The 67500-nt window shown below is 38.4% G+C and overlaps 6 protein-coding genes and 1 pseudogene across 7 annotated transcripts in view; all 7 read right to left on the bottom strand.

Moving 5' to 3' along the window:
- Positions 1-7: 7 nt before the first annotated feature.
- Positions 8-2953, bottom strand: LOC307038943 (odorant receptor 131-2-like; annotated as a pseudogene). Its single transcript has 2 exons — positions 2804-2953; positions 8-581 (listed from the first exon to the last, which is right to left on the bottom strand). The product of its transcript is annotated as an odorant receptor 131-2-like (transcript).
- A 10172-nt stretch (positions 2954-13125) lies between these two features.
- LOC307041195 (odorant receptor 131-2-like) lies at positions 13126-15262 on the bottom strand (the record flags this gene model as incomplete). The annotated part of the gene is made up of 2 exons (XM_079684520.1): positions 13126-13893; positions 15113-15262. 2 exons carry the CDS (start codon positions 15260-15262, stop codon positions 13126-13128), a joined length of 918 nt encoding a protein of 305 aa, XP_079540646.1.
- Positions 15263-19510: 4248 nt separating this feature from the next.
- Positions 19511-21812, bottom strand: LOC307041196 (odorant receptor 131-2-like; the record flags this gene model as incomplete). Its single annotated transcript, XM_079684521.1, has 2 exons — positions 19511-20278; positions 21663-21812. 2 exons carry the CDS (start codon positions 21810-21812, stop codon positions 19511-19513), a joined length of 918 nt encoding a protein of 305 aa, XP_079540647.1.
- Positions 21813-27167: 5355 nt separating this feature from the next.
- On the bottom strand, positions 27168-30939 carry LOC307041199 (odorant receptor 131-2-like; the record flags this gene model as incomplete). The annotated part of the gene is made up of 2 exons (XM_079684525.1): positions 27168-27935; positions 30790-30939. The coding sequence occupies 2 exons, from the start codon at positions 30937-30939 to the stop codon at positions 27168-27170; spliced, it is 918 nt and encodes a 305-aa protein (XP_079540651.1).
- A 6372-nt stretch (positions 30940-37311) lies between these two features.
- LOC307041200 (odorant receptor 131-2-like) lies at positions 37312-41223 on the bottom strand (the record flags this gene model as incomplete). The annotated part of the gene is made up of 2 exons (XM_079684526.1): positions 37312-38079; positions 41074-41223. 2 exons carry the CDS (start codon positions 41221-41223, stop codon positions 37312-37314), a joined length of 918 nt encoding a protein of 305 aa, XP_079540652.1.
- Positions 41224-44513: 3290 nt separating this feature from the next.
- On the bottom strand, positions 44514-48029 carry LOC307041201 (odorant receptor 131-2-like; the record flags this gene model as incomplete). Its single annotated transcript, XM_079684527.1, has 2 exons — positions 44514-45278; positions 47880-48029. 2 exons carry the CDS (start codon positions 48027-48029, stop codon positions 44514-44516), a joined length of 915 nt encoding a protein of 304 aa, XP_079540653.1.
- An 11387-nt stretch (positions 48030-59416) lies between these two features.
- matn4 (matrilin 4) overlaps positions 59417-67500 on the bottom strand; it is a 39474-nt gene continuing 31390 nt past the window's right edge. Inside the window, exons 17-22 of the mRNA XM_079685002.1 lie at positions 66433-66530; positions 65697-65828; positions 64446-64629; positions 62558-62710; positions 61535-61639; positions 59417-60821 (exon numbers count right to left, since the gene is read on the bottom strand). Coding sequence (XP_079541128.1) covers positions 60763-60821; positions 61535-61639; positions 62558-62710; positions 64446-64629; positions 65697-65828; positions 66433-66530 — 731 coding nt within the window. The 3' untranslated portion in view covers positions 59417-60762. The remainder of the gene's footprint in view (positions 60822-61534; positions 61640-62557; positions 62711-64445; positions 64630-65696; positions 65829-66432; positions 66531-67500) is intronic.

Raw genomic sequence — 67500 nt, forward strand, 5'->3', positions numbered from 1 at the left:
CATATGTTAGCATGCAGAGAAGCAGCTGAAACCCATGGAGCAAGACTGTGTTTCTGGCTTTTTTAGCATCTTCGCTAGCTGTTTGTGCAGTGGAGAGAATTCGGAAGTAAGCGTAAAAGGACAGTAGTCCAAACTGTAACAAGCAACAATATATATGTGATATCTCTCTTCTCCAAGATGATGGGATTTGCAAAAACATTTTCCCTGAGGCAGAAGATCTTTGAATGAAAGAAGTCCAATGGCACTGTGGCCAAAGTGATGAAGAGATCAGGGAGACAAGACAACATGGTGGTCGTCCAGATCAGACCAATCAGGATCAGCGTTCTCTTGATGGTACAGATCTGTGCGTGGCGTAGAGGGAAACAAATGGCGATGAAGCATTCCAGCGCCATGCAGGCCAGATTCAGAGGCGTGTTAAAATCTGTGAAAATAGCAAGCATGAGGATAATGGAACAGATGGAGACATTGATCCTGTAGATGGTGTAGCTGATGACGAAAAGCAGGAGGGTCAACGTGATCTGGATCATGTCATTGATCACCAAGTGAAAAAAAAGGATATATCGTGGATTCATGTAGAAGATCTGGGTTGAATGAAAGGAGAGGAAACATTTAACATCATAATGACATGTGATCTAGTTTATAACCAGAGATGGCAAAAGTACACACGTCTTTACTCAAGTAGAAGTACAGATACTCGTATTAAAAATACTCTGGTAAAAGTAGAAGTATTGACTAAACTTCTTGACTCAAGTAAAAGTAAAGAGGCTTTGAAATGTACTTCAGTAAAAAAAGCACCCATAACTAGCAGCTGTTTTAACACTAGAACCGCCAGAGGTCGCTGTATACCTAAAACCGCCAACGGGTAAAATGTACCCGCTATTGATTTGCAAGGTACAATGTTCTTTTATTTATCATACAGAACAGTGAGTTTTGAACTCACAGGGATGACATTTATACCAATAGAATCTGTGGACTCTCAGCTTTTCATATGATATAGTTTGTGCAGATAGCATGAAGTATAACATATCGCTACAAGTGCTGATTTAAACGCTTGGTGTTAGACTTGTGTTTTGTTTAGGTACAAATCTCTCAATCTCTCTCTCTATCTATAACTATCTATCGATCCATCTGTAATGTTCTGTTCTATGGACATATAATTGTCTACATAAACAGACGACGCGGACTACTTCTCTCATTCCGAGTGTCCATCTTTATTCAACTGGCACGTAACCTGCACACATGCATTACGTCCTCAACGTGAGCTCAGTCATCCAAGATCTTGTATTCTCCAAGATGTTACACTATCTATAACTATATATCTATCTCTCTCTATCTATCTATCTATCTATCAATATATCTATCTATCTCTCTCTATCTCTCTCTCTGTCTATAAGGAACCGCAGTAGACAAAAGGCGTTGCTATAGCAACACGTCATGTTTACGCTGCATTTTTTATGAGGTAAATATTACCCGCTGGCGGATATAGGTATAAACGGCAATTTATTTGGCGATTTTTTCAATCTGACTTCCTATTGACAATTTTTAACAACAGAGGGTGCTACATAACACACTTTCAGGAAAAGTCACGGACTGGAGACTTTAATATGTTATGGAAAAAAAGTTAGATACAATAAAAAAAACAGCTGCGGGTAAAATTTACCCGTTGGCGGTTTCTAGTGTTAAAGAGTAGGCCTACCTGACCTCCCTTTATATTAATAGAACAATAATGTCATTGTTAGCTAAGGAATGTTTCCATGCTGAAAAAACGGCAACATGATAACGTTTTCATTGGTCCCTCTTCTTTAGAGAAGACCAGGAAATGATGGATACACGGATCGTGTTCAAATCAATAGGCACGCAATGACTCTAAATAATAATGATCACGCCACCAAACACACATTCAAACTAAAGGAACCAGCCTGTTTGGAAAATGTAAGAAGTAGAAAGTACAGGTATTTGAGTTCAAAATGTAAGAAGTAGAAAGTACAGGTATTTGGGTTCAACATGTAAGAAGTAGAAAGTACAGGTATTTGAGTTCAAAATGTAAGAAGTAGAAAGTAAAAAGTCGTCATAAAAAGAAGTAGTGGAGTAAAGTACTGATACCAGAAAAATGTACTGTATGTAAATGTCCCCTCTTCCTCATGTCTCTTCTACAGCAACATGTGTCCCCTCTTCTTCATGTCTCTTCTACATCAGCATGTGTCCCCTCTTCTCCATGTCTCTTCTACATCAACATGTGTCCCCTCTTCTCCATGTCTCTTCTACATCAACATGTGTCCCCTCTTCTTCATGTCTCTTCTACATCAACATGTTTCCCCTCTTCTTCATGTCTCTTCTACATCAACATGTGTCCCCTCTTCTTCATGTCTCTTCTACATCAACATGTGTCCCCTCTGTGGAAAGAGACTCTGAAAGTTTCAGGAACAAAGATTCTCTCTCTTTTTGTCCTGATCCATTTCTATAAAAACCTGTCTGAAAATGAGCTGATCAGATTTTGGCCACTTTATGATGTCATAATGATGTGTTGGCTTGTGTAACCATAAGCCAATCAGCAATCAAGGTACCCCCCCTTATCACCTGAATCTCCTCCTAGAGCTCCATTGTGTTCTTTTTAACCAAATATCTCAGAGGGGGCGTGGGGAGGGGCTCCTTATTTTCATCTAAAGTAACAGACAGAGAATCAGCACTCTGGAAACAGGGCTGAGCCACACACTTCAGAGACATGTTTTGTATATATCTGAGACCTATAACTTATTATTGATGAAAAACATTATAATAGGGGACCTTTAAGGGAATATCAGACCTGGTGTTTTCTGAAGGTGTGAATGATGCCTGTGTTGATGAAGTTGATGGAGATCCCGAGAATCACAACAATCAGATTCTTGGCCACAGCTTTAATTAAAGAATCTGGAGTTCGACCAACCGCTGTCACAGTGACAGATGACAGGTTCATCTTTTGAAAAAGAAAAGGGAAACATAATATGAAGTAGATATTAATAAATGCTTTCTCTACAATAGTTATAGAATACCACAATATAACTGTAGATAATTAAGTTCAAACTGGGTAAACTTTTCAAACACTTATTTTTAGTTTGAATGCATTGTATTATTCTTCAAAGTTGAGGATCAAATGCATTAAATAACCCTAACCCTAATTAAAAAAAGCTTTATGAGAAAGTTAAATATAAGTAAACATCAAACAAACTACCCATAGGGTTCAAGATAACATGTCTTAAAACCTAGCAAGAAATATTTGAGTCTGATATATTTCAGGCTCTAAAGTTGAATAACATTGACGTTGTAGTGACAATAAGTTCAATGGAAATCTTGCCTAATTGCCAAGTTAAATATAAGAAAATCATGTAAGAGGATATCATAAAATGCATTTGGGAGATCAAGCCTGCAATCAATATATTAAAAAATGACAAAGGAAGCTTGAAAAACATTTACCTTAACAATAGTGCAGATGGATCTTGTCTGACGTTGAAATCATTCTCAAAAACGTCTTTTGACTTTCAAGTAGTTGTTTGAGGTAGCCCTGATCATATTGCTGTAGTTGGTATACGGAGAAAATACACAATAATAAATATTTAAACTGGGGGAATGATGAATCAAAGAACCACCGTTCTCATAATACCAAGCATAAACATTGACATCTTGCATTACTCTGTAGTTCATGTGAGGATTAATTATACATATAAATATGCTCTGATAACAGCAGCAGGGACAGAAGAACAAACGCAGGCCGAAAAGCATTCATCTAAAATATATCAATATTTTGCCGCAATTTACTTTAATCCATTGAACGTGGAAAGTTGGTTATTGGAAAAAAACGATTTGGGAAAATCATAAAATAATAATAACCAGCATCCACAGTAGCTTTACAATTCACTTATGTTTGTTGCGAAAAGAAATGTCCTAATGTTTAAATTAACATTGGGGATGAGAGGATTTTAAATATGGGAAACAGAAACAAAACAATTGCATTTGTTGCAGGACAAACAACCTGTAGACATACAGTCTAATCCATATTATGTATAAACAACAGAGCTGGTGACTATGAGATAATGTTATAAGTTTAACATTAAAAGTAAAGAAACATGAGGTAACTGACAAAACAGATCATTATTAGGGTTTCTCACAACTGAGGAGCTGATGCAGAATCAAATATTACCTACCAAATAATAATGATAATAATACATACAAAGTTATACAGTATATTTATTTTCTAAGAACTTAAAGGCACTTTACAATTAACAATTAATATAAGCAAACAAAACAAACTTTAGAACAGAGAGCTATGTTGCTTACCTCAATCAATGCGACAATGACAGCAGCAAGGAAACCTCTGACTTTATGGGGTGATCCAAACCCATCCACACATTACTCAGGAGGGTATCTTTAGAGGTATCAGTTGTAAAATGCTGAATAAGTGTCCGTAACCTACATGATCTGCATTTCTCGGTCACGATCACTTGTATTATGTTGTGTCACGGTAAATGTTGCGGCCGCAAGGTATTGTGGGAAAACATTTCTCTTTTTTATTTCGTAAAGGAAGGTCCAGTTGTTTCCAAGGAGATTCTAAAGGAAGTTTCAATTTCTATCATCAGGGATGGGCCGCATACAGAAAAATATTCGAAGGGCGAGGCCGCTCACTAGAGGCATATTCCCTTGTAAGTTCAGTTATAAGTTGGAAACATCTATCCATTGTAGGTAAACTATTATTGATACTTGAAAATGCTTTCAGAAAAAAACAGCCTACATCACAGCTCAGGGTTTCATTTATTTAGCTCATTCCTTAAAACAGAAGCTTCAGATTGATTATAATGAGAGGAAATATGAAGGGTATGTTTCAAGGTTGTTATGTTAATGTATTATTGGGCTTTTTTCGTATCATCTTAGTATCATGTTCTAAAAAGTTTAGAACACGTTTTCAACTTTAATTGACTGAATTTATTTGAACATTGGTCTTATTAACACATGAATATAATATATTTGAACATATATATTTAAGAAGTACAATATAAGACAAGCAGAAGTTTATTATAATTAGGTCATTATACTTTTTGAATTTGCTGAGGGCCGATTCAAAATGGTCCGCGGGCCGTAGTTTGGACACCCCTGATCTAGAGAATCAAAACAGCTCTTATCAGGTCTGCCGCTTAGAAACTTCCGGGTTATTTCACTCCGTTAGAAACCTTTCTAAGCGGGATTTACAATTCCACACAACCTGGGACATTTCCTCAACTTTGAAGAGTGTGAATCAAGCGGCAAACTCTGGGGCAGAGCCGGGAAGCCTATAAGGAAGTGCCTCAAACTGCAGTTCATCTAGTGGCCAGTAGGAGCAGTCTTCAGAAGGCAGCAATTTCCATAGACCCTCATGTTAAAATGCCTAACTTTACAGCAGAAATAAACATGTTTACATCGTGGTTAAAAAAAACATATTCTCTGTATAGTTAGATTCCCCCTTCATGACAACTGTGGGGGGGGGGGGGGGGGGGGTGGCATTATTTCTCAACTCATCTGTTTAATTCATATTAAGCCTTAAAGTTATGCATACATTAGGGCGTGGTCACATTGAGTGACACCTCTGTCAAGTGACTGCTGCTGTTAGCTTCCTGTCTCTCTGCTAGCAGCTCTGTGATGCTACAGGGACTCAGCCTGCTCAGCTCATCCGGGGAACATAACTTGAACTCTGCCGTGTTTTTTGTGCTGGTGCCTTGTTGACTATTCTTCATGCTTATATTGGACTATTGTGACTCGCTCTGAGGTTGAAACAGACGGTGCATGAATGCGGTAAGTGAAATTCGAGTACTTTTTATGTGTTTATGATTTTAATCAGCTAACGTAATGAATGTTAAGGCTTGGGTTAGCATGTAAGCGAGTGGTAGCTGTGCTAACGATGCTAATCGTAGCCTCCAAGTTAAAACATAATCGAGTGTTAAGCGTTAAGTGGGATAATACTGTAGAACAAACGGCTTCTGTTTGAGGTTGGTAAAATAAGGTCGTCTTTTTAAGTTAGAGAGATATTTTATTCGGTAGAACTGTATGCATCGCTAAGGTTAATTTAAATTCGCTATGCTCGATTATGTAGACAAGCTAACGCCAAAGTAGTGTGGAAGAGTGGCGTAGTGTATGTGAAATCAACCTCACAATAAGATGTGTGTATATTACAATTATTAATGTCATATTTCAAGATGGTTACTTCGATATTTCAATTTGGTTGGTTGAGCTGGAGTTCATTATTGAGCTTACACGTTAACGTCACAGTCATCTGAAGAACGAACCCAAACCTTGTTTTTTTAATTAATTGTATTACCAAATTGGTATCAAATAAATAGCAAGCATTGGTAATACCAATGCTTGCTATTTATTTGATTTTCATCACTCTTGTGAAACCGACTAATTGTGGCTGTAGAACATGTAACTTAATGCCTGCATGTAAGAACGGTGAATAGCCTAGTCCAGTGATTCTCAAATGGGGGTACGCGGACCCCTAGGGGTACGTTGGAGTACTGCAGGGGGTATGTGAGATTTATTTTATGTCAATGAAAAAATACAACATAAGTAATGCATTTAAACAAACTACTAATAGTAGATTAACTACTTTATTCAAAAGTTTACAGTAACTCTGGATAATAAAATGGGGAAAATAACCTGGGTGCTCTCTTTTCCTCACCCTCTCCTGACAGCCCGTCAGTCTCGTGCAGCTCGCTGAACCTGTAATAAGTGACCCGACAGTAAAGAATACATATATTTCTTATAACTAGTTTAGCTAGTTCCAGATAAACGAGCTAAGTGTGTTAGGTCCGTCACAGCCGGAAGAGCTGTGATCCGGAAGAGCTGCGTGTTCTCCATCAGTAGCAGCTGATCTGATCTCTGATCTCTCTCTCGCGTCCGGTTAGACTTCACTCGCGTTTATGTCCAAATCTATCAGATCTAGCTAGTTCTAGTTAATTTAATGACTGCCTGCTTTTCAAAGGACCTAAACAATAAGCGTTGCTTGGCAAAGGCTTGTGGCTGCAAAGTATAGCGCAGCATTATGCATAATATTTAAATGAGGGGTCAAAATCCCATGCTCATAAAATGCTCATATATTTTTCTCTGTTCATTTCCCACGCCCCAAAATAAATAAATAAATATACAAATTAACTGAGTTTGAGCAATGTGGGTTTTATATTAACAGAGTTACACATATTTCAAAACGCGAAGTGTAATAACTGCAGTGGCCTCAATGTCAGAATGACAAAGATCCTCAGTGAAGCACAAGCCCATGTTTCTCACTACATTGTACAACTTATTAAAAAGATCAGTTCAATGCAACTAATGTCGTTTTAGTGTTATTATTGCATGATGTTAAAATTGGGTTGCCATCAATCAATCAATCAATCAATCAATCAATCAATCAATCAATCAATCAATCAATGTTTATTTATATAGCCCAATATCACACATGTTACATTTGTCTCAGTTAGGGGTGTCACGGTTACCGGTGTAGACGGTAACCGCGCTAAAATATTTTGACGGTGAGATAACCTTCTGAATTTCAAAACACGGTGTTATGTCGGTGGGTTAAATTACCGCACACCGTTACACCGGGAGAGCTTTCATTTCCCTAATACTCCCACGGTTACACTGTATTACACTGTTACCGCGCTAAATACTTTGCATTTCAAAACATAATGTTATCTATGTGCGTTACTAGAGCTCTACACCACACACGTGACACTTTCGAACGTTCGCAGGCGCCACTAGTCCTAGGTTCTTTTATCACACTCTCTCACTTTAAGCATGGCAGCAGAAGAAGGAAGCCGCAATGGTACCATTTTTCCACCTTCTAAGCGCAGAAGATCAGAAGTGTGGTCCTACTTTGGATATTTAAAAAACTCCGAGGGGCAACTGGTGGAGGACGGTGCCCCCGTGTGCAGGACATGCCGGCGGAAGGTATCCGCGAAAGGGAGCAACACATCGAATTTGCTCACTCATCTACGAGACCATCACCCGCAGCTGCACAGCCAGTGCAAGGTATATTTGTTAATATTAACACATAGTTTTAGCTGAAATGCTCGAAATAACTTTTGCCTTCGGGTAAAGGGGAAATGTAACAATTATATCCGACTGTCAATAATGTTAAATCTTGATAATAATCATTTACATTACATTAGCAAATGCACCTGCTCTCGTGTGTTCACCATTCTTAGATCGGCGCTAAACGCCATTCTAAGCTAAGTTGAATAGCTAAACTTTGATATGCCATGAGACAGTGAAAATAGTGCAGTGAAACACATTAATGATTAAGTTACTTCTGACTTTGGGTCAAGGGATAATGCAACGATATACCCGATTGTCTAAAATGTTAAACCTTGATATTAAATGTCAGTGTAAGCACGCCCACTGCTAGCATTTTAAAATACATCCTACTGCGGTGCCATGCTCTATTCGTTGGTAGCTAGTGCACTACTAAACGCCATTGTAAGGCGCTAAACAGCTTAGTTCTCATACAGTACTGGCTTCTTGCCTAATAACCTAAACTTACCATTTACCTGCATCAACATTACACTTTTAAGGTAATAAATTAATGTAGGTATTTGACTTCATACGCAAACTTGATGATTGTTGAATAGTAACTTAATGGCTGTTTTTGTCTCTCTCTCTCTCTCTCTCTCTATATATATATACATATATACATATACATATACATATACATAGATCGGTACCTGGTCACCTTAATGTTAACACTAAAAAAAAAAAAAATTACCGAGATAATATCGTAAACCGTGGTAATTTTGGTCACAATAACCGTGAGCCGAAAATTTCACACCGTGACACCCCTAGTCTCAGTGGACTTCACAGTTTGTACAGAATATCAGTATGACAATACGACACCCTCTGTCCTTAGACCCTCTGTCCTTAGACCCTCTGTCCTTAGACCCTCACATCGTACAAGGAAACACTTCCAGAGAAACCCCACAGTTTAAAGGGGAACATGGGAAAAACCTCAGGGAGAGCAACAGAGGAGGGATCCCTCTCCCAGGACGGACAGACGTGCAATAGATGCCGTGTGTAAATACGTTTGCCATGAATTTAGTGATGGATTGTAAACATTTGAAATGTAGCATTTAAGAGTTTCTCAGTTACAATGTTTTTGTTTTAATAAATCAGACACTGATGGTGGAGCACTGTACTGTACCTCTTCTTTATATAGGCTTTTTTCCCCTAATAAATTGTTTTTGCGCAAAACAAAACACATTTAGTCAAATAACGTGACAGACTAGGCCTGTGCAGTTGGTATCAGCTTTGCCCAGCATGGGCTCCTCCATCAGGCCTGGTCCCCCTCGCTGAGGAAAGACCCTCAGTCCTCTCCAAACCCACAGACAGGACGTCCATCACACGGAGGTTTCTCCCTGAAGTCTCTGCAGCTCTCTGGACACCACGCTGTCTCAATCCGTTCACACTGAATATGAGAGGGGGGAAATGAAAATAATAAATGCTTTAGACAATAAGAAATATAAAGTTGGCTGTTGAGTTGCTCAGTTTTTTTAGATTGTCAATACTATTACTGTATAACTAATACCTCAGGTTAAGAGGCACCTTAAAATAAAGATTGGTCTTTAAATCCATTTAGTTGATTTTGTCTTTTGAATTGTTTGTCTAAAGTAAAGGATCTAGAACTGGTACTTATAGTTTTAATGATACAGTCTGGTTATTATGCTGTTTGGAGGAGGCATCAGAGCACTAACCAGCTACCATCACATGTACCTTAGCTTGACTTATATGCATTAAACGTATAATTAAGTGACAGCAAAATATAAATAACTAATGTCATGCAAACATATTGGAATCTTTCCAGATCTTCAAAGACCTTGTAGTCAATGCAGTGGGAAAAGTATCTCATTGACTCCAGTCGGCACGGGCTGTAGGGTAATCTTGACTAGTTTTATGGATGTGGTCTCCATTTGACCTGCTCATAGAAACAAAGCTGGCATTCCTGAGGCAATTCTCATTTTTCATGGCTCCACTTAAAATAAAAACAACAACAAGACATACGTGCTACTCTTGGCCCACAGAGGGACATGTCTTTCCAGCTCGTCCCTCTCAGTCTCTCTGTGTGTATCTGTGCGCTCATGGAGCCTCCTGCATCTTTTCCCCGCTTTCTTCTTGACCCTCTTCTATCCCAGGTATGAAATCCTGATCTCTCTCATCATCTGAGAGCTCAACATCTTAATCTGGTACAGAAAACGTCTGCTTCAGTTCCGTCTCCTGCAACAATATTGAGTCATTAAGTCCATGAAGATGGTCCTGACGTCCACTAGAATGGACATTTATAAAAGAGCTGTTATTTGAAAACTTGAATTGTTTAATTGCTTTAAGAACTAATTATATAGTTCCTCACATGTTAATAAACAAGAACACATATGATTTTCATGTTGACAATTACAATTATTCAACAACATTCAACATTTTGTTTTTGGTATGCCAGCCATTTCGGATGAAAAGAAAGAGGAACTTCCCAACATGCAATTTTAACCAATGACATATCACTGGAAAGACCAGGATGTCCTCTGTACAGTACATCAGGGATTGATAGATTAGCTCAAAAAAGTAAAAGGAGATGCATGTTAACAAAATGTCCACTACAGTAGACATTTTCAATGGGCTGGCAGGGCTCAACGCTAACTTTTAAAAGTGGTTGCCAGGCTGGCAACCAGGCATCAGCTTTTGGTTGCCAAAACTGAAAATACGGTTGCCATTTTTAGTCACCTTATATTTTAAATAATTAAGATACTATACAGTTATACATCAACTTAATAATGAACATGTGACACAAAAGAATGTTCAAATGCTTTACAATAAGTCATTAACACAATTATTTGAAACTTAAGTGGTCGTAAACTTGTCCACCCTCAATTGCTGGTATACTAAATACCAGTAGTGCAGCTGTTGTCATGTTCTTCACCGATCCCCCAAAAATGAATTGAGCGAGTCACTTGGTCATCCGTTGTCTCCCTTTCAAATGTGGGTTTTCTTGACCTTTGTGCTGACCCCCATCATAGATCCACTGGCCCTTCAGCATTGAAGTCTTGGATTGTGGTTCTGTCATTGGCCAGACAAATACATTTATAATGTTAAACAAATGAAAACCATTCACAGTTGAGAATTAGATATTAATTATTAATGCTGTAAATTACCATTAATATTATATTTTTTGTTTATCAGCACCAAACGCGGTGTACAGCATCGGTGGAGGGTAACACACATTGCCCTAGGAAATGAGCATGTTCAGTCGATCAAAATGGCCACCATTAATCAAAACGTATTCGCAAAAAGGCGGGGCTTAGAAATAAATGTTCATAACTCATCAACAATGTATCCAAATATCACAGATTTTGGTGGATAGGTTCAGTCTGTCTTGGGGAATAGGCACACCAAAGCATTTGGATTACAGGGGGCGTCAAAAAAACACAAACATGTATAACTCAAGAATTATGATGAAATATTAGTTTTTTATTTTAGACATACTCTGGGGGTGAGTATGAACTGAGATTTAAAGTATTGCAACGAATGACGAATGTGGGCGTGGCCCATACATTACTTTTTTTATTGCGATGTGCTAAAATTTGCTTCGGACGCAAAACTTGGGACACATGTCACAGCCCACGACCTTTTCGACAATGTAGAAAAAAAAATCGCTCAGTAGCGCCCCCTATTGTGTGGTAGTCACATACAGTTTCTCCGATCTTCGCAAATCTTGGCACAGACATTCCTTATAGAATTGTGGACATATTTATATTTGGCTTCCATTATTAACCCCACCCCTCAGAAAGTTGTCAATTTTCAAAAATGTGCGTTTTGACGACCGGCGACCCTCCCCGACAGGCACAAAGACGTGAGGACCCGCTCATCACTGCGTGCATGACTGTGACAGCAGTTTTAATTATTTAAAGTTATGCTGAATAGTTTCTTGTCCGCTTACCTTAGAAACGTAAAATGTGACGGCAGTGTGCAGACGGGGAGCATGTTAGATTTGCTTGGTAGCCTCAGCTAGCTCTGGTGCTTCCAGCTCGGGAGCAGCAAGTCCCGCCTCTGGCTCCGCCTCTTTGCCCTTATTTGGATCAGGCTGGAGCAGGCGGGAGTTAGACTCTGATGTCACTGTCGAGATGGCAGTGGCCGAATCCGCCTTCTTTAGGCTTCTCAGCAACTCTGCAGAATCCTATGGGTGACGTCAAGGACACTACGTCCATTTATATATACAGTCTATGGTGTGAATGCAAGAACAACACATGATAAGATGAAGAGACTGAGGGGTTTGTTTGTGAATTGCAACAGTTTGACCTTTAGTGAATTGTTATTATACTATTTTTCATTACTTTATTATCTAAATAAATACAAAACAGATTATTGCAGCATCCCATAATCCCCTCTGTTTCAGCCCTGTTTCCAAAGTGCTAATTCTCGGGCCGTTTCTCAATCGCGAGGATGCTTGCTTGGTAGCACATGTCTTCCGAGTCACTTCCTTCAGAAGCTAGGCAAGAATCCTTCCTGGCATTCGGAAAAAGAAGAATGGAACAGGCTAGCAAGTGTGCAGGTGTGCGTCATATGAGAGGCCCCGCCTTAAATTTTCCTCCAAAGATTTGGGGAAATTGGCCCGTGCGCAAAGCATTGTGGGGATTTGAAGGACGCGAAGTCTACCCATGTGCAGCCTCGAAATTACCCCCAAACCAAGGATGCCGCCTCGGTGAAATTCCAAGTATACTGGAGATTGGAACAGTCCTTCTGCGGCACTCGATGACGTAGCATCCTTGAAATATTGGCTTGGAAGCCAGTTTCCTCGCGATTGAGAAACGGCCTCTGTCTGTTACTTTAGATGAAAACAGGGAGCCCCTCCCCACGCCCCTCTGAGAGATATCTGGTTAAAAAGAACACAATAGTGCTCTAGGAGGAGATTCGGGGATAAGGTGGGGGTGGGTTACCTTGGTGGTTTTTATATAAATGGATCAGGAGAAAAAGTGAGCGAATCTTTTTTCCTGAAACTTTCAGAATCTCTTTACACAGAGGGGACACATGTTTAAATACATGGAAAAGTGGATTTTGCATAATAGGTGACCTTTAAGTCTAAAAAAGGGATTACTTATTGCTAACTGTCCAACACAGGTGCTTTTTCAGGTACCCCCTGAAAGCCTTGTCTCGTATACCGTAGATAATCGGACTGATCGATCTTGGCAGGACCTGAATAACAATATAATAAGCAAAGAGGATGTCTGTAGAGTTCTGAGGAAACCTTTGCATCAGAGCATCTAGAAGCTGCGGGGCTACATATGCCAACATGCAGAGAAGCAGCTGAAACCCATGAAGCAAGACTGTGTTTCTGGCTTTTTTAGCATCTTCGCTAGCTGTTTGTGCAGTGGAGAGAATTTGGAAGTAAGCGTAAAAGACAGTAGTCCAAACTATAACAAGCAACAATATATATGTGATATTTCTCTTTTCCAAGATGATGGGATTTGGGAAGGTAGTTTTTCTGAGGCAGAAGATCTTTGACTGAAAGAAGTCCAGTGGCACTGTGGCCAAAGTGATGAAGAGATCAGGGAGACAAGACAACATGGTGGTCATCCAGATCAGACCAATCAGGATCAGAGTTCTCTTGATGGTACAGATCTGTGCGTGGCGTAGAGGGAAACAAATGGCGATGTAACATTCAAGCGCCATGCAGGCCAGATTGAGAGGCGTGTTTTCAGTCATAATGAGAGCCATCAGGATGAAGGTGCAGCAGACAGAGGCATTTATTTTGTAGATGGTGTAGCTGATGATGAACATGCAAAGGGAAAGAGTCACTTGGACCATGTCGTTGATCACCAGGTGAATGAAGAGGACGTAGCGTGGATTCATGTAGAAGATCTGGAGGGTGGGAAGAAAAGCAAAATGGAAGACAAGGTTTGAAAACACATCATTTTCCAGTTCGTCATTTTTATTTGAAAACTACCTGCATTACATATAAAATACTGCAATCAGAACACTGTATGTCATTTAGAAATATTTGGCATACCCCTGACAGCTAGTTGGCGTAAAAGTCTCTTTTGAGGATGACATCTTGTGGGGATGTCACTTGCTAGTTAGCTAGATACATCAATGGAAAAATAGACAATAAAATGGCCAAGAGATTATACTGTTCATACTGATACAGGTTGCATGCAAAGTACAAATTGTGCAATGGTCACTTAAAATATTCCCCTGCAAAAAGAAACCTGGTTAATTAAAAGTGACGTTGAGCCAAATGAATTAAGGAAAAGGGAATGCCAGTTTATTATTATAAGCTGCTGCAAACAGTAGAGCTACAGTAAGAACATATCTCTTGATCAAACCAATGTGTGCTTAACATGAATTAACTCGTCTTAGCAACTGATTCAGGTTGCATGCTGCATGGAAACTACAAATTGTGCAATGGTCACCTAACATATTACGATACAAAAAGAAACGTGCCTACAGTAAGAAATATCGGTAACACTTGATTTTAAGGTGCGCATATTCACCATCAACTAGTTGTTAATTAACATGAATAGTAGCAGTATACTGGCTATTTATTGCAATTGTCATTATAAAACACGTATTAAGGCCTTATTCTACATGATCATATTCTCCCAGTACCCATTAGTTAAGAGTTTTTGTCCTTAATAACCCTCTAATGGGTGCTTATTTATTGTAAGTAAGGAAGTAGTTGTGTTTGAGTTTGGGTCTTAAAATGCTCAATATGGGCCTAATAAGGCATTCTCTCTTAATAACACCTGACAAATATGGTCTATTGTTATGTAACAAGACATTAAACTATAAGTGTTAATTGTGTCAAAATAACTCAAAATTAGGTATTTCTAACTCATAATATGTTCCTGATTTTAAAGTGAAGTCTAGTTCATAACCAATAAGCTAATAGTTTGACTCTAATATGTTAATGAAGAACTAGTTGATGGTGAATATGTGTACCTTAATCTAAAGTGTTACCGAAATATCTCTTGATCAATCCAACGTGTGCTTAAAATGAATGCATTAGTCGACAGATTCCTATCGAGTTGCTAATCCTTTAAATTAATTATTAATGGCTAAATGTCAAAGGAAACTCCACCTGGTGTTTGCAGAAGGTGTGAATGAGGCCGGCATTGATGTAGTTGATGGAGATCCCGATCACCACAACAATCAAATTCTTGGCCACAGCTTTAGAGAAGGGATCTCGATACTGTAGAACCACCGTGACGTTGGCAGATGAGGTGTTCATTTCTTGAAACTGAACAGAAAGGAACACATTTAGTAAATAAAAAACAAGGAGACATTTGCAGTAAGGATTAGCTGCTGTGGTTTTCTTATAGCCAGAAGTGGGAAGTAGTGGAGTACAAATACTTTGATACTGTACTTACAGTAAGTACATCTTTCTGGTATCAGTACTTTACTCCACGACTTATTTTTGTGACGACTTTTTACTTTGACTTCTTACATTTATAGCACAAATACCTGTACTTTCTACTTCTTACATGTTGAACACAAATACCTGTACTTTCTACTTCTTACATTTTGAACCCAAATACCTGTACTTACTACTTCTCACATGTTGAACACAAATACCTGTACTTTCTACTTCTTACATGTTGAACACAAATACCTGTACTTTCTACTTCTTACATGTTGAACACAAATACCTGTACTTTTTACTTCTTACATGTTGAACACAAATACCTGTACTTTCTACTTCTTACATGTTGAACACAAATACCTGTACTTTCTACTTCTTACATGTTGAACACAAATACCTGTACTTTCTACTTCTTACATGTTGAACACAAATACCTGTACTTTCTACTTCTTACATGTTGAACTCAAATACCTGTACTTTCTACTTCTTACATTTTGAACACAAATACCTGTACTTTCTACTTCTTACATGTTGAACACAAATACCTGTACTTTCTACTTCTTACATGTTGAACACAAATACCTGTACTTACTACTTCTTACATGTTGAACACAAATACCTGTACTTACTACTTCTTACATGTTGAACTCAATACCTGTACTTTCTACTTCTTACATGTTGAACACAAATACCTGTACTTTCTACTTCTTACATGTTGAACTCAAATACCTGTACCTTCTACTTCTCTCATTTTCCAAACAGGCTGGTTCCTTTAGTCTGAATGTGTGTTTGGTGGCGTGATCATTATTATTTAGAGTCATTGCATGCCTATTGATTTGAACACGATCCGTGTATCCATCATTTCCTGGTCTTCTCTAAAGAAGAGGGACCAATGAAAACGTTGTCATGTTGCCGTTGTTCAGCATGGAAACATTCATTAGCTAACAATGACATTATTGTTCTATTAATATAAAGGGAGGTCAGGTACTCTTTAAAACAGCTGCTAGTTATGGGTACTTTTTACTGAAGTACATTTCAAAGCCTCTTTACTTTTACTTGAGTAAAGAAGTTTAGTCAGTACTTCTACTTTCACCAGAGTATTTTTAAACATATCTGTACTTATACTTGATTGAAGGATGTGTGCACTTTTGCCATCTCAACTTATTGCCTGTACTGATAACACCTCTCAGTCAAGGAGGCAGATTACTGATATTTGGAACACCTAAGCATGTTATCGTAAAGATTTACTTTTAAGAGTGAAACATTTGATAAAAATAAACACAAACCATACAAAAGATTGTAAATGTTTAACATTTGTATCAAAGTCACTTTTGTTGTCTATCCTCTACGTGAGTGATACAGACAGGGGGATCGAAATGCTGTTGTTCACCATCCCAAAAAAATATACAGTATATGTATATACTCTATACATACACATATATAAAATAAACACTTATTAAGAGGGATACATACAAATGCACAACAGTAATACAAGATATAAACTTCTAAACCTAGTTTTACTGCCCTTAGAGGGTTCCAAGGTTCTCTTATTATTCTTTGTTATTAATATAGTGCAATATAAATACATTTATAATATTTATGTCTAGTTCTCGAAGCAAACCATAATGTAGTTTTCTAATCATTATTCATTTATACTTCTACGCCAGAAGCTTGGATAAAATACTTGAATCTGGTGTGAACACTAAAGTGATGACGGATAGTTATTTATAATGTATTTAACCATGTATGACGCAACCAGACAGTCATGGACATTCAGAACTGATGTTGCTGGGAGCTACTTTTTCTCACAAATAATCCTGAATAAAGCCACTCAATAACAACGACAGGGAGAAAAAGGTTCTAATTTATCAACGTCAACAAAATCAAAAATCAAATATAAGTCTTGTTGCAAGCATTGAAATGTATAAACATGAAAGTATAATAATGAGGAATTTGTCACAGTCTGTACACTTTAAAAACCTTTACAAATGTTGAAGATGAGTATAAAATCCAAGAGGCTAGGAGCAGTAAATTAATGATCAATAAAAGGACCAGTTCCTTTCCAATCATCTGATTGATTTACTCAGTAACTCAAATAACTTGGCACAAAGACTGATACTATATGACAGGACAAAACATTTATTTACTGGGACTAAATCTACATTTCACTTATAAATGCTTAATTTAAATTTGAATGAGTTGATACAACATTAATGAAAACTCTAAAATCATACAATCAAGCATTAATTGGAAAGATGCATAAACATAAACCCCTTCTTTTCTCTTTCAATCATGAAAAACATGCATTCTGTCACCTCATCGAAATGTACCACAAAAAGTCCCATTCATTTGTTTTCATTGAATCATAAAACGTTTAGTATCACTGCTCTATTACATTACCTATTATTTATAATTATTGTTTCTAGGATAAGCTGAAATATGATGTCTTTCAAACCATCAACGATTCAGTTTGTATAAGATTCACAATGAACAATCCTAAACAAGTGAAAAAGACGTTAAAATCAGGTTTGTTTAAGTGAAGCCACACGTTTGTATTCTGAATACAGCTGTGAAAAGAGAGTGAAAGGCAGCTGGCACTAACCTGAGGCGATGCTTGTGGAGCTGGACACCAACAATATGGCAACTGGAAATCAGAAACTTTATATGTTGCCTTGTATTTGGGGCGTATTTCGGAGATGACGTATCTTTTGTTAAACTGCTATTTAAACAAACTGCTACGATTTCACTGCCAGCTACAGTGTAGTCTTTAGGCCTAAATTGGACTTCACAGTCACTTTACAATCCAAATGTGTATGTGGTATTCAGAGGTGAGAAGTAGTGGAGTACAAATACTTTGTTACTGTACTTAAGTACATTTTTCTGGTATCAGTACTTTACTCCACTACTTATTTTTCTGACGACTTTTTACTTTTACTTCTTACATGTTGAACACAAATACCTGAACTTTCTACTTCTTACATGTTGAACTCAAATACCTGTACTTTCTACTTCTTACATGTTGAACCCAAATACCTGTACTTTCTACTTCTTACATGTTGAACTCAAATACCTGTACTTTCTACTTCTCTCATTTTCCAAACAGGCTGGTTCCTTTAGTCTGAATGTGTGTTTGGTGGCGTGATCATTATTATTTAGAGTCATTGCGTGCCTATTGATTTGAACACGATCCGTGTATCCATCATTTCCTGGTCTTCTCTAAAGAAGAGGGACCAATGAAAACGTTGTCATGTTGCCGTTGTTCAGCATGGAAACATTCATTAGCTAACAATGACATTATTGTTCTATTAATATAAAGGGAGGTCAGGTACTCTTTAAAACAGCTGCTAGTTATGGGTACTTTTTACTTAAAGGGGACCTATCATGCAAAATGCACTTGTGTACGTCTTGTATACATGAATATGTGTCCCTGTTGTGTCAGAGAACTCACACAGCGTCAGAAAATATAACCCTCTCTCTTTACCTCCGTACCCAAATCTCTAAAAATGGTGATACAACGGAGCTGATAAAGATTTCCATCCGCTGTGACGTCATAGTGGGGGCGGAAAGTTGCTATCAGAAGCAATGCCTGACGTGTTTTGGACGTAATCTCGTCTTTGTTTACATTGGCAAGCCTCGCTAACACTCAGAGCTAACCTGTACTGGAGAGCACGTGTGTTTAAAAAAAAAAGCATTTGAGCTCCATACTATTTCAGAAATAATCCTTGACGTGATTTAAACAGGATGGCGTTTTATCACAACCAAATGTAACTTTATCTCCAGTAGAATTCTGATCAGGCATTAGCTCCGCCTCCTCTTCCTTTTTTTTTTTCAAGCTAAGGACCCAAAATCTGTGTTTCTCTAACAGGGCTGCAAAAGAGGGGTTTGAGCAGCATGAGGCAAGGCTACAATGGGTGAACTGTTTGGTATTTTGAAAAAAATACTTCACAGACATGTTTTGTAAAAGAATGGCCCTACAATATATTTTTCAAATATAGCATGATAGGTCCACTTTAAGTACATTTCGAAGCCCATACTTCTTTACTTTGACTTGAGTAAAGAAGTTTAGTCAGTACTTCTACTTGACCTTTAGTGTATAAATGAAGTCTAAAAAAGGGGCTACTTATTGCTAACTGTCCAACACAGGTGCTTTTTCAGGTACCCCCTGAAAGTCTTGTCTCGTATACCATAGATAATCGGACTGATCGATCGTGGCAGGACCTGAATAACAATATAAAAAGCAAAGAGGATGTCTGTAGAGTTCTGAGGAAACCTTTGCATCAGAACATCTCGAAGCTGCGGGGTTACATATGTTAGCATGCAGAGAAGCAGCTGAAACCCATGGAGCAAGACTGTGTTTCTGGCTTTTTTAGCATCTTCGCTAGCTGTTTGTGCCGTGGAGAGAATTTGGAAGTAAGCGTAAAAGACAGTAGTCCAAACTGTAACAAGCAACAATATATATGTGATATCTCTCTTCTCCAAGATGATGGGATTTGCGAAAACATTTTTCCTGATGCAGAAAACCTTTGAATGAAAGAAGTCCAGTGGCACTGTGGCCAAAGTGATGAAGAGATCAGGGAGACAAGACAACATGGTGGTCATCCAGATCAGACCAATCAGGATCAGAGTTCTCTTGATGGTACAGATCTGTGCGTGGCGTAGAGGGAAACAAATGGCGATGTAACATTCCAGCGCCATGCAGGCCAGATTCAGAGGCGTGTTTTCAGCCGTGATGACAAGAATCAGGACACAAATACAGCAGATGGAGACATTGATCCTGTAGATGGTGTAGCTGACGATGAACATGCAAAGGGCCAATGTCATATGGATCATGTCGTTGACCACCAGTTGAATGAAAAGGATATAGCGTGGATTCATGTAGAAGATCTGGAGGGTGGGAAGAAAAGCAAAATGGAAGACAATGTTTGAAAAACGTGGAAGTCTGAGGGTCAGCTTTATAATTAAAGCAGGTGAATATCCTTTAAAGTGAAACGGGGGATTCTGAACACAGCATTTTCCAGTTTGTCATTTTCATTTGAAAGCTACCTAACTTAGCTACTTGCATTCATATATCAAATATTGCAACTACCACTGTATGTCGTTGTGAAATATTCGGCATACCCTGACAGCTAGTTGGAATAACAATCTCTTTTGAGGATGACATCTTCTGACATGTTTCTTTCTAGCTACCTAAATACATCAATGGAAGAATTGACAATAAAATCTATTTCCCTTCTTACCGTATATTCACCCACATACCTACATCCCTTTCAACCCTTTATCCCTCTCACCCTCCTTCCTACATCCCTTGATCCCTTCCTCTCTACATCCCTTTGACCCTAACCATCCCTATATCTCTTTATCCATTCATCCCTTCTTCCCTCCTTCCTACGTACCTTGATCCTTTCCTCCTTATATTGCTTTTACAGTCATCCCTCTTTCCCTTACTTCATCCATACATTTCTCCATCCCTGCCTCTCCATATCCCTTTATCCATTCATCCCTCCCTTCATCCTTTCAACCCTTCATCAGATATGAATGCATCAGTACAGGTTAGCGGATTTACATATATAAGAACACTTAAACTAAAAAAAGTCTTCAGTATTCATGAAAACATAATAATGAACTTGTCTTAGCAACTGATACAGGTTGCATGTAAACTACAAATTGTGCAATGGTCGCCAAAAATATTCTGCTGCTTAATTGAAGTACAGTAAGAAATATCGGTAACACTTGATTTTAAGGTGCACATATTCACCATTAACTAGTTGTTAATTAACATGAATATTAGCAGTTTATTGACTGTTTATTAGTCATTATAAAACACGTATTAATGCCTTATTCTACATGACCATATTCTCCCAGTACTAGGTCATTAGTTAAAAGTTGTAGTCCTTAATAACCCTCTAATTAGTGCTTATTTATTGTAAGCAAGGACATTGTTGTGTTTGAGTTTGGGTCTTAAAATGCTCAATATGGGCCTAATAAGGCATTCTCTCATAATAACACCTGACAAATATGGTCTATTCTTATTCAACAAGACATGAAACTATAAGTCTAGTTCATAACCAATAAGCTAGTAGTTTGACTCTAATATGTTAATGAAGAACTAGTTGATGGTGAATATGTGTACCTTAATCTAAAGTGTTACCGAAATATATCTTGATCAACCCAACGTGTGCTTGAAATGAATGCATTAGTCGACAGCTTCCTATAGAGTTGCTAATCCTTTAAATTCATTATTAAGGCTAAATGTCAAAGGAAACTCCACCTGGTGTTTGCAGAAGGTGTGAATGAGGCCGGCATTGATGTAGTTGATGGAGATCCCGATCACCACAACAATCAGATTCTTGGCCACAGCTTTAGAGAAGGGATCTCGATACTGTAGAACCACCGTGACGTTGGCAGATGAGGTGTTCATTTCTTGAAACTGAACAGAAAGGAACACATTTAGTAAATAAAAAACAAGGAGACATTTACAGTAAGGATTGGCTGCTGTTGTTTTGTTATAGCCTGAACTGATAACAGCTCTCAGTCAAGGAGGCCGATTACTGATATTTGCAACACCAAAGCATGTTATAGTAAATGTGAACAGTGAAAAGCAGGAAATCAAAAACACAAATCCTATCAAAAATGGTAAATGAAAAGCATTTGTATGAAAGTCAAAGTCATCCTTATTGTTAATCCTCTGCGTGTGTGATACAGAGAGGGAGACTGAAATAATGTTTATCATCGTCCCAAAGAATGGAAATAAAACTATACACTATGTACACAGAGGTATACGTAAAAAGGCACAACAGTAATACAAAAGATAAACTTCTTAACCTACTTTTAAGCCCTTAGGGTTCCAATGTTACTCTTATTATAAATTGTTATTAATATAATGCATTATAAATACATTTATAATATGTATGTCTAGTTCTTGAAGCCCATGAAAATGTAGTTTTTCAGTCATTATTCATTTATACTTCTACGTCAGAAAAAATGCTTTAATCTGGTTTGAACACTAAAGTGACGACAGAAATTTATTTATTATTTATTTAACCGTGTATGAAGCAACCAGACAGTAATGGACATTCAGAACTGATGGTTTTTTTCACAAATAATCCTGAATAAAGCCTCTCAATAACAACGACAGGGAGAACAAGGTTCTAATTTATCAACGTCAACAAAATCAAAAATCAAATATAACTCTTGTTGCAAGCATTGAAATGTATACACAGTAAATTATAATGATGAGGAATTGTTCACAGAATGTACACTTTAAAAACCTTTACAAATGTTGAAGATGAGTATAAAATCCAATAGGCTAGGAGCAGTAAATTAATTATCAATAAAAGGACCAGTTCCTTTCCAATCATCTGATTGATTTACTCAGTAACTCAAATAACTTGTCACAAAGACTGATACTATATGACAGGACAAAACATTTATTTACTGGGACTAAATCTACATTTCACTTATAAATGCTTCATTTAAATTTGAATGAGTTGATACAACATTAATAGCCATAGCTGAAACCTCTAAAATCATACAATCAGGCATTAATTGGAAAGATGCATAAACATAAACCCCTTCTTTTCTCTTTCAATCATGAAAAACATGCATTCTGTCACCTCATCGAAATGTACCACAAAAAGTCCCATTCATTTATTTTCATTTAATCATAAAACGTTTAGTATCACTGCTCTATTACATTACCTATTATGTATAATTATTGTTTCTAGGATAAGCTGAAATATGATGTCTTTCAAACCATCAATGATTCAGTTTGTATAAGATTCACATTGAACAATCCTAAACAAGTGAAAAGACGTTAAAATCAGGTTTGTTTAAGTGAAGCCACACGTTTGTATTCTGAATACAGCTGTGAAAAGAGAGTGAAAGGCAGCGGGCACTAACCTGAGGCGATGCTTGTGGAGCTGGACACCAACAATATGGCAACTGGAAATCAGAAACTTTATATGTTGCCTTGTATTTGGGGCGTATTTTGGAGATGTTGTATTTTTTGTTAACCCTTTGATACACAAGCTATGCGAACCCCTTCTAAGAGACAACATGTGTAAAAAATGGCCCGTATTGACTTACGATGTTATTTCATGCATGGCTGAGTGTTTCTTAGCTATATATGTTTTTATCAATTTATTTAATCATTTAATATTCCAAGTATTCATTTAATATCTTGTTTTTGATCACCAAACATCATTATTTTCATTCTACCTTTCTTAATTTAGGAATAAAACAGTGTTTGTAGTTCTACATCAGGTTTGCATACATGGGTAAAAAATGACCCATGTATGCAAGTGTGATACAAATTATAAAAAATAAATACTATAATAATCATAATTATGTTATAACCAATTATTTTAGGAGTGATTTTGACCAAACAATATATATTTGGTGTTTTCAGTCCACATCTTTCTATTGCCCCTGTAATGTGCTTTTGGAGGGGGGGCGTGCCCTCCATGCGCCTCTTCATACACTATGTAAAGGAGGCGTGTGGTGCAGTGGATAGAGGCTTGGTGTTGGAATCAGGGAGCACGGGTTCAAACCCCACTGCAGTCAGCATGTCGTTGTGTCCCTGAGACACTTCACCCCAAATTGCTCCTATGGGGATTGTCCACAGTATTGAGTATGTAAATCGCTTTGGATAAAAGCGTCTAACAAGTAACATGTCATGTAATGTAATGTAGACACAAGTATTGGGCCACCTACACATTACACCTACAGGAGCTTTTATGACATCCCATTCCAAATTCTTAGGCATTAATATGAAGTTTGCAGCTATAACAGCTTTCACTCTTCTGTGAAGGCTTTCTACACGAGGTTGGAATCTGTCTGTGGGAACGTTTGCCCTTTCATCCAGGAGAGCATTTGTGAGGTCAGAATCTGATGTTGGACGAGAGGCTGGCTCTGTGTTCTAGTTCATCCCAAAGGTGTTCAATGGGTTGAGGTCAAGTGCTTCCTCACCAAGCTCATCCACCATGCCTTTATGGACCTTGCTTTGTGGGGCACAGTCATGCTGGAACAGAAAGGTTCTTTGCACCACTCCATCCGACGCTTGGTGATGCAAGGCTTGATGCAGCTGCTCGGCCATGAAAACCCATGAAGCTCCCCCAGTTTTGGTGCTGATATTAATGCCAGAGCTGACTCTGCAGTTATTGAGTCAGCAGAGCTTTGGCCACTTTTACGCACTCTGCGCCCAGCTCCTTGCTGAAAAGCCACCGTGCATTGCTCACACCACCCATGTAATCAGGGTGTTGTGCAGTAAAGACTGAGTCGGCATTGAGGGTGGCAACATCGAGCACATTGTGCCAGAGCACCATGGGCCACCTCTGTGTTCTCCGCTTGCAGGGGTAGGTGCGAACCATCTGATCCATTGTGTCCACTCCTGAATTAGTTTTGTTACAGAACTGGATCACTTCTGGTTCCTTGTTTACACTGTTGTCATCATGCGTGGTGCTCAGGAGGACAACAGCTTTCCCCTTTTCCGGCACATAGCTCACCATGGTCATGTTGCCACTGAATCCAGAGTCTGAGCTAAGCTTCCCCCTTAATTTGGATGGCCTCATGACAGGTGGTATGTCTGGCTTGTTCTGGCGAACGGTCCCCACAACGGTCAGGTTCTTCTCAAGGAGCTTTTCAGCCAGAGGGATTCTGGTGAAGAAGTTTTCCATTGTGATGTTGCGATATATAATAATCATACACTAGTAGCATTTGGCCAGTTCCTCCTGTCTAATTTGACATAGATATGAACTCTCTTCCTCACTAGTAATGGATGACAAGGTCAGGTAATGTTCAAATATTATGTGATGTTATCTTTTACAAGGTATCAAATATCTCCTTAAGTAAAAGAAGTGTAAAATAAGACTTACATGAATCAGTCGTGCAAAAGCAGCCTGTTGAGTTGTGACAAGTTTGTGACAGGTTGTCCACGGTAAACATGTTCCTAACTGCAATCATTTACAAATAAAAAGCTTCCTATCAAATTCCATAGTGAATACATGTTTGGTCCAATCACTGCTAAAATTATTATTTATAAAGAAATTATTATTATTATAGTATGTATTTTTTTCATTTTTATCACACTTGCATACTTGTGCCCATGTATTCAAACCTGATGTAGAACTACAAAAACTGTTCTAGTTCCTACATTAAGAAAGGGAGAATGAAAATAATGATGTGTGGTGATCAAAAACAAGATATTTAATGAATACTTGGAATACTAAATGATTAAATAAATTGATTACCAAAAATATAGCTAAGAAACACTCACCCATGCAAGAAATATTGTAGGTCAATACGGGTCATTTTTGATCCATGTTGTCCCTTAGAAGGGTATTGATACAAAAATGTTTTTTATTCAAAAATTAAGAAAGGAAAAGTGAAAGTAAGAGTTTTTGATGATTATAAACAAGTTAATTGAGGCATACCTGGACTTTTGAATTGTTAAAGTAATTTGTTGCAAAGATATTTACAAGTAAAACTAACTCGGGTCACTTTTGACCCATGTTGTGTATCCAAGGGGACTGCTTATTTAAACTAAATGCTACGATTTCACTGGCTGTTACAGTGTTGTATGGAAGCCTAAATTGGACCTCACAATCACGTTGCGATCCAAATTTGTATGTGGTATTCACAGGTGGGAAGTAGTGGAGTACAAATACTTTGTTACTGTACTTAAGTACATTTTTCTGGTATCAGTACTTTACTCCACTACTTATTTTTCTAACGACTTTTTACTTTTGCTTCTTACATTTTGAACACAAATACCAGTACTTTCTACTTCTTACATGTTGAACACAAATACCAGTACTTTCTACTTCTTACATGTTGAACACAAATACCTGTACTTTCTACTTCTTACAGGTTGAACACAAATACCTGTACTTTCTACTTCTTACATGTTGAACTCAAATACCTGTACTTTCTACTTCTTACATTTCCCAAACAGCTGGTTCCTTTAGTCTGAATGTGTGTTTGGTGGCGTGATCATTATTATTTAGAGTCATTGCGTGCCTATTGATTTGAACACGATCCGTGTATCCATCATTTCCTGGTCTTCCCTAAAGAAGAGGGACCAATGGAAACGTTGTCATGTTGCCGTTGTTCAGCATGGAAACATTCATTAGCTAACAATGACATTATTGTTCTATTAATATAAAGGGAGGTCAGCAGTGGCGGCTGGTGGAAAATATTTTTGGTGGGGCTGTTGATATAGTGAGTAAAAAAAATTGTTTTGGCAGAAATTACCCCTTAAATTGGGACTTCTGGTGATTTAATGGCCCCATAAAATCGTGGTTCTAGGGCCAGGAACAACCAGGCTGAGTCGGGCTGAGTATGCTAAACTAACTGCGGTCAAGCCAGCCTCCACTCGGAAAAACCTAGTCAAGTCAGCCCTCACGTGATATTGCAGTGCGCGAATATCCTATGCATTACGGTAGATTAAAAAAAATCATCCCTCTGTGTTTAGATGAGAATAAAACAAAAACTGTCCAGTATCAAAGACTCATTTCCCTTTAGGGTGATAGCAGGACATCCCATCTAGTCACTCAGAAAAAATCAGGACATTCTGATGTAGAGTTTCAAAATAAAATACCTTTGAAGTCTCATATATGAGCTATCATCCCTGTCCCCAAAGGTCTTTTATATTCTAGTTATGGGTACTTTTTACTGAAGTACATTTCAAAGCCCTCTTTACTTTTACTTGAGTAAAGAAGTTTAGTCAGTACTTCTACTTGACCTTTTAGTGTATAAATGAAGTCTAAAAAAGGGGCTACTTATTGCTAACTGTCCAACACAGGTGCTTTTTCAGGTACCCCCTGAAAGTATTGTCTCGTATACCGTAGATAATCGGACTGATCGATCGTGGCAGGACCTGAATAACAATATAATAAGCAAAGAGGATGTCTGTAGAGTTCTGAGGAAACCTTTGCATCAGAACATCTCGAAGCTGCGGGGCTACATATGCCAACATACAGAGAAGCAGCTGAAACCCATGGAGCAAGACTGTGTTTCTGGCTTTTTTAGCATCTTCGCTAGCTGTTTGTGCCGTGGAGAGAATTTGGAAGTAAGCGTAAAAGACAGTAGTCCAAACTATAACAAGCAACAATATATATGTGATATCTCTCTTCTCCAAGATGATGGGATTTGGGAAGGCAGTTTTTCTGAGGCAGAAAATCTTCGACTGAAAGAAGTCCAGTGGCACTGTGGCCAAAGTGATGAAGAGATCAGGGAGACAAGACAACATGGTGGTCGTCCAGATCACACCAATCAGGATCAGAGTTCTCTTGATGGTACAGATCTGTGCGTGGCGTAGAGGGAAACAAATGGCGATGTAACATTCAAGCGCCATGCAGGCCAGATTCAGAGGCGTGTTTTCAGTCATGATGAGAGCCATCAGGATGAAGGTGCAGCAGACAGAGGCGTTTATTTTGTAGATGGTGTAGCTGATGATGAACATGCAAAGGGAAAGAGTCACTTGGACCATGTCGTTGACCACCAGGTGAATGAAGAGGACGTACCGAGGATTTGTGTAGAAGATCTGGAGGGTGGGAAGAAGAGCAAAATGGAAGACAAGGTTTGAAAAAGATGAAAGTCTGGGGGTCAGCTTTATAATTAAACCAGGTGAATATACTTAAAAGTGAAATGGGTGATTATAAACAAAGCATTTTCCAGTTTGTCATTTTCATTTGAAAGCTACCTAACCCCCTGATCCCACCGGAAGCGTCTGCGCTGCGGCTGCGGGGTTTTTAGCGAACGCGGCTACTCTAGTCAATGGGTGCTATTCCACCAGACCCGCTGCGCCGCGGCTCGAAGCGTCCCAGAAGCTCCTTGCCGCAAGGAATTTCTAAAATATAGGATGAATCCTATTTTTGACGCGGCGCAGCGCAGGCAGGAAGTGGAACGTTCATCCGAAAATATTGGTGATGTCGTTGGCTGTCCAGCCTCAGCTCAGCCACGAGGTGATGAAAATCACCTTGTTGTCTCCTTTGCTGGTTGAGGGGGTGCACCCAAAACCGGCTCCTTCTCCTCCCCCCACCCCCCCCCCCCCCCCCGTAGTCTTTCAAGTAGGAGACTACATGCCAGCGTTCTCCTCCGGTTTACAGGCACTGTAAATTATATATATATAGAATAATTATGATGATGAATGCATATTTTTTTACCACTAAAATACAGCAACACATCTTTGATTCATGTCGTTTATAACTGGAATATACAACTATTATTAACTGTGTCCGTAGTCTACAACACAACAAAATAGGAAATAACAACAATAAACACGATTTAAACAGACAAAAACATAAACCATTTAACTACGTAGCCTAACTACTTGTAGAAGTACAAATGTCCAGGAAATATTCCAAAATCAACAACAACTGCGAGGCTGCACACACGACGCTCCGCTTCCGCAACGTTGTGAAACGCGCCTGGTGGGTTATGACGCAGGAGGAGGTCGCAGCGCGATCAGGGGGCTACTTAGCTACTTGCATTCACATATCAAATACTGCAACTAGCACTGTGTGTAGTTTATAAATATTTTGGATACCACTGACAGCTTGTTGGCATAAAAATCTCTTTTGAGGATGACCTTTTCTGGGGATGTCACTTGCTAGCTATCTAAATGCATCAATGGAAATATGGACAATACAATGGCCGAGAGTTTATACTGTATGTTTCAACCCACTCTCTTCAGTCTGCGTACAAATGACACGACTTTACACATTGGAAATGCGTGCAATAGATACGCAGAAGTCCGATTTTGCGTGCATATGATACGCCCACGTTACGTTTGTTATGAACATATCTTAAATACGTTTATTTTCCACATATCTTTGCCATTTATTGTCTTGCTTATAATAATGATAATAGTCATTTATGAATATCATTTTAGAGCACACATTTGAAATCGACAATCGGGCTCGATATATGGTTAAATTAAAATCAGTAGTCGAGGCTGTAATTTCTCCAGCTGTTACTCTCATGAGCGAGGCAGAAAATAATAGTTTTAACGTTCCAAAAAGCTGCTGTGTCGCAGCAACATTTTAGAAACTTGGTCAAACATTAAAACAAATCCAGAGTTACGTGTTTCTGTACTTCCTCTAACAAGAAAGGACAGTAACAGAAGATCTCTGTGGCTTCAGGCTTGATCGCTGTTCAAATGACAGCGTTGGTTTCCCCAAAAGTGGGCGGGGCTGTAAAGTGACGTAGATTTGACTCATCTATTATTCAAAACCATTCTATTTATTCTAACATAAATCACATGCCAGTTTTTTATCTTTTTATTTATTGATTTGTTTTTGCAGATGTTTCGTTTCCTACAGTTGATATCATTATGTCTTATATTCAATCAACACATCCGGCCTTGTTTATCCAGACTTTCCCTTCCATTCATCTATCTTTCCTTCTTACCGTATATTTACCCACATCCCTTTCAACCCTTCATCCCTCTTTCCCTACATCCCTCTGACCTTTCATCCCATCCTCCCTCCTTCCTACATCCCTTGATTCCTTCCTCCCTACATTCCTTTTACACCCCTCTTTCCCTAAATTCCTTTATCCCTTCCTATGCACATCCATTTGACCCTCATCTATCCCTATATCCCTTTATCCCTTTAAACGTTCATCCCTCCCTTCATCCTTTCAACCCTTCATCAGATATGAATGCAGCAGTACAGGTTAGCAGATTCACATATACAAGAACTCTTAAACTCTCAAATGTCTTCTGTATTCATGAAAACATAATAATGAACTTGTCTTAAAAACTGATACAGGTTGCATGTAAACTACAAATTGTGCAATGGTCACCTAAAATATTCTGCTGCTTAATTGAAGTACAGTAAGAAATATCGGTAACACTTGATTTTAAGGTGTACATATTCACCATTAACTAGTTGTTAATTAACATGAATATTAGCAGTATATTGACTGTTTATTAGTCAGTATAAAACACGTATTAATGCCTTATTCCACATGACCATATTCTCCCAGTACTAGGCCATTAGTTAAAAGTTTTAGTCCTTAATAACCCTCTAATTAGTGCTTATTTATTGTAAGTAAGGACGTTGTTGTGTTTGAGTTTGGGTCTTAAAATGCTCAATATGGGCCTAATAAGGCATTCTCTCTTAATAACACCGAACAAATATGGTCTATTCTTATGCAACAAGACATGAAACTATAAGTCTAGTTCATAACCAATAAGCTTGTAGTTTGACTCTAATATGTTAATGAAGAACTAGTTGATGATGAATATGTGTACCTTAATCTTAAGTGTTACCGAAATATATCTTGATCAACCCAACGTGTGTTTGAAATGAATGCATTAGTCGACAGCTTCCTATAGAGTTGCTAATCCTTTAAATTCATTATTAATGGCTAAATGTCAAAGGAAACTCCACCTGGTGTTTGCAGAAGGTGTGAATGAGGCCGGCATTGATGTAGTTGATGGAGATCCCGATCACCACAACAATCAGATTCTTGGCCACAGCTTTAGAGAAGGGATCTCGATACTGTAGAACCACCGTGACGTTGGCAGATGAGGTGTTCATTTCTTGAAACTGAACAGAAAGGAACACATTTAGTAAATAAAAAATAAGGAGAGATTTATAGTAAGGATTGGCCTGAACTGATAACAGCTCTCAGTCAAGGAGGCCGATTACTGATATTTGCAACACCAAAGCATGTTATAGTAAATATGAACAGTGAAAAGCAGAACACAAATCCCATCAAAAATGGTAAATGAAAAGCATTTGTATGAAAGTCAAAGTCATCCTTATTGTTAATCCTCTGCGTGTGTGATACAGAGAGGGAGTCTGAAATAATGTTTATCATCGTCCCAAAGAATAAAAATAAAACTATACAGCATACTATACAGTATGTACACAGAGGTATACGTAAAAAGGCACAACAGTAATACAAAAGATACACTTCTTAACCTACTTTTAAGCCCTTAGGGTTCCAATGTTACTCTTATTATAAATTGTTGTTAATACAATGCATTATAAATACATTTATAATATGTATGTCTAGTTCTTGAAGCCCATGAAAATGTAGTTTTTCAGTCATTATTCATTTATACTTCTACGTCAGAAAAAATGCTTTAATCTGGTTTGAACACTAAAGTGACGACAGATATTTATTTATTATTTATTTAACCATGTATGAAGCAACCAGACAGTAATGGACATTCAGAACTGATGGTTTTTTTTCACAAATATTCCTGAATAAAGCCACTCAACAACAACGACAGGGAGAAAAAGGTTCTAATTTATCAACGTCAACAAAATCAAAAATCAAATATAACTCTTGTTGCAAGCATTGAAATTTATACACAGTAAATTATAATGATATTATTATAATTGTTCACAGTATGTACACTTTAAAAACTATATACAATTATTATGTTAAAGATGAGTATAAAATCCAATAGGCAAGGAGCAGTAAATGTATTATCAATAAAAGGACCAGTTCCTTTCCAATCATCTGATTGATTTACTCAGTAACTCAAATAACTTGGCACAAAGACTGATACGATATGACAAAAAAACATTTATTTACTGCAACTAAATCTACATTTCACTTATAAATGCTTCATTTAAATTTGAATGAGTTGATACAACATTAATAGCCATAGCTGAAACCTCTAAAATCATACAATCAAGCATTAATTGGAAAGATGCATAAACATAAACCCTTTCTTTTCTCTTTCAATCATGAAAAACATGCATTCTGTCACCTCATCGACATGTACCACAAAAAGTCCCATTCATTTGTTTTCATTTAATCATAAAACATTTAGTATCACTGCTCTATTACATTACCTATTATTTATAATTATTGTTTCTAGGATAAGCTGAAAAATGATGTCTTTCAAACCATCAATGATTCAGTTTGTATAAGATTCACAATGAACAATCCTAAACAAGTGAAAAGACGTTAAAATCTGGTTTGTTTAAGTGAAGCCACACGTTTGTATTCTGAATACAGCTGTGAAAAGAGAGTGAAAGGCAGCTGGCACTAACCTGAGGCGATGCTTGTGGAGCTGGACACCAACAATATGGCAACTGGAAATCAGAAACTTTATATGTTGCCTTGTATTTGGGGCGTATTTTGGAGATGTTGTATTTTTTGTTAACCCTTTGATACACAAGCTATGCGAACCCCTTCAAAGGGACAACATGTGTAAAAAATTACCCGTATTGACTTACGATGTTATTTCATGCATGGCTGAGTGTTTCTTAGCTATATATGTTTTTATCAATTTATTTAATCATTTAATATTCCAAGTATTCATTTAAAATCTTGTTTTTGATCACCAAACATCATTATTTTCATTCTACCTTTCTTAATTTAGGAATAAAACAGTGTTTGTAGTTCTACATCAGGTTTGCATACATGGGTAAAAAATGACCCATGTATGCAAGTGTGATACAAATTATTTAAAAGAAATACTATAATAATAATTATGTTATAATCAGTGATTTTGACCAAACAATACATATTTGGTCTTTTCAGCCCACATCTTTCTATTGCCCCTGTAATGTGCTTTTGGAGGGGGGGCGTGCCCTCCATGCGCCTCTTCATACAGTGGTGCAGTGGATAGAGCCTTGGAGTTGGGATCAGGGAGCACGGGTTCAAACCCCACTGCAGTCAGCATGTCATTGTGTCCCTGAGACACTTCACCCCAAATTGCTCCTGTGGGGATTGTCCACAGTATTGAGTATGTGAGTCGCTTTGAATAAAAGCGTCTAACAAGTGACATGTAATTAATGTAATGTAATGTAGACACAAGTATTGGGCCACCTACACATTACACCTACAGGAGCTTTTATGACATCCCATTCCAAATTCTTAGCCATTAATATGAAGTTTGCAGCTATAACAGCTTTCACTCTTCTGTGAAGGCTTTCTACACGATGTTGGAATCTGTCTGTGGGAACGTTTGCCCTTTCATCCAGAAGAGCATTTGTGAGGTCAGAATCTGATGTTGGACGAGAGGCTGGCTCTGTGTTCTAGTTCCTCAAAAAGGTGTTCAATGGGTTGAGGTCAAGTGCTTCCTCACCAAGCTCATCCACCATGCCTTTATGGACCTTGCTTTGTGGGGCACAGTCATGCTGGAACAGAAAGGTTATTTGCACCACTCCATCCGACGCTTGGCATTGTGTTTGGTGATGTAAGGCTTGATGCAGCTGCTCGGCCATGAAAACCCATGAAGCTCCCCCAGTTTTGGTGCTGATATTAATTCCAGAGCTGACTCTGCAGTTATTGAGTCAGCAGAGCTTTGGCCACTTTTACACACTCTGCGCCCAGCTCCTTGCTGAAAAGCCGCCGTGCATTGCTCACACCACCCATGTAATCAGGGTGTTGTGCAGTAAAGACTGAGTAGGCATTGAGGGTGGCAACATCGAGCACATTGTGCCAGAGCACCATGGGCCACCTCTGTGTTCTTCGCTTTACAGGGGTAGGTGTGAACCATCTGATCCATTGTGTCCACTCCTGAATTAGTTTTGTTACAGTACTGGATCACTTCTGGTTCCTTGTTTACACTGTTGTCATCCACTGCTCTGTCATCATGCGTGGTGCTCAGGAGGACAACAGCTTTCCCCTTTTCCGGCACATAGCTCACCATGGTCATGTTGCCACTGAATCCAGAGTCTGTGCTATGCTCCTCCCTTAATTTGGATGGCCTCATGACAGGTGGTATGTCTGGCTTCTTGTTCTGGCAAACGGTCCCCACAACAGCCAGAGGGATTCTGGTGAAGAAGTTTTACATTGTGATGTTGCGATATATAATAATCATACACTAGTAGCATTTGGCCAGTTCCTCCTGTCTAATTTGACATAGATATGAACTCTCTTCCTCACTAGTAATGGATGACAAGGTCAGGTAATGTTCAAATATTATGTGATGTTATCTTTTACAAGATATCAAATATCTCCTTAAGTAAAAGAAGTGTAAAATAAGACTTACATGAATCAGTCGTGCAAAAGCAGCCTGTTGAGTTGTGACAAGTTTGGCATGTGAAAAGTTGTCCACGGTAAACATGTTCCTAACTGCAATCATTTACAAATAAAAGCTTCCTATCAAATTCCATAGTGAATACATGTTTGGTCCAATCACTGCTAAAATTATTATTTATAAAGAAATTATTATTATTATAGTATGTATTTTTTCATTTTTATCACACTTGCATACTTGTGCCCATGTATTCAAACCTGATGTAGAACTACAAAAACTGTTCTAGTTCCTACATTAAGAAAGGGAGAATGAAAATAATGATGTGTGGTGATCAAAAACAAGATATTTAATGAATACTTGGAATACTAAATGATTAAATAAATTGATTACCAAAGATATAGCTAAGAAACACTCACCCTTGCAAGAAATATTGTAGGTCAATACGGGTCATTTTTGATCAATGTTGTCCCTTAGAAGGGTAGTGATACAAAAATGTTTTTTATTCAAAAATTAAGAAAGGAAAAGTGAAAGTAAGACTTTTTGATGATCAAAAACAAGTTAATTGAGGCATACCTGGACTTTTGAATTGTTAAAGTAATTTGTTGCAAAGATATTTACAATTAAAACTAACTCGGGTCACTTTTGACCCATGTTGTGTATCCAAGGAGACTGCTTATTTAAACTAAATGCTACGATTTCACTGGCTGTTACAGTGTTGTATGGAAGCCTAAATTGGACCTCACAATCACGTTGCAATCCAAATTTGTATGTGGTATTCAAAGGTGGGAAGTAGTGGAGTACAAATACTTTGTTACTGTACTTAAGTACATTTTTCTGGTATCAGTACTTTACTCCACTACTTATTTTTCTAACGACTTTTTACTTTTGCTTCTTACATTTTGAACACAAATACCTGAACTTTCTACTTCTCACATTTTCCAAGCAGGCTGGTTCCTTTAGTCTGAATGTGTGTTTGGTGGCGTGATCATTATTATTTAGAGTCATTGCGTGCCTATTGATTTGAACACGATCCGTGTATCCATCATTTCCTGGTCTTCTCTAAAGAAGAGGGACCAATGAAAACGTTGTCATGTTGCCGTTGTTCAGCATGGAAACATTCATTAGCAAACAATGACATTATTGTTCTATTAATATAAAGGGAGGTCAGCAGTGGCGGCTGGTGGAAAATATCTTTGGTGGGGCTGTTGATATAGTGAGTAAAAAAAATTGTTTTGGGAGAAAAGACCCCTTAAATTGGGACTTCTGGTGATGTAATGGCCCCATAAAATCGTGGTTCTAAGGCCAGGAACAACCAGGCTGAGTCGGGCTGAGTATGCTAAACTAACTGCGGTCAAGCCAGCCTCCACTCGGAAAAACCTAGTCAAGTCAGCCCTCACGTGATATTGCAGTGCGCGAATATCCTATGCATTACGGTAGAGTAAAAAAAATCATCCCTCTGTGTTTAGATGAGAATAAAACAAAAACTGTCCATTATCAAAGACTCATTTCACTGCAGGGTGATAGCAGGACATCCCATGTCGTCACTCAGAAAAAATCAGGACATTCTGATGTACAGTTTCAAAATAAAATACCTTTGAAGTCTCATATATGAGCTATCATCCCTGTCCCCAAAGGTCTTTTATTTTGAAACTCTACATCAGAATGTCCTGATTTTTTCTGAGTGACTACATGGGATGTCCTGCTATCACCCTGCAGTGAAATGAGTCTTTGATAATGGACAGTTTTTGTTTTATTCTCATCTAAACACAGAGGGAGGATTTCTTTTTTACTCCACCGTAATGCATAGGATATTCGCGCACCGCAATATCACGTGAGGCTGGATGGCTTGACTAGGTTTTTCCGAGTGGAGGCTGGCTTGACCGCAGTCTAAACTAGAGAGAGAATCGCTGTCAAGGGGGCTACAACTACAACAAGATGAACATATTTGACCGTGATTTAATTGTAATACACGTTTCAAAATGATGCCGAAGTAACAACATACTGATACCGGATAGTAAAAACCATGAATTAAGGCTTTGACAAGTCTGCAGACAGACGGCAGGCGAAAAACCTTTTAAAATGCGTGTTTTCTAATGGAGATTTGGCTAAGCTAACGCAGTAACTGCTCCGACCGTCCACACTCACAACAACGGCCTATACCGACATAAATAAACCAGCGACTGTATTCGCCATGACACAGACAGTATGTGGTTTGTACTTGTTTAACTTTTGTCTAGTTTCTGAACAGATATGAAGAGCTGTGAGCTCTGAGTGCTAACAGCTAACGGCTGTGTTGTTTTTCTGGGGAGCTCATTGAAGATGACGTCACGGCTCCGCCTACACGAGTCTAAAAAACAACTCATGTCAACGCACGTAAGCAACGTGGGCGCCAACGTGAGCGCCCTCGTGACCAAAATATTTGACGGCGCTGATTGGCTGAAATTATGTTTCGGCGGCACAGTTTACTATTGAGACTTTTGCAACGTGCTGGTTGCTGCTGTTTGGCTCGGGGGCAGCGCCCCGTAATGATAAACTAATGCCAAGGGCAAGGCCAGGCAGGAAACATGTGACTTAACAGTAACTTTAGACATCGTAACACAATTTTAAACAAGATTTTATTGTAGATTATACATTTGACTGATACCAATTGTATGATATTTACCTTGTTAATTAAAAATTAAAAATATAAAATATATGTATTTTTGAAATATATATATATATTTTTTTAATTTAATATTTTTTTTTTTTTTTTTTTTTGTATGTGGGAAGAGGTGGGGCGGTGTCCCTAGCGCCCCTATGGGCCGGCCGCCACTGGAGGTCAGGTACTCTTTAAAACAGCTGCTAGTTATGGGTACTTTTTACTGAAGTACATTTCAAAGCCTCTTTACTTTTACTTGAGTAAAGAAGTTTAGTCAGTACTTCTACTTGACCTTTAGTGTATAAATGAAGTCTAAAAAAGGGGCTACTTATTGCTAACTGTCCAACACAGGTGCTTTTTCAGGTACCCCCTGAAAGTATTGTCTCGTATACCGTAGATAATCGGACTGATCGATCGTGGCAGGACCTGTACAATGATATAAAAAGCAAAGAGGATGTTTGTAGAGTTCTGAGGAAACCATTGCATCAGAACATCTCGAAGCTGCGGGGCTACATATGCCAACATGCAGAGAAGCAGCTGAAACCCATGGAGCAAGACTGTGTTTCTGGCTTTTTTAGCATCTTCGCTAGCTGTTTGTGCCGTGGAGAGAATTTGGAAGTAAGCGTAAAAGACAGTAGTCCAAACTATAACAAGCAACAATATATATGTGATATCTCTCTTTTCCAAGATGATGGGATTTGGGAAGGCAGTTTTTCTGATGCAGAAAATCTTTGACTGAAAGAAGTCCAGTGGCACTGTGGCCAAAGTGATGAAGAGATCAGGGAGACAAGACAACATGGTGGTCGTCCAGATCACACCAATCAGGATCAGAGTTCTCTTGATGGTACAGATCTGTGCGTGACGTAGAGGGAAACAAATGGCGATGTAACATTCAAGCGCCATGCAGGCCAGATTCAGAGGCGTGTTTTCAGTCATGATGAGAGCCATCAGGATGAAGGTGCAGCAGACAGAGGCGTTTATTTTGTAGATGGTGTAGCTGATGATGAACATGCAAAGGGAAAGAGTCACTTGGACCATGTCGTTGATCACCAGGTGAATGAAGAGGACGTACCGAGGATTCGTGTAGAAGATCTGGAGGGTGGGAAGAAGAGCAAAATGGAAGACAAGGTTTGAAAAAGATGAAAGTCTGGGGGTCAGCTTTATAATTAAACCAGGTGAATATACTTAAAAGTGAAATGGGTGATTATAAACAAAGTATTTTCCAATTTGTCATTTTCATTTGAAAGCTACCTAACCCCCTGATCCCACCGGAAGCGTCTGCGCTGCGGCTGCGGGTTTTTTAGCGATCGCGGCTACTCTAGTCAATGGGTGCTATTCCACCAGACCCGCTGCGCCGCGGCTCGAAGCGTCCCAGAAGCTCCTTGCCGCAAGGAATTTCTAAAATATAGGATGAATCCTATTTTTGACGCGGCGCAGCGCAGGCAGGAAGTGGAACGTTATCCGAAAAATATTGGTGATGTCGTTGGCTGTCCAGCCTCAGCTCAGCCACGAGGTGATGAAAATCACCTTGTTGTCTCCTTTGCTGGTTGAGGGGGTGCACCCAAAACCGGCTCCTTCTCCTCCCCCCACCCCCCGTAGTCTTTCAAGTAGGAGAATACATGCCAGCGTTCTCCTCCGGTTTACAGGCACTGTAAATTATATATATATAGAATAATTATGATGATGAATGCATATTTTTTTACCACTAAAATACAGCATCACATCTTTGATTCATGTCGTTTATAACTGGAATATACAATTATTATTAACTGTGTCTGTAGTCTACAACACGATAAAATAGGAAATAACAACAATAAACACGATTTAAACAGACACAAACATAAACCATTTAACTACGTAGCCTAACTACTTGTAGAAGTACAAATGTCCAGGAAATATTCCAAAATCAACAACAACTGCGAGGCTGCACACACGACGCTCCGCTTCCCCAACGTTGTGAAACGCACCTGGTGGGTTATGACCCAGGAGGAGGTTGCAGCGCAATCAGGGGTTACTTAGCTACTTGTATTCACATATCAAATACTGCAACTAAACTAGCACTGTGTGTAGTTTATAAATATTTGGCATACCACTGACAGCTTGTTGGCATAAAAATCTCTTTTGAGGATGACATTTTCTGGGGATGTCACTTGCTAGCTATCTAAATGCATCAATGGAAATATGGACAATAAAATGGCCGAGAGGTTATACTGTATGTTTCAACCCACTCTCTTCAGTCTGCGTACAAATGACACGACTTTACACATTGGAAATGCGTGCAATAGATACGCAGAAGTCCGGTTTTGCGTGCATATGATACGCCCACGTTACGTTTGTTATTATCTTAAATACGTTTATTTTCCACATATCTTTGCCATTTATTGTCTTGCTTATAATAATGATAATAGTCATTTATAAATATCATTTTAGAGCACACATTTGAAATCGACAATCGGGCTCGATATATGGTTAAATTAAAATCAGTAGTCGAGGCTGTAATTTCTCCAGCTGTTACTCTCATGAGCGAGGCAGAACATAATAGTTTTAACATGCCAAAAAGCTGCTGTGTCGTTTAGTGCACCTCAAACATTAAAACAAATCCAGAGTTACGTGTTTCTGAACTTCCTCTAAGAAGAAAGGACAGTAACAGAAGAGCTCTGTGGCTTCAGGCTCGATCGCGTTCAAATGACAGCGTTGGTTTCCCCAAAAGTGGGCGGGGCTGTAAAGTGACGTAGATTTGACTCTCATCTATTATTCAAAACCGTTCTATTTATTCTAACGTAAATTACATGCCAGTGTTTTATATTTTTATTTATTGATTTGTTTTTGCAGATGTTTCGTTTCCTACAGTTGATATCATTATGTCTTATATTCAATCAACACATCCGGCCTTGTTTATTCAGACTTTCCCTTCCATTCATCTATTTTTCCTTCTTACCGTATCTTTACCCACATCCCTTTCAACCCTTCATCCCTCTTTCCCTACATCCCTCTGACCTTTCATCCCATCCTCCCTCCTTCCTACATCCCTTGATTCCTTCCTCCCTACATTCCTTTTACACCCCTCTTTCCCTAAATTCCTTTATCCCTTCCTATGCACATCCATTTGACTCTCATCTATCCCTATATCCCTTTCAACCCTTCATCCCTCTCTCAGTTCACCCCTTTGACCCTTATGTCTTTATCCCTCCCTCCCTAAATCCCTTGATAAACCCCTATTACTTAACCCTGATCCCTCTTTTCCTAAATTCCTTCATCCCTTCCTATGCACATCCATTTGACCCTCATCTATCCCTATATCCCTTTAAACGTTCATCCCTCCCTTCATCCTTTCAACCCTTCATCAGATATGAATGCAGCAGTACAGGTTAGCGGATTCACATATACAAGAACTCTTAAACTCTCAAATGTCTTCTGTATTCATGAAAACATAATAATGAACTTGTCTTAGCAACTGATACAGGTTGCATGTAAACTACAAATTGTGCAATGGTCACCTAAAATATTCTGCTGCTTAATTGAAGTACAGTAAGAAATATCGGTAACACTTGATTTTAAGGTGTACATATTCACCATTAACTAATTGTTAATTAACATGAATATTAGCAGCATATTGTTGTTTATTAGTCATTATAAAACACGTATTAATGCCTTATTCTACTTGACCATATTCTCCCAGTACTAGGTCGTTAGTTAAGAGTTGTTGTCCTTAATAACCCTCTAATTAGTGCTTATTTATTGTAAGTAAGTACATTGTTGTGTTTGAGTTTGGGTCTTAAAATGCTCAATATGGGCCTAATAAGGCATTCTCTCTTAATAACACCTAACAAATATGGTCTATTCTTATGCAACAAAACATGAAACTATAAGTCTAGTTCATAACCAATAAGTTAGTAGTTTGACTCTAATATGTTAATGAAGAACTAGTTGATGGTGAATATGTATAACTTAATCTAAAGTGTTACCGAAATATCTCTTGATCAACCCAACGTGTGCTTGAAATGAATGCATTAGTCGACAGCTTCCTATATAGTTGCTAATCCTTTAAATTCATTATTGATGGCTAAATGTCAAAGGAAACTCCACCTGGTGTTTGCAGAAGGTGTGAATGAGGCCGGCATTGATGTAGTTGATGGAGATCCCGATCACCACAACAATCAAATTCTTGGCCACAGCTTTAGAGAAGGGATCTCGATACTGTAGAACCACCGTGACGTTGGCAGATGAGGTGTTCATTTCTTGAAACTGAAAAGAAAGGAACACATTTAGTAAATAAAAAACAAGGAGACATTTGCAGAAAGGATTAGCTGCTGTGGTTTTCTTATAGCCAGAAGTGGGAAGTGGTGGAGTACAAATACTTTGTTACTGTACTTAAGTACATTTTTCTGGTATCAGTACTTTACTCCACGACTTTTTACTTTCTACTTCTTACATGTTGAACACAAATACCTGTACTTTCTACTTCTTACATGTTGAACACAAATACCTGTACTTTCTACTTCTTACATGTTGAACACAAATACCTGTACTTTCTACTTCTTACATGTTGAACTCAAATACCTGTACTTTCTACTTCTTACATGTTGAACACAAATACCTGAACTTTCTACTTCTCTCATTTTCCAAACAGAATGGTTCCTTTAGTCTGAATGTGTGTTTGGTGGCGTGATCATTATTATTTAGAGTCATTGCGTGCCTATTGATTTGAACACGATCCGTGTATCCATCATTTCCTGGTCTTCTCTAAAGAAGAGGGACCAATGAAAACATTGTCATGTTGCCGTTGTTCACCATGGAAACATTCATTAGCTAACAATGACATTATTGTTCTATTAATATAAAGGGAGGTCAGGTACTCTTTAAAACAGCTGCTAGTTATGGGTACTTTTTACTGAAGTACATTTCAAAGCCCTCTTTACTTTTACTTGAGTAAAGAAGTTTAGTCAGTACTTCTACTTTCACCAGAGTATTTTTTAAACACGAGTATCTGTACTTCTACTTGAGTAAAGGACGTGTGTACTTTTGCCCTCTCTGCTTACAGTATAGCATGTAAAGGGTTAGTGTTTGTATCAAAGTCAACTTTATTGTCAATCCTCTGTTTGAGTGATACAGAGATTGAAATGCTGTTTATCATGGTCCCAAAGGATAAAAATATACAGTATATGTATTTACTGTATATATATATCTATATATATATATATAGATATATATATATATATACATACACATAAAGGTATACATACAAAGGCACAGCAGTAGTACAAAATATAAACTTCTGAACCTACTTGTAATGCCCTTAGAGGGTTCCAAGGTTCTCTTATTATAAATTGTTATTAATATAATGCAATATAAATACATGTATTTATTTTTATAATTGTTCACAGAATGTACACTTTAAAAAATTTATACAATTATTATGTTGGAGATGAGTACAATATCCAAGAGGCTAGGAGCAGTAAATTAATTATCAATAAAAGGACCAGTTCCTTTCCAATCATCTGATTGATTTACTCAGTAACTCAAATAACTTTGCACAAAGACTGATACTATATGACAGGACAAAACATTTATTTACTGCGACTAAATCTACATTTCACTTATAAATGCTTAATTTAAATTTGAATGAGTTGATACAACATTAATAGCCATAGCTGGAACCTCTAAAATCATACAATCATGCATTAATTGGAAAGATGCATAAACATAAACCCCTTCTTTTCTCTTTCAATCATGAAAAACATGCATTCTGTCACCTCATCGAAATGTACCACAAAAAGTCCCATTAATTTGTTTTCATTGAATCAAAAAACGTTTAGTATCACTGCTCTATTACATTACCTATTATGTATAATTATTGTTTCTAGGATAAGCTGAAATATGATGTCTTTCAAACCATCAATGATTCAGTTTGTATAAGATTCACAATGAACAATCCTAAACAAGTGAAAAAGACGTTAAAATCAGGTTTGTTTAAGTGAAGCCACACGTTTGTATTCTGAATACAGCTGTGAAAAGAGAGTGAAGGCAGCTGGCACTAACCTGAGGCGATGCTTGTGGAGCTGGACACCAACAATATGGCAACTGGAAATCAGAAACTTTATATGTTGCCTTGTATTTGGGGCGTATTTTGGAGATGACGTATCTTTTGTTAAACTGCTATTTAAACAAACTACGATTTCACTGCCAGCTACAGTGTAGTCTTTAGGCCTAAATTGGACTTCACAATCACTTTACAATCCAAATGTGTATGTGGTATTCAGAGTTGGGAAGTAGTGGAGTACAAATACTTTTTCTGGTATCAGTACTTTACTCCACTACTTATTACTTCTTACATTTTCCAAAAAGGCTGGTTACTTTGGTTTGAATGTGTCCACTTGCTGTTCAAATAAATGTTGAAAGAAAAAGTAAATCTGTTCATATGGGTGTTGAGAGATGTATCCATAGATTTAGTCCCAAATGTTGCTCTCAAAGTGCAGATTGATGCATTTAACTTCAACATTTTAAAAGATCTTCCCGAGGGAGCATGCCCCCGGACCCCCCTAGAGGAGGTGAGGTCCACCACCTGCCCACACCCCCTGTTAAATTGTCTCACCCACATTGAGGATGCTTCCTACTCCCATGTTTTATTCCATGTGTGAAGTCAGGCAAATTGGGTCAATGATCTGTTAACATTAAAATCACTAAATATATGCTGTAACTATTTTGCTCTAGGCAACTCAAGGGCTCAGGTAATGTGATTACTATTTGAATAATGGTCCAAAATAACATAAAATGCAAAGGATGTTTTGTTAAGTAACATACTTTCCTCGCCGGCCGGCCGATACATGCCGCGCATTAAGTGGGCCTGTCTGTCAATTAATCCCCGGGCCACTTTTTCCCCCCAGTTCGCCCCTGAGGCCAGAGTATTTTTAAACACGAGTATCTGCACTTCTACTTGAGTAAAGGATGTGAGTACTTTTGCCATCTCTGGTGGTATTTGAGAGAAAGTGTAATGACTCTAATCCAGCTTCTATTTTCACTTAAGCTTCCTAAGTAAAGAACAAAGCAGTTTGGACCTACTGTTTAGGAGACAATATTGGAATGATTGATTTAAATGTTTTACGTTTATTATTTAGTACAGCTGAAGACAGTAAAGTAAGGAACTTAGCCTTAGCAGACATGCTACCAGCGTTGTCATTGTCCCATCTTAAGAAACATGTTTTTTTGTAAGACTTCCAAACCAGGAAGCGTTGATTTTGTTTTCATTATTCTTTGTTAAATCCTTGGAGCCCAACAACTGCAAAAGATATGCATTGTGCTCCCAGGAAATATGATCGTATTTGACAACGTTATGGTGAGAATATATGAGCAAGAATGAACAAATAACATGGCTGCCCTCACTTAGAAAGTCTTTACAAACAGTGGGACTTATTACCAGACTGTAACTCATGTTTCAATGCATCTTGATTAGCCTCAATGGGGACATCTTTCAGAGATCTAGGATTTAGAATCTCCATGTAAAGCATTCAGGTTGGAAATCCCAATGCTTACTTTGGGCTCTTACACAGCAGATACGTCTTCAGGTACTTCCTAAAGGACGTGTCTCGTATGCCATAGACTATTGGACTAATTGCTCTTGGCATGATCATAAGAACAATATAGAAAGCAAAAAGGCTGTCTGTACTATTCTCCGGGAACCTTTGTATCAGAGAATCTTGAAACTGGGGGGATACATAGTTTGTTATACAAAGCAGCACCTGAAACCCATGCAGAATGATTGTGTTTTTGGCCTTTTTAGCATTACTGCTAGCTGTTTTAGCAGTGGACAGGATTTTAAAATAGGTGAAAAAGATAACGAACCAAACCACGATCAGATACACAATATAGGTGATATTTCTCTTCTCCAAGATGATGGGATTTGGGAAGGTAGTTTTTCTGAGGCAGAAGATCTTTGACTGAAAGAAGTCCAGTGGCACTGTGGCCAAAGTGATGAAGAGATCAGGGAGACAAGACAACATGGTGGTCATCCAGATCAGACCAATCAGGATCAGAGTTCTCTTGATGGTACAGATCTGTGCGTGACGTAGAGGGAAACAAATGGCGATGTAACATTCAAGCGCCATGCAGGCCAGATTCAGAGGCGTGTTTTCAGTCATGATTAGAGCCATCAGGATGAAGGTGCAGCAGACAGAGGCGTTTATTTTGTAGATGGTGTAGCTGATGATGAACATGCAAAGGGAAAGAGTCACTTGGACCATGTCGTTGATCACCAGGTGAATGAAGAGGACGTACCGAGGATTCGTGTAGAAGATCTGGAGGGTGGGAAGAAGAGCAAAGACGGTTAGTTAATAGTTATAGGTCGGCTGAGTATAATTTATTTTAAAGGTCCCCTATTTTACTGTTTTTCATCAATATATCACAGGTCTCAGATATATACAGAACCTGTCTCTGATTGGCTGAAACACCAAACAGATCATTGCAGCATTACCCATAATCCCCTCTGTTTCAGCCCTGTTTCCAAAGTGCTGATTCTCTGTCTGTTACTTTAGATGAAAATAAGGAGCCCCTTACAAAGAACTCAATGGTGCTCTAGGAGGAGATTCAGGTGATAAGGGGGGGGGGGGGGGGGGGGGGGGGGGGGGTTTACCTTGGTTGCTGATTGGCTAATGGTTACTAAAGCCAAAACATCGTTATGACATCATAAAGTGGCCAAAATCTGATCAGCTCATTTTCAGACAGGTTTTTATAGAAATGGATCAAAAAGAGAGAGAATCTTTGTTCCTGAAACTTTCAGAGTCTCTTTCCACAGAGGGGACACATGTTGATGTAGAAGAGACATGAAGAAGAGGGGACACATGTTGATGTAGAAGAGACATGAAGAAGAGGGGACACATGTTTATTTAGAAGAGACATGGAGAAGAGGGGGACACATGTTGATGTAGAAGAGACATTGAGAAGAGGGGACACATGTTGATGTAGAAGAGACATGAGGAAGAGGGGACACATGTTTATTTAGAAGAGACATGGAGAAGAGGGGGACACATGTTGATGTAGAAGAGACATGGAGAAGAGGGGACACATGTTGATGTAGAAGAGACATGAGGAAGAGGGGACACATGTTGATGTAGAAGAGACATGAAGAAGAGGGGACACATGTTGATGTAGAAGAGACATGGAGAAGAGGGGACACATGTTGATGTAGAAGAGACATGAAGAAGAGGGGACACATGTTGATGTAGAGAGACATGGAGAAGAGGGGACACATGTTGATGTAGAAGAGACATGAAGAAGAGGGGACACATGTTGATGTAGAAGAGACATGGAGAAGAGGGGACACATGTTGATGTAGAAGAGACATGGAGAAGAGGGGACACATGTTGATGTAGAAGAGACATGAAGAAGAGGGGACACATGTTTATTTAGAAGAGACATGGAGAAGAGGGGGACACATGTTGAAAAGTGTTAAATCAGACTTTAGTTCCACCTGGAGTAAATCCACCAGCTACCCTGCAGTATACAAAGTCATTCAAACTAGCTGCACCTTTACCAGCTTTGAGAACACTTTCATGATCAATCATTATAAAACATATCATATCTATTATTCTGAAATGGACCAATCTGCACAACGACTACTTTTACTGTCTTTCACTATATTTTGATGAGAATACTTTTCTACTTTTACTTGAGGAACATTTTGAATGCAGGACTTTTACTGCAACAGAGTATTCCTACACTCTGGTACTTCTACTTTTACTCAAGAACAAGATCTGAGTACTTCTACTTTTACTCAAGTACAAGATCTGAGTACTTCTACTTTTACTCAAGTACATGATCTGAGTACTTCTAATTTTACTCAAGTACAAGATCTGAGTACTTCTACTTTTACTCAAGTACAAGATCTGAGTACTTCTACTTTTACTCAAGTACAAGATCTGAGTACTTCTACTTTTACTCAAGTACAAGATCTGAGTACTTCTACTTTTACTCAAGTACATGATCTGAGTACTTCTAATTTTACTCAAGTACAAGATCTGAGTACTTCTACTTTTACTCAAGTACAAGATCTGAGTACTTCTACTTTTACTCAAGTACAAGATCTGAATACTTCTACTTTTACTCAAGTACAAGATCTGAGTACTTCTACTTTTACTCAAGTACAAGATCTGAGTACTTCTACTTTTACTCAAGTACATGATCTGAATACTTCTACTTTTACTCAAGTACAAGATCTGAGTACTTCTACTTTTACTCAAGTACAAGATCTGAGTACTTCTACTTTTACTCAAGTACATGATCTGAGTACTTCTAATTTTACTCAAGTACAAGATCTGAGTACTTCTACTTTTACTCAAGTACAAGATCTGAGTACTTCTACTTTTACTCAAGTACAAGATCTGAGTACTTCTACTTTTACTCAAGTACAAGATCTGAGTACTTCTACTTTTACTCAAGTACATGATCTGAGTACTTCTAATTTTACTCAAGTACAAGATCTGAGTACTTCTACTTTTACTCAAGTACAAGATCTGAGTACTTCTACTTTTACTCAAGTACAAGATCTGAATACTTCTACTTTTACTCAAGTACAAGATCTGAGTACTTCTACTTTTACTCAAGTACAAGATCTGAGTACTTCTACTTTTACTCAAGTACATGATCTGAATACTTCTACTTTTACTCAAGTACAAGATCTGAGTACTTCTACTTTTACTCAAGTACAAGATCTGAGTACTTCTACTTTTACTCAAGTACATGATCTGAGTACTTCTAATTTTACTCAAGTACAAGATCTGAGTACTTCTACTTTTACTCAAGTACAAGATCTGAGTACTTCTACTTTTACTCAAGTACAAGATCTGAGTACTTCTCCTACCTATTCCATTGATACTGTTTTCCTGTAGTCAAAGTCTCACCTGGTGTTTGCAGAAGGTGTGAATGAGGCCCACATTGATGTAGTTGATGGAGATCCCGATCACCACCACGATCACATTCTTGGCCACAGCTTTAGAGAAGGAGTCTCGATACTGAATGACCATGGTCCCATTGGCAGAGGACACGCTCATCTCCACAGAGATACAGCTCTATCAAAGGAAAGGCATTGTAAATATTGACAGTAAATTCAAGATATTGCATCAATAGCTTGAATCGAATCTCATGAATCTACATTTCTACATTTCTGTTACAGTATGTATATTGCCTTGTCTTTTTATGCTTCTGCAACGCAAACATTTCCCAAATTGGGATCAATAAAGTACCTATCTATCCATCTATATATCTATCTACCTATTTATCTATCTATCTATCTATCTATCTATCTATCCATCTATCTATCCATCTATCCATCCATCTATCTATCCATCTATCCATCCATATATCTATCCATCTATCTATCTATCTATCCATCTATCTATCTATCCATCTATCTATCTATCTATCTATCTATCTATCTATCTATCTATCCATCTATCTATCTATCCATCTATATATCTATCTACCTATCTATCTATCTATCTATCTATCTATCTATACATCTATCTACCTATCCATCTATATATCTATCTATCTTTCTATCCATCTATATATCTATCTATCTATCTATCTATCTATCTATCTATCTATCTATCTATCTATCTATCTATATATCTATCTATCTATCTATCTATCTATCTATCTATCTATCTATCCATCTATCTATCTATCTAACTATCCATCTATCTATCAGTTCTCAGATTAAAGAGCAAAAGTTCCAACAAAAAAGTATAATTCCAAAGGCTGTTGTTTTAAGTTAAGACATAAATCTCTATTATACTCCATTCGAACATCACTTTAAATACAAACAATACAATGTGGGGCAATAAAAGATGGGTTGATATGAACTGCCCAATTTTCACAGTTGTGTTTTATATTCTTCTTCTATATCTGGAGGAATTATAAATATTCAAAATAAATAGTTTTGCTACAAAAACGTGTGAAGAGCATTCATTTCTGTCAAACAGTATCAGCTGAGGATCAGGGTGTAAACCTGGAAGATATCATACCTATTGTTTTATACATTTAAAGTGAATGCATTTAATTAATGAACAATTAGGGCCATAAATAAATTGACTCATTATGTGGTCTTATTTCTTTTTAAAGTGTCAAAAAAGCAAAGCTGATTGAGAATGTAAAAGTATAGCATCGTGTATATCCTGCATTTATCATCATTTGGTCATAGTTGCATTTGTTTGCTTTCAATGATTTGTGTAAAACAATTTTCATGTTTTGTCAAATGTGTTATCCATCTTATTATTGCTTCTTCTAGCAGACTTAGATTAGTGTTCAGTCTTGAGAACATAAATTAAAGTGTAAAATGTCCTGCAATAGAAAAAAGTGATATTAAACATGCAAAACACCACAAACTCGCCTCTGCAGGGAAAACTCTCAAGTATTCTGTCTGTATGTCGACATGGACAATGCCCTTCCTTCATATATGATCATACAGTTTATATTTCATAATAATACTGAAGTACTACACAGTTCAGAGAAACAATACTTCACTTTGAAACAGCTTAACATCTCTGTTGTTTCATTACTACCTGTGTAATGCATGCAGAAGACTTACCTCAGGACGCCAGCGTTATTGTCTTTAAGACTTTAAATGTAGTTTGGTTTGCAAACATCAACGGACAGAGTGTGAATGCATGTTTGGATATTGAGTGCATCCAATCAAAGTATTATAAAAATGTGCAAAAATGAACGTAAAAGTATGAATCTCTGTACAAAAAGCCTGATATCTTACTAAAATGGAGAGAGTCTCTGTCTGGACTTCGACTGCAAGCTCTTCAGATCTGCAGGACTTATTTATTAGATGTGCTTCAAATGGAGCGGGCCAGAAAGGAGGTGTTTCTGTAGACCAGGAAGTAAGCATCACAAGGACGGTGGATGCTTCTAAAAAAGGCCTAAGAACACATATTTTTAGATTAGCCTTTTGCTAGATCTTTAAACCCCACTTGTTGCCTTGATATTTTGTTGTTTGATTTGTTTTGTTTCAACCATTTTACTCTGCAGCACTTTGAGTTTTGTTTACTCAAATGAAAAGTGCGCTTATAAATAAAATGGATTCTTATTATTAAGAGCTCCCTGGACAAAAAGTCAATGGGATTTTTCCATTGGATTTAGAATATTTGAGAAAATAGTCTCTGTAGTAAACAAGCTTTTATGATACTTACACGTTTTGTTGAGCAGGATAATCTCCACACATTAACACCACTTTTATAATGATTGAGTGGAAGAGTCAATGCAATCTCCAGAAGTAAAAAGCTAACGTTAAGCTCAAGAAACTGCATACCAGTCACATGACTTACCGTCACCATCGCTAAGCTAAATGTTCGGCCTGATGGCGTTTAGTCGTCTCTTTTACACACTTCTTTAAGTGCTACTTTCATGGCAGATAGAGACTTCAGATATTCACCAGTGGGGTATTTGCTGACACATTTTATGTTGTATAACAAAATGTGAAAATCTCTTCAGCTTCTGTTAACCATCTCATTTACGGTCACCTAACCAGAAACTAAGGCCGTTTCTCAATCTCAAGGATACTGGCTTCCAAGCCAATATTTCAAGGATGCTACATCTCCAGCATACTTGGAATTCCACGAGGCCGCGTCCTTGGTTTGGGGGAAATTACGAGGCTGCACATGGGTAGACTTCGCGTCCTTAAAATCCCCACAATGCTTTGCGCACGGACCAATTTCAAAAACCGTTGCGGAGAATGGCTGAACCGACGCAGCACACATTTAAATGTAAGTATGTAGTGGCGTAGAACATGTATTGGTAAATTTGTTACATTTGTTTGTTATCACCAAAAATGTGTTCCGTGAAAGTAAAGCAAGTTCATAATTAGATAGACATCGTGAGGTATTTATTTTTGTTACAGTTTATGTTGAAACCGTTAGAGAGAGTGGCACACTTGTTAGCCTGTTCCATTCTTCTTCGTTTTCCGAAGACGTGGCTTGGAAGCATACTTGCTTCGGTTCTGGAGGAAGTGACTTGGAAGTACGCGACTACCAAGCCAGCATCCTCGAGATTGAGAAACGGCCTAAGTTAGAAAAACATTGACTTCCAGACGAGGGAGCAGGAAGTGCTAAAATGCTGGCTCAGTTCCCGGGTAGGGGGCTCTATTAAGTGTAACACCAACAAACTGCATTCTGGGTACATTTTGTTCTCCATCACTTCAGTCAAAGATGTTCTATCAGCAAAGATAGCACCGATTATATGAATTGTTACACACTTTTTGTATCCTTAAGGTGCGTAGTCTAATCAATGCACTATTATTTGATTTGGCTAAAGTTGGATGTTTACACAGCTAACAAACATGTTTATCATTACTAATATAATTTAGCGGAGACGTTTGGGAATGTAAGTTAATGTTAGCTTAACATTTTGACACAGCTTTGCTAATGTTTGCAGGCCGAACATCAGCCCATTGTCGATAACAATACTGTCATTCTAGTGAATCTAGTCCATACTGAACCCTGAGTTGCTCCTGATGGCCAACGGTGTGTGAGTGTGTGTGAGTTAGGTCTGAATGGGTGAATCACTCGTAGTATGTCAAGCACTTTAAGTGGTTCTAAAGTAAAGTGCTATATAAGTACATTTATAGCAGCTGTGTGCTTTGTGAGAAAATGCTATTCAGTCTAAATTCACACCCTGCTTGAGTGTACAGTGTAAGTGATGGCAGAAAAAATATCACAAGTCATTTTCTCAACAACCTCTAAGTCATTTCATTTGAGGTTGGTTTGTGTTTTTGTAATTGTTTTGTAGTTTTGCTGCGTGGTTCATTTTGGAGGTTTAAGATCATACGTTTGGGTAAGGCCAGATAGCGTATCGAACAGTAATATAATATATAATCGACTTCATGATTTATGAATGTTTTGAGAACGATTCTCAATATGTTCGGATACTAACTCATTTCTCCAAGATATTTTAGTTAGAATTTTGAGAACATTTATATTTGTTCTGGTATACTAAGTCATTATTTTGAGAAAGGTCCTCATGTCTTCATCACTTTGGCAGAAATGTGCTTCCATATCTAAGTGATATTTTCCTTTTATCTGTGGTTACATATATTACAGCTTCAGCTTGTTCCTCAAAATTAAAGAAATTTGGCCATGTTGTCTAACAGAGAGATTCTGATTATGCTTCTGGAAGGAATACCCTACGTTGACATATTTAGTTTCTAAATCCCTCAGTGTCTTCTTGAACTTTTTACTTTGTTCTTCTTTCTTTTGTCACTTCTCCTGTGAGTAAACTTCCTGTGAGCTTTTCCACAGGAAGACTTCTGGGTCCTGCTGACATTTGCTCAGCTCCTCTGTGTAATGGGTGTAACTTTAAAGGTCAAATACACAGCTCGTTAAGCTCGTTATGCATCAGAGGGAGCTATTAGCCACGTCTTCTGAGAGTGCTTCTAATCTAAAAAAGATTGGCCTTTTGAGTAACTTAAAAACAAGTCGAAGCACCCTCTATGGAAAGCAGTGATTAAGTTCACTGACCTTAACAAGGATAGTCAAAAACAAAAAAGGTATTCTCTGTGGACAAACATGCCCTTTATCCACCGGTGATCCATAACAACCATATCTATGTTTTCCACGTCTGACTTGTTTACTGTGAAGCTAATTAACGGAAACAGAAAGTTTGTTTGTCATGATTAAAACTTTCCTGTAAAGTTTGTTCATCACACCACAAGAAAAGTTTATTTTTCAAAGGAGCAATATTCTGCACATCTTCAGGTTCATAAAGATATGTCTGTTGGTTTCCATGGAAAAAAAGATACTTCACCAAGGTCTCTTTGTGTCATCCCAACAAGAAAACGGATTAAAAAAATTAAAATAAATGGTCAGAAAGACTCAAATAATCTGTTAATTTATCAACAATTAATTGAAAATGGCTTAATTTCCTTCACGAGGGAAACCCCACTCGAAACAAGCTCAACGTTTTGCTTAAAAGTGGCCCTATGTCCAGCTGTATATCAGTATGTAGTGTCTCTACTTTAAAGAGTCCTCTCCTGCTGATGTTCAGGTGTATATCAGTATGTAGTGTCTCTACTTTAAAGAGTCCTCTCCTGCTGATGTCCAGCTGTATATCAGTATGTAGTGTCTCTACTTTAAAGAGTCCTCTCCTGCTGATGTTCAGGTGTATATCAGTATGTAGTGTCTCTACTTTAAAGAGTCCTCTCCTGCTGATGTTCAGGTGTATATCAGTATGTAGTGTCTCTACTTTAAAGAGTCCTCTCCTGCTGATGTTCAGGTGTATATCAGTATGTAGTGTCTCTACTTTAAAGAGTCCTCTCCTGCTGATGTCCAGGTCTATATCAATATGTAGCGTCTCTACTTTAAAGAGTCCTCTCCTGATGATGTTCAGGTGTATATCAGTATGTAGTGTCTCTACTTTAAAGAGTCCTCTCCTGCTGATGTTCAGGTGTATATCAGTGTGTAGTGTCTCTACTTTAAAGAGTCCTCTCCTGATGATGTTCAGGTGTATATCAGTATGTAGTGTCTACTTTAAAGAGTCCTCTCCTGCTGATGTTCAGGTGTATATCAGTATGTAGTGTCTCTACTTTAAAGAGTCCTCTCCTGCTGATGTTCAGGTGTATATCAGTATGTAGTGTCTCTACTTTAAAGAGTCCTCTCCTGATGATGTTCAGGTGTATATCAGTATGTAGTGTCTCTACTTTAAAGAGTCCTCTCCTGCTGATGTTCAGGTGTATATCAGTATGTAGTGTCTCTACTTTAAAGAGTCCTCTCCTGCTGATGTCCAGGTCTATATCAATATGTAGCGTCTCTACTTTAAAGAGTCCTCTCCTGCTGATGTTCAGGTGTATATCAGTATGTAGTGTCTCTACTTTAAAGAGTCCTCTCCTGCTGATGTTCAGGTGTATATCAGTATGTAGTGTCTCTACTGGGACATGTCTCCATGCTTTAATGTTCAAAAAGCTCTTCTCATACTGCCTGTGCTGCAGCACCTCTTTTCACCCTCTGTCTGAAACCAGAGCCCAGTCTGCTATGATTGGTTACCTGGCCGGCTCTGTTGTGATTGGTCAAACGCTTAGAGATGTCCCGCCCCTTAGCCTTTCATGTACAATGTGTTGGAGCACTAGCCAAACGAAGCGCGAGTGTTACATAGTGATGTCACAATTTTCATGTAGTAAAAGGAGTTCAATGGAGGCGTTCCAGCGTCACGTTTGGAGGGAACAAAGCCTTGTCAGACCAACATGCACTAAAACCTATAGAACACACTACAGGAAATGGAAAACCCAGAAAATCTGAATAGGGCTTCTTTAATTCAACGTCAAATAACAACTCTTGTTATTTTACTTAAAATATGTCATTAGCTATCTACGTGTTTCATGTTTCTGGTATTACCTCATGTTGTGTTTGAGGTAAAGAACATGACTAAACAAATGTAGCTGGCTTTTATTCTTTGCTCTTCATCGTTGTAATATCTGCCAAACAAATCCTCAACACAGTGATGGAAACTTCTGAAGCAATGGAGACTCAGACAGACACGAGGAGAGCAGGAACTTTGATGGCAAACACTGATGGTTTATATGGAGCTTGTGCTGCAGATCTCTACCCCAGACCCGTGTGTTTAGCCAGTTCTGAGAGAATAATCAACACATAACAAGATAAAGCACTATAATAACACCTCAGATTTGTATATATATATATATATATCTACACTGTAGCTATGTACACATGACAATAAAAGCCTTGAAACTTGAATCTAGGGAGTCAAAACACTGAGAGAACAGCCCAAGGTTGAGGCCTGTGACAATGAGGGGAGTACAAACTGATAAACTGGGTCAAAGTTAAGGAACATATTTCCCCAACAACAACCACAAAACAAACGTATAATATCTAATACAGATAAGTTGTGTTCAACATGTCTTGCATCATTCTGCTGAGAAGCCAAAGGTCTCCGTCAGTAATGAAGCTGGTCCCTGAGGATCTGCTCTTTAAAACAACCCCTCAGGGAATCAGCTGTTCCTCTCAGAGTTCACATCACGCCTGTTCACCTTCACACAAACAAGACTGCCTGAAACCCTCTGAGATCAGACTGCAGTCATCAGGGAACTCTTCTAATGTCACATGGAGTTGTGAGGAATCATCAACATTGAAGTGTGACGTAAGAAAAGTTTAGTGGAAGTGTTTTGAGTCATCTGTTTTAATCGAGATCAAAGTTCCAGATTCTCTATTTTAAATAAAACAACATGAAAAACATCATTCAAAATAGATAAATTAAGTTAATAATTGTTGCCTACTACACAATACAACACTACGAAATGTGTAAAAATAGGTATGTCGTTTATTAAAGTTAATTGTGATAAGTGGACAAGGTTGCGTAATTGCGATTATTGAGTAACAAATGTGGGGTACTTCACAGTTTATACAGCGAAGTGTAGAACTATTACACATTATATTTGAGTATATATTAAATTATTTTTCAAAGACGGACCTTCCAGTGACATAAAGTCATTATGAATGTTTTATCTCCTGTATTAGTGATATTTGTTACTTAATGGAGAATATTAGACAAGATACTAATAATACTTAATTGTGCTTACATCCCACTTATAAACCCAGCTCAGTGAACCACTCAATTACTCTGGGATACTGTTTTGAAATTAACCAAAATTAAAAAAACAAAAAAATAAGAGGACTCTTTAAAGTAGAGACACTACATACTGATATACACCTGAACATCAGCAGGAGAGGACTCTTTAAAGTAGAGACACTACATACTGATATACACCTGAACATCAGCAGGAGAGGACTCTTTAAAGTAGAGACACTAGATACTGATATACACCTGAACATCAGCAGGAGAGGACTCTTTAAAGTAGAGACACTACATACTGATATACACCTGAACATAAGCAGGAGAGGACTCTTTAAAGTAGAGACACTACATACTGATATACACCTGAACATCAGCAGGAGAGGACTCTTTAAAGTAGAGACACTACATACTGATATACACCTGAACATCAGCTGGAGAGGACTCTTTAAAGTAGAGACACTACATACTGATATACAACTGAACATCAGCAGGAGAGGACTCTTTAAAATAGAGACACTACATACTGATATACACCTGAACATGAGCAGGAGAGGACTCTTTAAAGTAGAGACACTACATACTGATATACACCTGAACATCAACAGGAGAGGACTCTTTAAAGTAGAGACACTACATACTGATATACACCTGAACATCAGCAGGAGAGGACTCTTTAAAGTAGAGACACTACATACTGATATACAACTGAACATCAGCAGGAGAGGACTCTTTAAAGTAGAGACACAACATACTGATATACACCTCAACATCAGCAGGAGAGGACTCTTTAAAGTAGAGACACTACATACTGATATACACCTGAACATCAGCAGGAGAGGACTCTTTAAAATAGAGACACTACATACTGATATACACCTGAACATCAACAGGAGAGGACTCTTTAAAGTAGAGACACTACATACTGATATACACCTGAACATCAGCAGGAGAGGACTCTTTAAAGTAGAGACACTACATACTGATATACACCTGAACATCAGCAGGAGAGGACTCTTTAAAGTAGAGACACTACATACTGATATACACCTGAACATCAGCAGGAGAGGACTCTTTAAAGTAGAGACACTACATACTGATATACACCTGAACATCAGCAGGAGAGGACTCTTTAAAGTAGAGACACTACATACTGATATACACCTGAACATCAGCATGAGAGGACTCTTTAAAGTAGAGACACTACATACTGATATACACCTGAACATCAGCAGGAGAGGACTCTTTAAAGTAGAGACACTACATACTGATATGCACCTGAGCATCAGCAGGAGAGGACTCTTTAAAGTAGAGACACTACATACTGATATACACCTGAACATCAGCAGGAGAGGACTCTTTAAAGTAGAGACACTACATACTGATATGCACCTGAGCATCAGCAGGAGAGGACTCTTTAAAGTAGAGACACTACATACTGATATGCACCTGAGCATCAGCAGGAGAGGACTCTTTAAGAAAATAAATCATGCATTTTGGACAGTTTCCCTTTATTTTGTATAGTCTGTTCTTTTACTAAACAGTAAGTTATTCATCTCAAGTCTGAACGAAATACTGAAGATTAGGTGCAGATAAAAAAAGACATATACAAATCAAATCAAATACAAAGATGCGTAGCTTTCACTTTATGTTGGTGTTTTTCCTGTGTTTTATTTTGCAGTGTCACGATCTGTCAGTTTCCTGTTTTATTTTGAAAGGTGTTCACCCCCTGTCTTTTGTCTGGGGTTACTTCCTTTCTCTGTGTTTCCCTCCTGTTTGATTATTTGATTGTTTTCACCTGGTTCTCCTGTAGTTTTCCTGTCCTTCCCACCTGTGTTATTATCGAGACATATTATAAGGAATCATTCTGTAAACTTTCATTGTTATGCGGATGATACTCAACTATATTTATCAATCAAGCCTGATGAAATTAATCATCTAAATAAAATTCAAGACTGCCTCAAGGACTTAAAAACGTGGATGACCTTACATTTTTTGATGTTAAACACGACCAAAACTGAAGTTATTGTACTTGGCCCGAAGAATTTACGAAACAAATTATCTAAAGATATATTAACTATGGATGGCATTAATTTGGCCTCCAGTGAGACTGTAAGGAATCTTGGTGTTATATTTGATCAGGATTTATCCTTTAACGCCCACATAAAATCAATTTCAAGGACCGCCTACTTCCATCTACGTAACATTGCAAAAATCAGGCATATCTTGCCTCAAAACAATGCAGAGAAACTAGTCCATGCATTTGTTACTTCAAGGCTGGATTATTGTAACTCCTTATTATCAGGGTGTACCAAGAAGTCAGTCAAGTCGCTTCAGCTGATTCAAAATGCTGCAGCTCGTGTACTAACCAGAGTTAGGAAAAGGGACCACATTACTCCTGTTCTGGCTGCCTTACACTGGCTCCCTATAGAACACAGGATAGAATTTTTTTTAAGAGTGCGCTTAAGACCTTCCTTTTTGATAAAGCTTATAGTTAGGGCTGATTAGATTCAGCTTCAGATTCAGATACTTCTTCCTTCTCTCTGTCCACTTCTTTATGTCTCTTCTACGTCAACATGTGTCCCCTCTTCTTCATGTCTCTTCTACATCAACATGTGTCCCCTCTTCTTCATGTCTCTTCTACATCACCATGTGTCCCCTCTTCTTCATGTCTCTTCTACATCAACATGTGTCCCCTCTTCTTCATGTCTCTTCTACATCAACATGTGTCCCCTCTTCTTCATGTCTCTTCTACATCAACATGTGTCCCCTCTTCTTCATGTCTCTTCTACATCAACGTGTGTCCCCTCTTCTCCATGTCTCTTCTACATCAACATGTGTCCCCTCTTCTTCATGTCTCTTCTACATCAACATGTGTCCCCTCTTCTTCATGTCTCTTCTACATCAACATGTGTCCCCTCTTCTTCATGTCTCTTCTACATCAACATGTGTCCCCACTTCTTCATGTCTCTTCTACATCAACATGTGTCCCCTCTTCTTCATGTCTCTTCTACATCAACATGTGTCCCCTCTTCTTCATGTCTCTTCTACATCAACATGTGTTCCCTCTTCTCCATGTCTCTTCTACATCAACATGTGTCCCCTCTTCTTCATGTCTTTTCTACATCAACATGTGTCCCCTCTTCTTCATGTCTCTTCTACATCAACATGTGTCCCCTCTTCTTCATGTCTCTTCTACATCAACATGTGTCCCCTCTTCTCCATGTCTCTTCTACATCAACATGTGTCCCCTCTGTGGAAAGAGACTCTGAAAGTTTCAGGAACAAAGATTCTCTCTCTTTTTGATCAATTTCTATAAAAACCTGTCTGAAAATGAGCTGATCAGATTTTGGCCACTTTATGATGTCATAACGATGTTTTGTCTTGTGTAACCATTAGCCAATCACCAACCAAGGTAACCCCCCCCCCCCCACCTTATCACCTGAATCTCCTCCTAGAGCACCATTGAGTTATTTTTAACCAAATGTCTCTCAGAGGGGCGTGGGGAGGGGCTCCTTATTTTCATCTAAAGTAACAGACAGAGAATCAGCACTTTGGAAACAGGGCTGAAACAGAGGGGATTATGGGTAATGCTGCAATGATCTGTTTGGTGTTTGGAGCCAAACACTTCAGAGACATGTTTTGTATATATCTGAGACCTATAATATATTGATGAAAAACAGGGGGACTTCCAGTTGGACGAACATGCCTGACAACAGACTATAAAACCTTGTTCTATATTCGGTAAATAAATAAATAAATGAATTATAATTATTATTAAATGAATTTCTAAAACTTAAATCCAAAATGAAGAACACCTCATTTCCCCAAAATAACGACACATGACTCCGAAGGAAACGGTTCACTCTTTTATTGCCGTCCGTGCCGTAATACAGAGATTCATCAGAAAAATACAAAAATGTTAAAGCTATAAGAAAATATACAAAAACATACAAGCATTCAAATATATAGGGGTATACATTTATGGTGGTCTTTTTTGTATTTATTTATATGTTAGTCATTTACAGACAGTACCCTGTGAGGCCTCTTGGTGAGATGAAGACAGATACAATGAACATTAGGGTCAAAGAGAAGATAGAAAAATGTACAAGAACCACTTTTTTAATGATGGAAAATACTCAGATGTGTTTAGGGCACTCGAAGACAAAATCTAGAAAGTGCAGAGTGCAGAAAAAAGTGGATTTTCAAAAATGTATTTTGAGTAAAACACTGATTTCTGTTTTATCTGTTTCATCACATTTTAACAGCTTTAGTGATACTTCTCATTTCTTCCCTTTAGACCTGCGATCAAAGTGAGTTTAAAACAAGTCATGATTTTGTATAAAAGTGGCCAATTTAAATATTGGGAGTGGTAACAACTGTTTTTACCTCAATGTGCTATCCTGCTGTGGTCGAAGAACTGCTATAAATACAACATATTTAACAAAGCGTACAAAACAGATCAAGTATACACAGTAACAGATGAAGGGTGTGTGTGTGTGTGTGTGTGTGTGTGTGTGTGTGTGTGTGTGTGTGTGTGTGTGTGTGTGTGTGTGTGTGTGTGTGTGTGTGTGTGTGTGTGTGTGTGTGTGTGTGTGTGTGTGTGTGTGTGTGTGTGTGTGTGTGTGTGTGTGTGTGTGTGAGGCCAATAGGGCTGCACAATTAGTCAACATTTTCTTGGAAATTGCAAAATGGACTAGTGCAATATCCAAATCGAACAATAATATAACTGTATTATCCTAACTGTAGGAACACACACACACACACACACACACACACACACACACACACACACACACACACACACACACACACACACACACACACACACACACACACACACACACACACACACACACACACACACACACACACACACACACACAGTTGAGCAGATGTCTCAGGGATTCCTTGGAAGTGTAAACTCTTGTGTTTCACAGCTGTAGCTTTAGAGCGGACGAGTTGTTATATTTTAAGACGTACAAATGAGTTCATTTACAGACAAGAAATATGATTCTATATCACAAGCTTTCAGACAGACGTCTTCCTCGAGAAGAGCGCTGAAGGCCACAGAGGCTTTGAGAGAAAAGGCCCTTTGGTTTTGTCCATTGATGTAAAGAGCTCCTCCTCTTCCTCCTCGTCCTCCTCTTCCTCCTCTTCACGCTGTGGTTCTCCTGTTCTCTCTGGGTGATGAAGATGAGATCACTTCTTGGAGAGGAGCTGGTTCTCCAGCTGCTCCAGACGGGCCGTCATGGCGGACAGTGGACAGAGGGTTAGGGAAACATAATCACATGGAGCACAAAGTGCATCACTCACCTGATCAATCCTGATCTTTTTCTGTTGTGATTCGCTTATTCTGAATGTAGAAACATGAGTTTATATTCTGAACAAAGCCTATCTTATTAATTAAATAAGCCAATAAAGTGTTGACGAATATATATGCAAATGGATGGTATATTTGCATTACTCTTAAGCAGCAACAAATATATAATAATCCAATAACTTTGTGGTAACATTTAGTAATTCACTAGTCTTTTGGCAGATGAAAAAATAAGGGGAGGTTGTTCACCAAATTTGACTAAAATCTCTGGATGTGAGATTTTATATAAATATAGGGGGGGGCAGCAGTGGCTCAGTCTGTTGGACTTGGGACTGAAGGGTCGCCGGTTTGAGTCCCGATCGAAAAAAATAAAAATAAAAATTCTATGTTGACTGATAGCTGGAAAAAAGCTCTTGAGCAAGGCATCGAACCCTTCACTGCTCCCTGGCCCTCTCCAGATGCATGTGTATTCTACCTGTGTTCTGTATAGTGTGTATAAGTGTGTGTGTGTGTGTGTGTGTGTATAACTGTGTGTGTGTGCGTGTGTTAAAAATATATATATAAGCCAGCGTGAAAACTGAAATAAATATTTGTTGTGTTTTGTTCTCCAGGCGTTTCTATGGAGATGTTTTATCCGTTAGTTTTAAAGGATATGTTTCTGAGTGAGCTGCTCCAGGCTGCTCATGGTCGCCTGCTGGAACTCCACCAGACTCTCACAGGCACAGGGGTCCTTCACCTCGATCTCCCCCTGACTCTCCGCTGCACACACACACACACACACACACACACACACACACACACACACACACACACACACACACACACACACACACACACACACACACACACACACACACACACAGCTTTAGTCATTTGATTCTTATATATTGTACATCTTTTTAATTGAGTTTTAATGTATTTAATGCCGGTTTGATTTTAATCAGATATATATTACAGTGGGTTTTTATTCTAGCTATTAATACGTGACACGTTTTTATTTAATGAATGATTACATTATTTCATTTCATACATATAAACAGTATTTATATATTGTTTCCTGCAGTTGTATATTTCAGTCAGCAGAGGGAGCCACACAACAGGAAATCATTACAGCGACATGTGGCTCTCATCCTCTACTTTGTACTTTATGATGGACAAGATCATAATAACCATTTTAACATTTGTGTATTTTACTTTATTTATGAGATTTTAATTAAGTAAAATAATGTTATACATCATTTAACTTTAAAAAACAAAGTTCAATGATCACATATTAAACAAAGAATAATACATTTCTGTTATTTTACACATCAAACCAATTCAATAAATCCTAATAATGAAATACTTTTGCATAAAAATAACAAATATCCTTATCTATTCAATTCAATAGCGTTAATATATTTAAGGAAAATAAACTATATGTATCTGCCGTGCACAAAAGTGAATTATTATACTTCAATTTAGTGATTTTCTATTCCACAATATTATCTTTTTAGGACAATAAAGAACTTTATGGGGGCTTTTTTTCTAGTTTGACACAAAACTCATGAAACTGCAATGAAGTGGTGATGAACCCTGGAAACTCCTGCCTAGTATTGTGTGTTTCAGCTCCTGTAAGTTGTTATTGTTATCCTGCATGTTGTACCCAAGGTTTCAGTAAATCCCAGATCTTCTAACCTGGGCAGATGTTGAGTTTGAGGTTCTCTGCGATGGTGCTGATGGCGGAGAAATCGGTCGTGTAGTAGAAATGTTTCTCCGTCGGTTCAGACGCGATTTCACGCAGCTCGTCTTCCACCGCTTTACCAACGCCCACCGCGTACATGGTGATACCTGCAGACACACACACACACACACACACACACACACACACACACACACACACACACACACACACACACACACTCAATTTAATGTAAACATTTGAATGTGCAGGACCTTTGAATAGGAATGTACCTTTTAAATTAAAACTGTAAATGTGGGCAAATCGTTAAACTAGGGGTCATATAGTTTTGTATCACACGGTGAGTTTATATATCGTGAGCAAATATATAGTTTTGTCTGTTCAATTAGGAAATGGTTTTATAAACAGTATCACTAGTATCAGTAACAATATGAATGAAACAACAATTAATGAAAACACTCAAATCAAAAGTAAAATAAAGCTAAAATATTAAGTGTTACAGGTTTTAAAGTAACAGATAAAAACCAACCGGACTCGAGTCAGGGCAAAATACAAATCACAGAAATGTTAGTTTTTGTTGTAAAAATGCATTAAATTACACAAATGTATATATTTTTTGTTCCTATGTATTCTTCTTTCTGTGTTTATTTGCGCCACATAAAAAACACCACAAACTGATTCTGATTTTTGGTGTTAACATGTAGTTTAATCACAAATGTATAGTTTTTTTTTTTATTTAAAGGTCCCCTATGATACTGTTTTTCATCAATATATCACAGGTCTCAGATATATACAGAGCCTGTCTCTGATTGGCTCCAAACACCAAGCAGATCATTGCAGCATTACCCATAATCCCCTCTGTTTCAGCCCTGTTTCCAAAGTGCTGATTCTCTGTCTGTTACTTTAGATGAAAATAAGGAGCCCCTCCCCACGCCCCTCTCAGAGACATTTGGTTACAGAGAACTCAATGGAGCTCTAGGAGGAGATTCAGGTGATAAGGTGGTGGTGGGGGGGGGGGGGTACCTTGATTGCTGATTGGCTAATGGTTACACAAGACAAAACATTGTGATGACGTCATCAAGTGGCCAAAATCTGATCAGCTCATTTTCAAACAGGTTTTTATAGAAATGGATCAAAAAGAGAGAGAATCTTTGTTCCTGAAACTTTCAGAGTCTCTTTCCACAGAGGGGACACATGTTGATGTAGAAGAGACATGAAGAAGAGGGGACACATGTTGATGTAGAAGAGACATGAAGAAGAGGGGACACATGTTGATGTAGAAGAGACATGGAGAAGAGGGGACACATGTTGATGTAGAAGAGACATGGAGAAGAGAGGACACATGTTGATGTAGAAGAGACATGAAGAAGAGGGGACACATGTTGATGTAGAAGAGACATGAAGAAGAGGGGACACATGTTGATGTAGAAGAGACATGAAGAAGAGGGGACACATGTTGATGTAGAAGAGACATGAGGAAGAAGGGACACATGTTGATGTAGAAGAGACATGAAGAAGAGGGGACACATGTTGATGTAGAAGAGACATGAAGAAGAGGGGACACATGTTGATGTAGAAGTGACATGGAGAAGAGGGGACACATGTTGATGTAGAAGAGACATGAGGAAGAGGGGACACATGTTGATGTAGAAGAGACATGAAGAAGAGGGGACACATGTTGATGTAGAAGAGACATGAAGAAGAGGGGACACATGTTGATGTAAAAGAGACATGGAGAAGAGGGGACACATGTTGATGTAGAAGAGACATGGAGAAGAGGGGACACATGTTGATGTAGAAGAGACATGAAGAAGTGGATTTTGCATAATAGGTGACCTTTAAGTAATCAATAAACGAATGGTTAGGATGAAAACAAACTCTCACCGGCTTCTTTGGCCTTCTTGGCGAACTCAGTGATGTCGTCCTGCGAGCGTCCGTCCGTGAACACGAGTCCGATCCTCGGGATGTTTCTGTCTAACGGACGAGCTCCTCCAGACTCAGAGAAACTGTTCTCTAGCATGTGTTTCAGAGCGAGGCCCGTCATCGTGCCTTTCTCCATGTAGTCCACCTGAAGGAGGTAAACAAGTCCTGAGGGCTGGCTTTTATTATATCTAACACATATTATACATTGTATATTGTCTCATGTTTTGTATTGACATGTTCCTCTATGCAGCTTTCATTTTAATTTAGATATACATACTGATGCCTATTATTTACATTTTCTTCGATGCAGCTAGTACTAACATTTCTTCTATCTTACCTTGCCTTTTATTATCTTTGCTTTTTATGTCTTAATATTTGTAATGTTTTTTGTAAAGCACTTGAATTGCCTTCTTGTCTAAATGTGTTATATTTATAAAATGAAAATGGGCTGAGAACATGTCCCTGTTGGACGCCCCTTCATTAAAAGTCTGTGTATGACTTCTTCATGTACTTGTCGTAGGGATTAAGACATTTCTTCTGTCTTATATGTACACAAAGATGGTTCCTCCTGTAGGGGGCGCTTTCACATTTAATACACTACGCACGTCCGCAACACACACTTTGTACGTCCGCAACACACACTTGGTACGTCCGCAACACACACATTGTACGTCCACAACAAACACTTTGTTCGTCCGCAACACACACTTTGTACCTCCGCAACACAAACCTGGTACGTCCGCAACACACACATTGTACCTCCGCAACACACACATTGTACGTCCACAACACACACTTGGTACGTCCGCAACACACACATTGTACCTCCGCAACACACACTTGGTACGTCCGCAACACACACTTGGTACGTCCGCAACACACACTTGGTACGTCCGCAACACACACTTGGTACGTCTGCAACACACAAATTGTACGTCCACAACAAACACTTTGTTCGTCCGCAACACACACTTTGTACCTCCGCAACACACACATTGTGCGTCCGCAACAAACACACTTGGTACGTCCACAACACACACTTGGTACGTCCTCAACACACACTTGGTACGTCCACAACACACACTCTTCCCTCAGAGTTTCATTGAGCCTCTCCTCGTTAACTGAAGGCTGAGTGGAGTTCTGCATGTTCCCCGGTAGCTGGTCATACATCTGGTTTTAAACTATTTAAAACACACAGTTGAATAACTCTACCTTCATGACGGCGGCTTTGATCTCGGCGGCGGTGTGGTACATGTTGAGAGGAAACTCAGTTCTGACCCGACTGGAGTACTGGACGAAACCCACTCTGGTGCCGTGAGCCGAGACGTCCAGAGAGTCCACCACCTGCAGCACAGACACTTCATTATTGATCCTCCATTAGTACACCTGTAACGCTAAACTTACCTATCATGCAGATAGTTTCATCATTAACCATTTGCAGCTTTCATTTTGGACCTGATTCGTTTTCTTATGGGTGCATGAAAACTCTGTTGTAATGATATCAGATAACGCATAAACTACTTTAAATGCCCCTCCCATAATGAATAGTCAAAACGATAAATACAGAACAAATGATGCAATCGATATATAAGATATATTTGAAGTAGAGTAATTTAAGCCACCTTTAGCTTAGCGGTGGTGATGTGTAAGGCATGGGACCTGATAGGTAGTTCCAGTTTAGCCGGACTAGTGATTGCATTTAAATCATAAAGTGGTTTTAATACGTGGAGATTATCCTGCTGAACAAAACGTGTAAGTATCATAAATGTTTGTTTGACGAATAATCCAAAATTACATGGAGAAATCCCACTGGCTTTTATGGAGGAAGCCCTTATTAGGGTGCTAACTTCTTGGTCGGCCTACACCAATACATTATCCCCGTACCACCCTATACAAACTGACAATAAAAACCGTTAGTTATTTGTATGAAAAGATGAAGATGTCTCACCTGGTTAACAAACTTTTTGACCAGCTCGAAGTTTTGTGGCCGGACGCTTTTAGAGCCGTCGATCAGGAGCACCAGGTCGATGTTCGCAGACTTGCAGGCTGAGGGAACGAGTGACAAAGAGCCGGTAAATATAAAACACTTTGTTTCGGTTGCTATATAAATATTGAGGTATTTCCATAACCGCCAACTATTACAAACGGCCTCAGATTTAAAGAATCAGCCGTGTGATATTTCATAGTTCAGACGTCCTACATGTCGATATATAACCACATTTTTCTCACAGGTTCTTCGGTGACTTTGTGAGTTTTCATGGGAACAAAAGAGGTGTTTCAGTGTCCTGTGCGTCAGCCTGTGGGTATGCATCTTGAGTGGATGATAAATGAGACATCTTTTTTCACGAGCTGCAGTTTGAAGCTACTGGCAGACGAGGACTCCCCGGAGGAGAAGAAGATCTGAGTCCGTCCGGCCAGAAACTCTGAGCTGCTTTTAACATCAGAGTCATGTTCACACACACAGCTTCTTTCAGCTCTGGATGAATACAGTCTTTATGTGAGGCTCATCACAACAGAGTGGATCTATGGGTTACACAATGGCCTGGTTCATCACTGAGGCAGCACACTTTAAAGTTGTAGGGAAATCTTAAGGTGCTTCAAATAAACATGGAACAATTATAGTACAACTTTAAAATTGTTAAATTTACACTAATTAGACCCAATTAAAGTTGAAATACCTTTGAAAGAGGACCCCTGCATTTTGTAACGCTTGATGTTAATGACCAATATCAAATATATAGTGACACATAATTGTATTTTAAATGAGTTTATAAAATGCAGTTTTTTATGCACACCTACATGTGGATGATTTTACCCTCCATAGCTTTGACCTAAGACAGTGTTTCTCAAACTTTTTCATACCAAGGACCACTTAACCAATAAAAAAACACTCGCGGACCACCTAACTCCACAAATATAAAAAAACACATCGTTTTCTAGAACAGACAACAAACAAGTGGCACCATGTGTGATGCAGGTGTTGCGCTGGGCTATATCAGGCAATCGAGAGTGAAAC

Source organism: Notothenia rossii (genome assembly GCF_949606895.1).
Source record: "Notothenia rossii genome assembly, chromosome: 5".
Taxonomy (NCBI): Eukaryota; Metazoa; Chordata; class Actinopteri; order Perciformes; family Nototheniidae; genus Notothenia; species Notothenia rossii.